The 72,089-nt window shown below is 36.1% G+C and overlaps 1 protein-coding gene across 1 annotated transcript; it reads left to right on the forward strand.

Moving 5' to 3' along the window:
• The first annotated feature begins 10,470 nt into the window (after positions 1-10,470).
• ALX1 (ALX homeobox 1) lies at positions 10,471-32,982 on the forward strand. Its single transcript, XM_036252837.1, has 4 exons — positions 10,471-10,850; positions 13,704-14,011; positions 16,937-17,065; positions 32,356-32,982. The coding sequence occupies exons 1-4, from the start codon at positions 10,625-10,627 to the stop codon at positions 32,674-32,676; spliced, it is 984 nt and encodes a 327-aa protein (XP_036108730.1). The 5' UTR covers positions 10,471-10,624; the 3' UTR covers positions 32,677-32,982.
• Positions 32,983-72,089: the final 39,107 nt, after the last annotated feature.

Below are 72,089 nucleotides of genomic sequence, written 5' to 3' on the forward strand. Positions count from 1 at the left end.
GTTTCCTTCCCGGGTCAAGGCCTATATGGGAGGTAACCAATCGATGTTTCTCTCTCACATTGATGTTCCTCTCTCTCTCTGTTCCCCTCCCCCCCTTGTCTTGCTCTAAAATCAACAACAGCCCAGCTGCTGTGGCTCAGTGGATTGAGTGTTGTCCCTTGGACTGAGAGGTCCTGGTTAGGGTCCTGGTCAGGGCACTTGCCCGGGTTGCAGGCTCGATCCCCAGTAGGGGACGTGTAGGAGGCAGCAGATAGATGTATCTCTCACATCAATGTTTCTATTTCTCTCACCCTTCCTCTCTAAAAAATCAATAAAAATATTTTTTTTAAATTAAAAATTTTAAAATCAACAACAATAATAATTTAAAAAACGTATCAAGTGAGGATTTTTTAAAAAAATTATTGGGGTTGATACCAAATGGCTTAATAACAGTGGTTTGGGGCAAGCACACTTACCTTAAACTAGTACATACACCTCAGGACATAGAATCCTCACAGAGATTTGTTCCCCATATGTGATCCTTTCTCCTCTCTTAAATAATCATAATTATATATTTCCTTAAATAGTTGCTTTTACATTTTTATTAATTTTTTATTGAGAGAGGAAGGGAGAAAGAGAGAGAGAAACACCAATGAGAGAGAGAAACATCAATTGACTGACTGCCTCTGCACACTCTCTACAGGAGATTGAACTTGAAACCCAGGCATGTGCCCTGACTGGGAGTCAGAACTGGAAACTTTTCCATGCACCTGTAGACACCCAACCCACTGAGCCACACTAACCAAGGCTGAATTTTCTATTTTTAAAGGCAATTGTCTTTTCACAACACCATTAGTTTATTTTTACTATGTCCATAATCTTTATTTAATTCTTTCTCATTCTAAGTTTTAAAAATCATAATAACAGTAAGCAAATAATATGAGTAGGCACTGCTCCTGAATGCTTTAGATACATGAACTCTCTTTGTGTTTGCTCCCACCCTTAGACATAGGCACTATTCAGAGCCCCATTTTACAGAAGATGATGCTAAATCATAGAATGGTCACGTCCCTTTCTCAGCACCATACAGCCAGCAGATGGGAGAGCTGGACTCAAACCCTGTGATGCTGAATCTAATCTGTACTTTACTACACTTTTGATGTTGTAGATGAAACAGATGTGCACACATATACATATTCATAAAAGTTGTGTGTAACCAGTTAGCCAAACTTGCCATTCCTAGGTAATCAAAAGGATCATCTAGATAACAAAAAAAAAGGGGCAGGTCAGAATGATGCTATGATTATTTGACAGAAAACACTTGCTAAGTTTAATTTCAGGTATCATTAGTAAGGAAAATATGATAAAATGTTATTTCTTTCTACTTAGATAAAATTGATTTTAATTTGGAAATGAATAGTACAGTAGTTTTTGTGTGTTAAAAAAACTTCAGGGGTGTAATGCTGTTGTAAGCATTAAGGGCATTATCTGCAAGCTTTGATTTGGAAGAGATTTGCACAGCACATTTACCTCTGTAACATCTCTTGTCTGGAACCATGCAGCTTGAGAATCAGCCCACTTTAGTCATAGAGAATTTTATTGTTAGAAAAGCTTGCTTTTTACATTAAAAACAAAACAAGACTGTATTCTACCTCAAGATAATCCACCACTAGGGCTAACCTGAATGAGTTTAATCATTCTTTTTCATGTCTTCACTTAGCTAAAAATCACTAATTCTTTTAACCATTTTTTTTTGCATGACATGACTTCCAAATCCTCTTTGACTCACCCACTGCACACTAGAAAAGCTCAAAGGTGTTCATTTCTCTCTGTGAAAGTTTCCAGAGCACTTCTCAGATCCCTTGATATCTGCTATATTACAGTGTTTAGTGAGGATCTGATCTTTCTTGATGTGTGATTGCTTCACTTTTGTTAATGTAATATAATTTTGTTTTAGCTGCTTTAGCAACTAAGTTATGTTGTAGACTCAAAATATCCTCAGATCTTTAATGTATGAGCCCCTATAAGCTTTGTTTTCCCTCTCCTATACTTATTTTTTTTTTAACCTTAATTTGTGACTTCATGTTTGTCTCCATTGGTTTAATCCCATCATTCTACCTTCTCCAAAAATATTTGTCTCTCAATTTTTTCTTCTATTTTAAGCTTTATCTAGCTCTCCTAAGAGTACGTACATACTTTGTAAAACTTTTGTAAGTACCGTATCATATTTGAGTATTATAGAATTAAGGTCCGCTTTTAATGGATAATACTTGAAGGACATTTTAAAACAATAATTTACACAGTGTTCACCTCTAGAACTAAAAAATTTGTTTGGAATCCCTTATGCTCTATACAGTTTGCCTCAATACAGTCTGTTTTCAATGCACTGCTTACAATGAGAATAATCTAGCAAGAGCTGTTGAGGTCTTAATAGGAAACTGTATTGGTTTTAGGTTATTTACATTGATGTGTTAACAGCAAGACGTGGGATTAGGACCCCAGCCTCCCAAGTCACAAAAATCTTTCAAAAATTGTTAGGGTTAATATTCAGCAGCCCAACTGCTGTGATCCAGCTGTTCGAGATACCCAAAGAAGCTTATGTAGCTCAAATGAGACATTGCCCATAGATCTATTTTATTTCATAAAAAATGAAAATGACATTAATGTTCTTTTCTTTGTTCATTTTGCCAAGGTTTATATTTTTAAACTCAAAGACAGTATTCCAAGTTGCATTAACATTAGAAAGAATGCAAGATTAAAAGTCATTCTTACTCAAAAGAGAATAATCAGTTACTTAGATTTTGCTTAACTCAATTTAATTATTGAACAAGTCTTTTCGTAGTAAAAGAATGACTACAAACCCCACTCCCCCAACACATGTAAATCAAATAATATGAAATAAATAATTTCATTAACATTAATCAGAAATAAACTTTATTGGAAATATTTGGATTTCCTATAAGTAACTGCATTAAAGAGATTTCCCCCCAAAACAAGTTCCTTTTAAAATGAAAGATCCCTTAAGAACTGAGTTTATTATAATTTTTGATATGTATAGGTGATTGAAACCTCACAAAGAATCTAATATAAATGAAATATTTAAAGCCAATTATTCTTTTATTTTGGTAACTTGAAAAAATACACCCTGAAGTAGTTCATAAGATAGCAATAAATACTTTAATTGCTTATTATACTTAAACTTAATAAATTGTGCGTTCGTGAGGTTTCGTGATCTCAGCAAACTATGCAGGTAGAAAAAATGTTTAATTGTTCTGACTTGATAACAAAGGTCCGTTTGGGGCTCCTGTTGGGAGCTGAAAATGACGTAATCCGCTGAGGTCCCTTGGATTCCTGGGTCTTCAAGGCGGCGGGCGCCACCCTGCTAGAGGTAGTGCGTGTCCGCTTTGTTTAACAAAAGAGACATAAAAAAATGCGGTAAAGGTTAAGACGTTTTCACTGGAGATCAAGACTGGACCGCTGACTGCCATGTAACACATCAGCTCGGAAACTCTTGCAGTCAGGCTGAAACGTGGCTTTTCCCAGAGGAGAGAGGGGCTCTTTCGCTCAGGAAAACAGGTCGAAGAGTGAGGTGTGCTCTGTTTACACACACACACACACACACACACACACACACACACACACGCTACTGTCTGAGTCACAGCTCTTCTGCTTTGTCCCCCAAATCTACAGCAATTTGTGATATGGGTTCATTCTGATTGCCGATTTATAAAACAAAAGGGTCACTGTCCTTACCAGGGGACGGTTGGACGATCTATTTGCCAATATCAATATTTGGGTGGAAAGCTTAAAATATGTGGCTTTCCCAAGCGTTGGACTTTAAAGGCGTGAAAGCACTACTGATGAAATATTAGCAGCAAATGGGTGAACCACGAACTTCTTTCTGTAGTTGTCCAGGGTCTCTTAGTTTACAGGAGAAGCGAAGCTTCGTTCTCTCTGCTCGGAATAAAGCCTACCCCACATATGCGCCCCGAACCACAGCGTTGTCCCAGGTCGTAGGTGACTTGGCCTCTGCCTCGAGGTCAAATCTAGCGGCATTTAGAGACTCAGCCCTCACGTCAGAGGCCCGCCAGGGCGATTCCCCGTGGCTCCCCGGGGAGGGTGGTCCTTCACCGAGGTGCGCACCAGCTGGCTGCCCGCTGGTGCCAGCGGCTCTGCGACTCGCCTCCCTCCCGAAGTTTGCTCTGCTCACAGCCTTTGCACAGTTCCCGACACAGAGCTCCAGCGAGAGGCCGAGCTGCAGCCCCCTTTGTGCGAGGGCACAAGCTCTGGGGTTCGGGTCCGCGTGGCTGGGGCGCCGCTCACAACGCAGGGACCTGCCTGCATCCCAAGGAGGGGCGTCCCAGGAGCTCGGCCTGCCTCCGGCGAGCCACAGAGCGCGTTTTGGTCCGCAACCCTACTTAAGACACTTTGCAAGTGAAAACGCACTTATCAAAATTCACATCAGGAATCCATAATGCCGGGGGCAGGCAGGACAGGTTGGAAGGGTGCAGTGAGTGAACAATCTTTACCTTTCTCTAGAGTCATTTAATAGTTTTTGTGTCAAGGATCTGGCGCTCCCTCCCCTCTCCCCGCCCCCGCCCCGATAATCCTGGAAGTAATAAACGTGTTTGTGTTTTTCTTCTTTCTGTTGAATTCATAAAACACCACCGCAGAGGTTAAACTAGACTGCGGAAGTTTTTCAGCTACTTAAATGAGGTGCGTTCTAAGCGCTCCGACACCAGCGTCCAAACCCTGTCCTCTCTTTCATCGGTAATGATGTCCGTGCGCGAGGGTGGGGCACCGCTGTTGGGGGTCAACCCAGAGGAGAACCCGATTCTCTCTCTGGACCCGCCTTGATTCTGTCCATTGGCCATACCTCTCGGTCGGGTTTGCTTAATGACCATGGACGTTACACTTACATTGTATAATTCCAGTCCAGAGGAGAAACATACATTGTTATTTTGCCTCGATGTATATTGAAATCCTCTTTAAGGAAAGGTAAAAAAAAAAAACAACAATGTGTCTGTACAATGTTTTGAAAATAAGCTGTCTTTACGACAGCTAGTAAATCAGCAGGAAAATATATCTAAAATATATTAGAATTCTAACCAATTTATATCTCAAATAAATAGTGGCAGAGGTGTAATAAGTAAAAGATTAATTATTTTCTGACAAAATCTGGGTTTTTTAATTTAATTCAGGTTAGCTTAATTATGTATATTTTAAAGTGATATGTCATAGAAGGCATCTAACTTGAACGGTCTTTTATTTTATAATAGAACTTTCTGGAGGAATGATGACAGCCATAGCAAGAAATAAAAGGTGATTATATGACCACGATTGAATTATGATATTTAATATTTGTAGTAAAATGCACTTCTATAGTAAATAGCTTCTATAGTAGATGTAAACAGTGATGTTACAAAGTCAAAATATTTGCATGTGGGGAAAATAATCCTGTTAGATTTTTACATTTCAATCGAATCCTTTAGGTAGTCAAATCTATTTCTCTCTCTAAGAAAAGGGCAACTATGTGAAAAACTATTACTGAAACAAGTTGAAATTCTAAAACAAGCATAGCTTTTGAAAAATTCTGTGAGTTTTTAAAATGCCAAAATACCTAATCTTATTGAAATCACAGCTCATTTGAATCCATTATATTTGAGAGCTTTGTGACAGTACACTTGAAAAACTGACAGAATTGATTCAGATTCAGGTCATGGTTTTTTGAACTAAAATTCAGAAGTTTCAAAAATGTGACAAAGTTTTATATTAGTCCGTGGGTGTGTCTTTGAGAGTAGACGATGTTGGGCTGGGACATATGTTTTAAAGAAAACCTTAAGTATTTCTCTGTGTGTGCATCTATCTTTATCTTGATGAAAGCCTCTTGAGCTGCTTCCATGCAGATATGCTTCTGTATCTGTTCTGTCTGTAGAACTGTGAGAAGGCTGAAGATGAAGCCGGGAAAGAAAACAGCAGCGGAGCACACACAAACATGAGGCCACCTGGCTTCTTGCCAACATACATGACATTCAATTATTTTAGTGCTTTTTCATGAGAGTTTCCCTCCACCCAGCTTCCCTTCCCTTCTCCAGACCCTTGCTTTTCTACATTTGGCATAGTTCATCTGATTCAGCACGCATTTTTACTAGCGTCACTAATATGCATCAAACTCACCCGCAAAAGAAAGTGCCAAGATTAAAATTCTTGCAATCCTATTTTAGCATTCCCACTTTCGCTATACAAGTGTGACGTTTCTTTCAATAAACTGAGAAAGGAACTAGAGTGCTCCACCCATTGCCTCAACTGCTGCTTTGATGTATGTACTCCAAATATTTTTCATTTCCAAAAATATATTCCCATGGGGGCGGGGGCATTAAAAGCAGCTTTTAAACCTTGAGAATTTTTGTTTCAAAATATAAATAAGTTAAGCTGACAGACGGACCATCTCTTATCTGAACCTGATTCATCTGAATTTACCTGTGTGTGTGTGTGTGTGTGTGTGTGTGTGTGTGTAGTCAAATAGTCATTTCAGAGGACTTTTCAAGTAGTTTAATTTATTCAATTACTTTAATTCTAGACTCTAAATAGAACAAAATAAAGATAACTTTATTAAAATACCCCAAATCTCTATGTCTGGGAGTTGGCACACAATAGCAACAACCACCGCCACAAGCTGTTTGTGGGAATGTTAGATGTAACTTCAAATCAGAGTCACTTCACAAAATAGCCTTTCCGCTGTGTTAGCATCTGATGGTGCCAGAGGAATGAAGAGAAAACAATGGTTCAAAGAGGCCGAGACTTGAACCTGCAATAGGTCTTGTAAACCCTCATTTTTTGTTTCCTGGACTCTGCACATTACTACACTGCGCTTCATTCCCATCAAGGAGATTCGAAGAAGCATCACTGACTACACAGAGATCTGAAGGGCTGGAATCCTAAAACATCCAATATTTTGTTAGGCTTTAGAAGAAACTGAAAGCTCTCCAACTCGGTCTCTCTCCTACTCCCACTCTCACCTATCACCTCCTACAAGTGTTGCCCCTCCTAGAGCAAAGGAGAAAAGGAAGCGCAAGCAGCTGTATTCCTAGTGGATTTCTTGATTGACATGAAAGATGGGGAGCAGAATCCTGGGATTAGAACCCAGGTTCTCCTATGGAAAGAGATGAGCTATTAATACTCTTAGAGGTGAAATCCAAAGCTGGAGCAAGGAAGGGAGTGGCAGCCTGAGGACGATAGGCTAAGCCTTCTAAGATAAAATCCCAATTAGAACCTCACTTAATAAACCAGGTCTTACTTGCCAACTGATGGCTCCTCAGAATACTGGCCTCTGGGGCCCTGGCCAAGGGGGACTGTTTGGAATTGGGGAGGGTTGAGATAAGGAATGAGGATTAGGAGCAGGTTTTAAAAGCCTGCAGAGGAGGAAATAGCCATGCAGGTCTGGATGGAGTAGCTGAAAGTATTTATCAAAGTGCTATAGTCATTTTCCAAGAAGGTTATTCTCAAAGCATCAGATAGAATAAACTCAGGTATGTCTCAGGGAAGGTGAGACAGGCTCCCATCTAATCTCTGCTATCTTGTTGTGACCTCTAGAAATAATTTAATTATTATTGTTTTAATTGGCATTATTTTAAATTTATTATTAATGCTCCATTGGCTAGAGCTGTGTCATTCCCATAAACTCCATCTCAACCTCTCAAAATTCATTTAATGACGCTCTTGGCAACCGGAGACCCAGCTTCTTGCCAAAAACTGCAGATTAAGCATTCCTTATGGGAGTTTGCCATTAGCTGTTCCTTCTGTAATAGGCACATGTGGTTACATGTCCCAAAACACACAGGATTTCATGTAATAGATTTGCATTTCCAGGAGTTTCCAGGGATACTAAGTGAGGTTGGTGACACCTTGCACCCATCCTTCCAACCACCACCATCAAAAATGGGTCTTAGGTAAGGAATGGAAAGGACTTACTAGGAAGCTGTCTTCCTTGGCTTCCCTGTAGTTTCTTCTAGGAGAGGGACCATTGTTGGTATACAAGTACTCTAGAGCTTGCATCATATGTCTTTCATTTAAAAGACACTGGATGTTTTTCAGGGCTCTTAAGACGCATATTTATAAACAAGCTGACAGAGCTCTACGACATAACTAAGTTTATAGCTAGGAGTTGTTTGTGTATGTCCTCAAGTCTGCAAGGCATTCTTGCTGCTGTGATTTTTTAGAAAGAAAAAAAAAATCTACTAAAAGGCCATTTCTTTTATCCTCTTCGTGTTTATTAGAGAAAGTCCGACTTTCCGAATATCTGAAGGTAAGGTACTAGAGAGGGATTCAGCATGAAAAAGTATCAGCCCACACAGGAGTGAGTGGATAACTCTACACGCAACTTTCCAGCAGAGGCGGCCAAAGAACCCGCTAGAAAGTGCCCAGGAAAAGCGTGGCTGCTGCTCCTCAAGCAAGCTCGGGTACCCAAGTCTTTACTGAGGTTTTTTTGGGGTGCCCCAGCCAAGGATGCCAGCCTTGGATTTCCAGAGGCTTGCAATCTGGCTTACTCCCGGATCGCAGTCCCGGAAAGCTTTTCTTTGACCGCGCCCCCTTGGGATTTAACAATTCCCTATAGGTGCCGGTTGCAGGGCTCGGGAGACCGTCATAATAATACAGCAAAAGATACATAATTACAGGAATAGGTTCGACTCTCCAGAACCTGACTGCGCGCCCAAGGCCCCTCTGTGCGCAGCGCCACGTGAACTGAGTTTGTGCCCCTGCTCGGGAGAAGCAACTCGGGAGGGAGAGGCGAGGCTGCTGCTTCGGGCCGCGGGCTCGAGTCCCATCAGACCCGACCTGGGTGCTTCCGCCCGCCTGGCTTCTGGGGTAGTGCCGAATACCAGCCTGAGTTGCGCAGCGCTCCATGGTTGTTTCTACCTGGCTGCGGCCTGTCCTGACCTCGAAAAGGGCCTGCCACTGAGTCTTGGGTCAGCCAAGATCCCGAAGAGGCTGGACATTTCCGAACGCATCCGGATGTCCAGGTGCCTGCCAGTGTTGGGTTTAGCCACGCCACTCCCAAAGTCGGGGCTGGGCTGCCCAACATACCCAAGGCCGGGGTATGGTTGCTAGGCTGGCCTGGGGAAACGCGACGGGCGCTGCGGGGCCTGTGAGAGAAACCCAGGATCAGAGGCTTCCCTTGGAAGGCGCAAGCCTTAGTCTCCAACCTGTGGGAGTTTTTTTCGCCAAATCTGCCAGTTTTAGAGACCTGTTGCAAATGGCTACCTTTGCGTGCCCAAGGCCCTGAATGCATTTCCCACAGACGCCGCTGGCTCCTCGGAAACTTGAGTCAGTTCCAAAGCCACATGGGGTCTTTCAACCCCGCAGTGCTACCCTGTCCTCAGAGAGCGGCCAGCTCCTGGCCAACCTCACCATCCCCTCGGGCGGGAATGGAGGCCAAGCCCTACCCGCGCCCAGGACACCACCTCGGTCCGGCGCTCAGCTCCTCGCGCGCCCCTCGCTCCCTGCACGCGCTTTTCAAAGTAACTCCACCGCGTTTCTTTAAAAGCAGAAATAATAGTGCTTAAAAATCAAAGCTGAAGGCCGTCCTCTTTCACAAACCCCTTTGTGTAACGAGACCCACTCTGGCCTCTACTAAGGACCTTTTGAAGGCACTTTTCCTATGGAGTTTTTAAAAATAATCTGGATCTAATGATAAAACCGTAGACCAAGGGGAGGTCTAGGGAGGAATGTGGAGAAATAGGGTGGCATTGGTATAACGGTTTCTGTGCCTCTGGCCGGGTTTCCATCTCCCACCCAACGCCACCAAGTCCAGACGCCGCTGCATTCCAGCAGGAAAGGAAGGGCCATGGGCTCGGTAAGCGCCGAGAGCGTCGGGTCACCGAGCTCCTCCGGGTTGGAAGCAGAAGCGGCCCCTTAACCACCGCCGCCCCAGTTAATAACTGCCAATGTATCTGGCTTCTCCGGATTCGGATTAATGTGGATCTTCCACATAAACGATTTACGGATGAAATAAAAACCCTGTAGAGCAATACTTCCTTTCAAGTTCTTAAAACGCCTCTAAATCTTTCTGGTAGTAAGTGGCCGGCGTGGGGGCGGGGTAGGGACGGGGGCGGGCGGACTCGCCAGGAGGGCGCAGAGAGCGGGGAGTGGAGGGTTAACTGCTTTGCGATCTCACCAAGCTCTTCCGAAATGCCAGTCCACTGTCGCTGCGACAATGTTTCTGGGTGTCGGGGCCTCGCTCTCCTGGCATATCTCTGCTATGGAGCTGTCTGTCTAACCTAGGCCTGGACGCGCCCTGCCCGGGGAAGTGGGGGAACGTGGGGGTGGGGAGAGGTGGGGGAAGGTGGGGATTGCTGGGGGCGGAGGGGGACCCGGGGTGGAGTTAGTCGCCTGCCTATTTTCATATTCATTAGAACTGGGAGGTTGCCCGAGGAGCCCAGCTGAGTTTCAAGATATAAAAGCAACTTCGGGTGCCCCCTTTCCAGCCGGGACGTATTAAAGGTCTGGGAGCGGGGCAGCTCCCGGCGCCGCAGCGCTCGCTTCCCCTTCCCTCCTCTCGGCCCTCCCTCCTCCCGCCCACCCTTTCCCTCCCCCAGCGCTCTCCAGCCTCCGCGCCCTGGGAGCTCCGAAGACAGCTACCAGGATTATGGAGTTTCTGAGCGAGAAGTTTGCCCTCAAGAGCCCGCCGAGTAAAAACAGTGACTTTTACATGGGCGCGGGAGGCGCGTTGGAGCATGTTATGGAGACGCTGGACAATGAGTCCTTTTACAGCAAAGCATCGGCGGGCAAATGCGTGCAGGCCTTCGGGCCCCTACCGCGCGCCGAGCATCACGTGCGCCTGGAGAGGACCTCGCCCTGTCAGGACAGCAGCGGTGAGTCGGCAGCCCCAGCCCGAGGGCCGCTAGCCAGTCTGCAAATCTGAAGTTCGGAGACCCTTCGGGACAGGCAGGCAGTGAGGAAGGAAGGAAGAACAGCGGGAGCGAGGAGCGGGAGGGCGAGGAAGGAGAGAAGCAGTGCCGGTTTTAGGAAGCGGTGTTTGTCTACCGGCGACTTTGGAGGGCAAAGGGAGCACTGGGCACCAGGTTGCCTCCGCGCGGTTCCCCTTTGGCTGTACAGTCTTGTTCCCTAAGGGTCCCAGGTTCCCTCCATCCAGGTTTCAGGCGTAAACTGATAGGGCGGTAAATAAAGCGTAATTGAGTCAAGACAGCGCGCTTCCTCTGCTAGCCCGCCGCGCCGCCCCGGCAGCAGGAGCTGAAATCCATCACAGCTCGTTAGAGGATGTCACTGTCGTCACGAATAAGAAAACTCTGAACTCCTTTACATGCAAAACCTTTTTTTATTTTCCAAGATGTAACGATATCTCTGTGTGTGTGTGTGTGTGTGTGTGTGTGTGTGTGTGTGTGAAGTTGGAAAGTTGCACGATTCGCTTGTGTGAATTTATGATTTCGGTTTCTTTGGGTTTTCAATACAACACAAATTTTGAACACCGGTCACTTTAAATAGCTTCGGGCAAAGAATCCCCAATGTAATCACTCACTCCGGAATTCTGCGTTGTCTAGTTTTCGGACTCCACATTAAAAGTCACCTCAGAAGCTTTTGGAATGCTTCTGGGTGAAATCTTCAACTTTGGATGACCAAGTATCTCAAAGTCAAAATGTTATCAAAACAAACTATCTTTTCTATCTTGTAACCCAATACAAACCTATTTTTTTCAGATCGCGACAGCTCAAGCAAGTTTACAATTCCAAGAGGACTTTTCCTTATCATTGTATATATTCCACAGTTAAGCTGTAAGGAGCGGGTTGCTTTAAAATAACAAACGAATTAAGTGTGAAATATTTACAACAAGCCTCCTGCCCCCTGTTTTAATGGAGGTTGGAAATCTGGCAAGGCACTGGCTTATAGTAGCTCATTTTCTAAATACTTTGTATAGTATACATATTTTGTTTATTTTATTAAACGTTGCAAGTTACTTTTGACTTGCAATGTTAAACCAAAAAATAATAATGATAAAGGCGAAAATGATAGAGAAAATAATTTAAATCGTTTCAGTCATTTACTTAGAAAGACACAATCAGTTTTTATTTTAAATACACTAAATGTTTGCCTTTTTGGATGTATTTTCAGACTGCAAGATCTTTGGATTTTTGTAATTCTTAGATGCATACTTAAAGTTATTTGAGTGAACAGGATTTTTTTTTTCTTTCTTTTTTTCAGTGATTCTGTAATGCCCTGTGTTGACTGCTGGATAGAACTCAATAATAATATTTTAAATTGTCGGAAATACAAAATAAGAAGAGAAATAGGTGGCTTTTGACACTTCATTAGCTTTTAAATGAACATCATACTACTAGGACTAATTTTAATATGAAAGAAGTAAGATGTACAAAGGCAGCAGTCTGCTAAATTTTGGAAAGTTCCTGTCTTTCTCCTGAGATGGCCCTTAGTTTCAAGACTGCCTCCCCTCCCCCTTTCCCTAATAACCGCAGTTCCCCATTTAACTCTGCCCACGGAGACAAAACCGTATTGTTAGTCAGTCATGGATCTTCTTTATGGGTAGTTTTATATCGCATCTTCTTTTGCACAAAAGTTGTTCAGCATTTCAGTTATATAGATATTAAAGTTCAAGATATTGGTATAATGACTAAAGCAGTTGTAAAAATACCTTATGAGAGCATTTAAATACAGACAAAAGCAAAAAAAAGTATGACAGCTCATTGGAAATTATTATTCTGGCTGGGTTTACTTTGTTTTCCAAAGTGCCTCCCATTTTATTATATGCATTAATTGAATTTGTGTGTGTGAGTGTGTATGTGTGTGGCACCATATGATACATTTTTGTTTTATATCGTACCCCAACCATGCAATCAAATCTGGAGGAAACCACTGAAATTAAAGCATCCCTAAACAGAATGCCAGATGATATTCTTTGTAATCTTTTAATAGGTGTTTTAATTTCTGTGCTTTACTAAAAGGAAAAATAAAGCTTTCTGTCTTAAAACATATTTCACAAGTTAAGAATAAAAATGACATTTAGAAAGAACTGCAAGTGAGTTTGTAAGCTGCAGAAGTCTACTTAAGTCTTCTTTTCTGTAAGAAACACTTTCAGAAACTAATATAAAAAGTCATATTTTAAATACAGATCACTTTTTGAAAAAAATATTTGAAATGTAGACATGCATATACAGTTGAAATATTCAAAATATAGTAGAAACAATATCATATCAGAAATCTATAGCTTTTGTATGGAGGGGAAAGATAACTTTTGGAAAGAGTTTGGATTTTGGTTTACAGATGCTATTTACAATTGAAATACCTTTCTTGGGCCATGTAAGTAGTTAATTTTGTCTGCTGTGAATAAATATATAACTTACATTAAATTTGGTTCAGTTTTCAAAAAATATGCTTATTTAAGTTTCTTAAATCTAGAGCATCTTTTAATTTGACTACTTTAATTTAATTATAAATTATGTCTACAAACATTGCATTAGCCCTATAGAACTGTGAGTTTTGGCAAATTATATGAGTTTCATGTACACATTTTTAAATGGTTTTAAACCTGCCCAAAGTGGATTAATAATTGTACATAATGTGATGATTGAATTAATACTGGCACAATAAATCATTAGCAGACCGCTTTCCTGATGCTCTAAATTACTTCAGCTTAATTCCTTCACTGAAATGCTTCATGATGCTGAGATCTGTTGTTTTCCCCCTGGTTACAGTGAACTATACAGGGATCACTAAGGTAGAAGGACAGCCACTTCACACCGAACTAAATAGAGCTATGGACAACTGTAACAGTCTCCGGATGTCTCCCGTGAAAGGGATGCCAGAGAAGGGAGAACTGGATGAACTTGGGGATAAATGTGACAGCAATGTATCCAGCAGTAAGAAGCGAAGACACCGAACCACCTTCACCAGCTTGCAGCTGGAGGAGCTGGAGAAGGTCTTTCAGAAAACTCATTACCCAGATGTATACGTCAGAGAACAGCTAGCTCTGAGGACAGAGCTCACTGAGGCCAGGGTCCAGGTAGGAGCCATATGAAGGCCTTGGGTGGTTGGGGGTGGGGTTGAGAGGATAGTGTTAGAATAATTCAGTAGTTGAATTTTGCCACAAAGGAACTATCTGAAGATGTAGAACAATGTAGTGCATGCATGTAGGTCTTTTTACTTGCAAAGAATTTAATAACTCACATAAAACAAAGAATGCTTGAGTTACTATATAGACTTAAACCCATCAATTATTTTAAAAGAACAGAATAGCTTAACATATCTCTGATTTTAAAAATTAATTTTAAAGGGCAAAAAAAACAGAATCAAAGTTATTAATTTAATAATGCATATATTTTACTTTGTTTTACTATTTTATCAGCTATTGAGGTTTTTTGTTTTTTAAGTTATATACCAGGTATTGATAAGTTTATGTATAGTGGCCTGTAAATCTATAATTTTATTTAAGTTAATGTAATAGTAAAAGAAAGAAAAAAAAGAAATACTTTTACAAACTCCCATTGTTAAGTATACCAAATCTGTTTTTACTATACATAATTAAAGAAGGATTATATAACTCATTTACAGTTTCTAACCTTAGTTGTTTCCAGTGATGTTCTTCCATTTTAATAATTTAATATAACTTACAAAGTTTTTGCAGAGGCAATAGGAATAATGATTATACATTTTAAAATATATATTCAATTATATTTATAAGTTGCATTCAAATGATCAAATTGGATGATTTAATATACTAAATTTTTAATCATTTGAACAGGAAAATTTATGCCAGGCAAATATTTACCCCTTAGGCATATTTTAATTTTATTAGAGTTGATATTCTTACACTACATTTTATTAGCTTCCAAATAACAGTAATTCGGAAGAACGACCTTTTACTTTGGCATGTTTTTATTAAATAGGAACTATTGAATTTTGAAGTTCCCATAAACTACTAGAATAGAGAAATGAATGAAAGAGTGAAACATGTTGCTCCTAGTGGAGTAACAGTATTTCTTCTGAAGATTAAGCCATCGTCAGGCCTTTACATCATTAAACACAACATCTGGTGGTTCAGGAATAACAAGCAGCAGGTTTTTTTCTTTAGTTGTGGAGGCAAAGGGTTACTTCATCTTAGTTCAGGAAGTAAATATATAGAAGGTTGATGCTAACGAAAAATTTTAGAATTGTCAAGTGTTAACACTGGCCCCGCATGTGTTCTTTTTTGTCTTGTGTTCATGTATTTAAATCACTTATACTTGTAAGCATAGAAAAATATGTTTGCCTACAGAGTGATCAGCTGTGCACAATGCGTGTTTTCCCCTTAACATTTCATCAAGTCACGATTAATTTTTGTCTAAGAACATGCACAGAGAGCCAACCTGAACCTAATTTACTCAGGTTGTTTTTTTTTCTGCTTTTCACATCAGAGTGGTAATTGGCATCCATTTTAAGGAGATTGTCAAGGTCTTTTTCTTAGTGGAAAAAAAAAAACCTTACTACTAAATTTCCTTACTATGCTCTTGGTGCCCATCTGTGGAGACAGCAAAGACTTATGTTTTGTTTGGTGTGATTGTTTATGTTGTCTTGAGCCTGGGCATAATGGATAATACACATTTGTGAGCAGTTCTAAGAAACCATACTGAACAGGTAGCTTTCTTTGCCTTGTTTTAATTGCTGAAAACTCTTCGAAGTGGCATCTTAAATTTGAAATGTATGCTTACATATCAAATGGACTATTCATACATTTCTGTAAGTATGATTATAATTGAATTTTAAAAAGTAAAAATTTTGAGTAATTTTAATAAAAGGCTTTTTAAAATTTGCATTTTTATATTTGACTTCCAGCTTCTTTCCTTTTATATTGTGAACATAGTTCTGTAAAGACTAAAGAGCTTCCTGGAAACTGCTTATAAAGATATCAATTTATACATATTGAAGACCATTTTCTGTATCTCCCTTTAATACATGAAAATATTAAAATGAAAATTCTGGAGAGCTTTAAGTATGAATTAGTGAATATTTAACTCTCTTTGGAAGACGGTTGTTGTGATAAATAGTATTACTATGTAATTAGACAAATTAGAATGAGAGCGTAGTGACCTGTAGAAGCCCCACTAACTCACAGGCTTCCTTCACACTTGGTTATATCTGCTCTATTTCTTTTATTATTTATATTACCTGTAAATATTTTAAATTGGAGAAATTATTTTGATGATTGCTGAGCATTTTCTATAAGGGAAGATAAATGTTATAAATAGTATAATTTATGTAATAAACACATTTGTGTATTTTAAAACCATAATTGAACTTCAGATCGTTCCATTTTACCTTCTGTTTTTATCATGCTCAGTATTATATGTAATCTTAATATTTTCTATTCTAAATAATTATGATATTTCTGCTGATGCAATATGTTTTTACCTGTAGTTTTTATGTTTAAACTTTTTTGAGAGTATCTAAGTATGGCTACAACCCAGAAAAATCTTCACTTTGTGAAATGCTTTAAAGATAATTGTTTTGACAGACTCAGATATTCATTTGGTTATAAATTGGCTGGGTTAATAGTATGTGCATAACCCCAAATTAAAAAGTCATGAATATCTTTCAGACTTGCAGCATTTTCTGAGAGGAGGATTGTGTATGATAATTTGGAGATATACGGAGTCTTCAAGATCATATAATCTAATTCCTTTTTATTTTCCATAAATGAACAAACAGAGACTCAGACATACTAAATAAATGTTTTGAAAGTTTCTTGTCTCTTTATATTAATTTATACTGCCTCATGGACATACTACTTATATCAAGGTAAAATAGAAAGTGAAATATGTGGATTTTTTTTCTGATAAAGAAACTTATTTTCTTAGTATTTTTATTGACCCGATTTACCTTTCTTATTTTAACATCACATTTGTGTTATCAATTATTCTTTAGCTAAAATTCTACTTCTTTAAAAAAATAGGTTTGGTTTCAAAATCGAAGGGCCAAGTGGAGGAAAAGAGAACGTTATGGCCAAATACAACAAGCTAAAAGCCATTTTGCTGCCACCTATGATATATCAGTTCTGCCAAGGACTGACAGCTATCCTCAGGTATGGTGAACTTCATGGAATGCTGATCAAGAAAAATAGACGTGGTGTGTATATTCTTAAAAGGGCTGGTATATAGGCTTTACTATAGCTAATGTAAAAGTTAGGAATAAGAATTTTAAACTCCAGAGGCCCTTTTTCATGTTTGTTCAATTTTTATTTTACTGAAATATTTATGTTGTTACTACTTTTTTCCAGAACCATTCATTTAGAAATATTTCAGGGTCTCTTCCTTGTTATACACTGCAACACATGAAGTAGCATCATTCAACAGTATATATCTGTTAATTATTCTACATTTTACTTATTCAGAAATACTTCCCTTGTTAAATTTTAAAAATATATTAAATATTGTTTGGCATGCTATCTCTGTGGTTAATGTTTTATGAAGTAACCATACATAACCTGGTGTCAATGTAGTATATGAAACCATTACTCCACTTAAAACTAATCTCTTTCCTATGTTGTCTTTCCAGCTTTGAAGTTGCTCATTCTTTGAAGGAAACATTTAGCCCTTTGTTTCTTAAATGTATAGAGAATTAGTACTGGATGTAATTTAACATTTTTTTATCATGTTAAAAAACACTTCCTGTAGGGAACAGACTGACAAACCTCAGAGAGAAAGGGGATAAGGGGGGATGGGGAGAGATAAACCAAAGAATTTATATGCATATATGCATAACAAATAGACACAGACAATAATTTGGGGAAAGCAGGAGGGTGGTGGGAGTGGGGAGGAGGGATTCAATGTGAGGGGAAGGGGGGACATCTGTAATATTTTCAACAATAAAAATTTAAAAAGTAAGACAGGGAAGAAAAAACACTTCCCTTTATAATGCAAACTCTTGTTTTAAAGACTAGAAATTATTTTTCTTCTAATTTTTTTCTTTCAATTTAGAATTTTTTCTTTTACATGCTTTGTAATGCATGCAAATAAAAATATTTTTGTCTTTCTAAATGAGTATTACTTTTTCCTAATACTGAATTATTCTGAACTGTATTTGGTACATGATTAGGGACACATGTTATAAGGAATAAGCCATCTGTTATTTAATTCCTTTTGTTTAATGACATGCATTGTGAGAGACCACTTTGATAACAAATACGTACCATATATGTTAGTGGAGTACCTTGAGACTTCAGCAAAAAAATCATCACAGCCCCAAACTAAGGTATTCATTTTCTCCAACTATAAATTCATACTCTGTTAGTGTGAAATCAGTCCTCTGTTTTTGTACTGTCCTTATGTTCTGATGCCTTTTTTGACCCTTCAAATCCTATCTTGAGATCTTCACTCCTCCAGATAAATTTACCAAGTGTATTCATGTAATATTATATGTGAACAAGAGCTTTAGAGATCACTTTATTCTACTTCATTTTAGAAGTTAGGAAACCAGACCCAGGAGAGTGCAGGAATGGGTCTGTGACCGCACAAGTGGACAGGGCAGTCTGTAAAAGGAGCCTGGGTCAGCCTTGCACTGCATTTTGCTAGAACAACCTCAGGGGTACCTTTTGAATAAATGCCACATCTGCCATAAGAATAATTTTTGTTTCTCTTGTTTTTATTTATTTATTTATAAATTCTCTTACTTATTTTTTAAATATGTTTTTAGTGATTGTTTAGAGAGAGACAAGGGAGAGACAGAAACATCATTGTGAGAAAATCGATTGGCTGCCTCTTGCACACCCCCTACTGGGGATCTAGCTCACAACCATGGGCATGTGCTCTGCCTGGGAATCGAACTGGGACCTCTCAGTCCGTGGGAGGATGCTCAATCCACTGAGCCATCGTAAAGTAGTTCCCTGATTTTCTTTCTCCTGTTTAAATGCATGTATGCACTCCTGGTTACTTATCATCACAGAGCTAATGACATTTTATGCACCAAATATTTGTGAGTGTCCTAGCTGAGTTCTAAACAGAGTGCTAGGAGGCTGTTTCTCCTCTAGGCTATAAGCAACACGAGCACAGGCACTGCAATGCTTTCCTGGTTGTTAACACGATTATAGCCCTTACTATCTCAGCACTGTTCTAAGCAGGTTGTATATATTAACTCGTTTAATCCTCACAGAGACCTTATGCGGTACCTGTTATTAATTATCCCCAAGTTTCATATGAGGAAACTGAGGCACAGAGAGATGAGGTATTTACTCACTTTCACTGGTGGTGAAGCCTGGATTTGACCAGAGGCATTCTATATATAGACTGTCTTGCCAAATATGTTTAAATGAATGAATGATTAAAACATTAATACCAAAGAAGCACATGACTTAAGTTGCATTATTTGATTCTGCACTTTAGTTCAGGGGAGTAGAAAATGTACTCACAACCAGTAAAATAAAAATAAAAAATGATGGACATAACATATACTTGATATAATTTTGAACCAGTTGACTACGATGGCTTTAGAAATATGAAGTCACATATTATGCACTCTTTTCAAATGGACTTGAAACAGTCTGATATGTTTATCCCACAACACTTGACTGTATCTTTTTGGCACCTTATTATTTCAATCTTCATTCCTTTTTTTGTAAACCCCAATTCTGCTATTTTTTTTTTTTTTTACTTTGTTCTTTACTGTTGGTTGCATTATCTCTAAATCCCTTTTCTTCTTCAGTGTAACGTAAAGCATTAATAATAGTGCCTGGCACCAATTAAACTCTTTATAATGGCTTACTATAACTTAATATACTCTAACTAGTTGCTCATTTTCCTAGGATTATCTTGCCATTATGTTATCGTGCTGCATAGCTTTAGATATTACTGATTGGCTGAATGAGGCGACCCAGCAGCGCCAGCTGGAAAGAGAATGGTACACATTACATATTTGACAGTCTTTTCACTCTAGCAAAAGACTAACTGAAAATTTCCCCTCACAAATCGTGGGGATTTCGCACTAATTCTCCCCGAGGCTTCTCTGTAATTTGTGTACATTTGGTTATACCACCTCATAATTTAAGTATGGACGCACGGAGATGATATGTTGAAGTTATTTTGACAGTGTGATTTGTCAACAATAACAAAAATCAATACTTTAACATCCATAGTTCTTTTGTACCCCGGTAAGCCATGTAATGTTTGATTGCCAGACATTCTGAAATGAGCTGTCTTCCACTCCCCAGTGGAGGTATTGGAGAAAGCCAGGGGGGAGGAATTTTGTTTTAACTTAAAAATATGTGGTTTACTTTTTTAGTTTGTTTGAAAATATAATTATGACAGTATCATGTCTCCAAGCTTCAGCCTAAAGGGAACTTTTTATTTTTGTCATGTGGCTTAAAAATAGAAATGTATAATGGGAAAAATAGAAACCAAAATAGAATCCAACAGCTCAGTGCAACGAAACTTTGAATATGGTTACTGTTACTAATTATAGAAAAAAAGTTATTAATTACAAAAACAGTTGGAAACTAGAAAATGTTTGAGGCAGGACAGAAAAAAGTAATTAATAATTTGGCAGGGAAGTACACACAGAGATACATGAAAAACAGAGATTGTTCAGAAAATGATCCTCTCAAACCTGCTCAGTGTGAATGATAATCATACTTGGCATAAAAGTATCAACATATAACATATATATGATTACTTATGAATAATAATTAATATTTTCTAAAATGTTCTAAATATTTGTTTTTACTGGTCTTCATTGCACTACAGTAACAACAGTCATAACAGTAAAAATAATAACTACCAGTTGAGGGCTTATTTTAAGTCAGACTTTCTTCTTATAACCATTAACTCATCGAATTTGAGCCCAGCATTTCTGAGTTCAAGAGTCCTGGGTACTTTATGTAACATTATCTCCATAACACTGAGCAATGAAATAGTTCATTTTTAACCCTAAAACATTGAATTACTTTGGGAAGCAAAAACCCTTCTATTTCTAAATGTATAAAATAATGATATAAAACGTTTAAAAATGTAAACACTTTTAGGCTGTTTTTATATATTATTTTTCTTTAGCTCATTCATATTTGATAGCAAATAAGTAATAAGAAAGTGAGTGGTGTGATCTCACTAAGAAAATACTTTAATATCGTACTGAAAAATAATTTATTTTTTTTAAAAACACATTAGCTCACAATATCAGTTGCCATTCAACAACACCATGATTTAGGTAAATTAAACTACCTGATGTTCTCTAATGCATGACATTTTTTTAAAAAGTCTCTTTGCTTGTACTAAATCTGTTTCCTCTATCTTAATTTAACTTCCCCTCACCTAACGTCCTTTTCCTTCACGAAGCTTCTTCTCAAACCTCCTTCTATCATCACATCACTTTCTTCAGACTTGTGATGGTCTGGATACAATGTCTGCCACCCAGTTTACTGTATAAAGTATTTTAAAAGATGACTCAAGTCTTACCCTGATATCACCACAGTATTAAGCAAATTAATTATACAGGAGTGGACGAAAGTAGGTTTACAGTTGTAATACAGATAATACAATAATTGATAAATAATAATACAAGAATAAACACTTTTCCGTACTCACAACTGTAAATCTATATTTGCCCATTCCTATATATACACTGAGTAGATGTGGAAAAACGTACTGATTCACTCAGTATTTATTCAGGAGTACATTATAAACCTAAAAGTAATAAATTTTCAATAAAACAGTTGATTTCTGAATTCTATTAACCAGCTCTGTGGTTTAAAGCAATAAGTTTTTCCTTTTGGATCCTCCATTTCCTCCTCTGCTAAAAGGAGTGGACTAGAAAGATTTTGCAGAATTTTTCAGTTCAATTATTTTTTTCTTCCAAAGGAAAAACAATGTTTCCAATAAATATAGTAGATGTGGTACAGTTTTATGGGGGTTACACAAATGATCCAGACAAAATCTCCTGCTTTGTGGACAGATTAAGAACTAGGTGATGTAACAAAATAAACTGATGAACAAAATAGAAACAGAGGCATGGCTACGTGGAAAAGACGGACGGCTGTCAAGGGGGTGGGGGACTGGATGAAAGAAGAGGAAGAGATTAGCCAAAGAAAATATATATTCGTAACCCATAGAAACAGACAACAGTGTGGTGATGGCCAGAGGGAAGGGGTGAGGGCTGGGTGGAGGTGGGCAGAGGGGGAGAAAATGGGGAAATCTGTAATAGTATCAACAATAAAAATAAAGTAACCCCCCCAAAAGAAACTAGTCGATATTTCTACCAAATTCTGCAAACACTTCTTGATGCAAGTTAGACCCAGCAAACCAAAAAAAAAAAAAAAAATTTGTCCTTGAGTTGAAAAAGCAAGAAAGCATCTATCAATAGTAGATTTTAATTTGTAACTTATGAAAACCAAAACATTTTTTAAATAATTATTTTGGTGAATAAAATATTTTGTTAAGGTATAAAAATTTCTGGAAGAGTATAACTAGCCTTTATTCTTACAAGGAACCCTAATTTCATGCCCTTCGATTTGCTTTGGATTACATTAACTTGATCTTTTACTAGTTGGGTAACTGTTGGTAAGAATCTTTCTTGATCTTTTACTAGCTGGGTAACTGTTGATAAGAATCTTTACTTCCTTAATCTTCAGATTCTTTCTTTGAAAAATGGAGGTATTGTTGGTGCTCAAGTTGGCCATGGAGGTGGTGTAGATGATGGTGAGCACCATCATCATAAAGCTTTTTCTTTTCCTGAGAGGATGAAGTTGATTTCTCACCAGCCTGCTGAGTTAAATCCTGAGGCTAGAGGAGGGTTAGGAGTTAATGTATGCCTGTGGTCCTCACAGTCAGGGAGTAGTGGGTACAAATCCTGCCTATGCCACTTAATAGGCTTTAGACCTTTCCCCAAATAATGAACTTCTAGGAATGTTTCTCCTCATTCATAAAATGGGGATACAATTTATATAATGTTTGTGAGGATTAAACGCAATAATGCATGCAAATTACTTAGGACATTGCCTAGTACATAATGAGTGCTCAATGAATAGTAATTATGCCATAATAGCCATTAGTCATTATTACTTTTTTTCTACAACAGGGTGGTAACTAAATGGTTTGAATGTTCTCTTATGTTGTAGCATTTAACCTCCTTCAGTCTGTGAGTAAATGCAGTGTTTAGGGATCTAGGGAAAGACCAAATTCAGTTAAATATGTTTTCTTCTTTAAATTAAGATAGCTAAGTATAGTAACTTTAGGAAAGTTTGAGTATATTCTATAGCCACCAAAATTATTTTCTCATGGAAAAAAAGTATTTTCATCAAAAATTTCAAAAAAGGGGTTGAAGTTTTTTCCACTAAAATTTTTCATAAGGTCTTACTTAGTACATCGTGAAAATCATAACAAAATCTATATTTACCAAATTTCAAATAGACCTGCACAATATCTTGCTCTCTGTAGTTTAATTGATGACCATACATACATATGTGTGTATATATACATACACACATATGTTTATATATGTACAGAAATATATATGTATATGTGTGTGTGTGTGTGTGTGTGTGTGTGTGTGTGTGTATAAATAGAGAGTTTGAACATACCAAGAGTTGGATTAAAATTTTAGGCAATTTGTAATCATTGTGGTAATTAAAGCACACATTAAGGTTAGATAACATTTCTAGTTTAACAGATTCAAATTCAAATGTCGTAAATTGTCCCATTTAAAAAAGGAAATAATAAAGCAATATAATAGCAATTGTGAAGATATTGTTCATCCTACCATCTTCTATCACCAGTTTCTGTACAAATCTTACAAATTTACATGTACTTAAGCTAAATAAGGAATAAGGAACTTGTTTCCTTGAACAACTGTGGTGTAGCAATGTGGCATCTGGAGAGGTTTTCACCTTTGGAGAAAGTCTCACAATATCATCACTGTTATTTCTATAGTTCCCAAATATTTAAAGTAAACAAATAACCCAAAATCTTAGATGTTAGCAATATAGCTATACTTAATGTATGGTATAATGATATTCTCATATATATGAAACTACTAATAAGATGGTTATGCAGTTATACAGTGAAATCCCCCTGAAGATGAATAAAAGGACAAAAATGTTTGCCTCATTGGGTCCACAAGTCATATTGATATTGTACAATTTCTTACCAGTTGAAAGTACAAATATTTAAAATCATACAAGGAATATGATATCATAGTTCATTATTACTCAAATAAATATGGGTTTTATAATCAATAAAGTTGTGGATTTAATTAAGTGTCTAAAATATATACAAATTTTATAGAAATATGTATAAATAATATTTCATATATATGTGTATTTATGAAATGTAGATTATATGTGTCATGAGGCAGATTATCGTCAATAGCAATTAGCTGAAGGTACAGCTATATACAAATGGTAAATAATTCTTATTTTGTTGAAAATACACACACTTTAAGGAAATAAAGAATGTCCTCCAAAAGAAGTAAAATGCATTCATGTTTTAGATTTTGAAACGAAGCTAATTTTTGAAAAAAAAAAAAAAGTAATATTCAAATTTACTGTGATTCAGTGACTTTACACAGTAATTATAGCTAATTTTTTTTATTTGCTTTTAGCAAGTGGCCACTGTTAAAGCATTGAATTTAACTGAATTGGTCACAAGTATTTTATATATATATATATATATATATATATATATATATATATATTTAAATTTTTTCAATTACAGTTTATACTCAATATTATTTTGTATTAGTTTCAGGTGTACAGCATTTTATATTTTAAGAGAAAAGAGTAAATCAAAATTGAGTAGATTACCAAAATAAATAATAAGGAAAAATGTAAAGATAAATTATTGAAGAGTGCCAATGTTTCTTATACATATGAAAACTACCTTGCAGGAGAATAGAGAAGACCCAGGGGAAATTAAGCCATCGAAGCCTGGGAGTCTATGAGAACAGACCTGTGGGTTAAAACTTGCAGTTCACACTATTATTGTTAGTGAATAACAATAAGGTTAGTGAACCTTATGAAAAACTTTAATCCAGAATTTTATCTTTGCCATATTTATTAAGCCTCATGTTTCTATGGATTTTCTTTTTTATTCTAAATCATAGAGCATTAATATAGAAAAAAAAATCTTGCACAAACTCACACTATTTAAAAATCACAAAAATAAAATTCCATATTTGTAGTTAACACAAATACAAAATGACTATACTTTCTAACTTTATTTGGAATTTTAAGAATAAATTCAAAGTTCATACTTGACACCAAATGGGCATTTCTAAGATTAAATATATTCTGTGCAAATAAAAGTATTTGCATATATAATTTCTATTTCCTTAATTCACAAGGAAACTATTTTATATTTTAATCTCTGTTTCTTATTATTGTGAACTTAGTTTTAATAGGGGAATTGTATCATTAAAAATGAATCAAGCACAAATAAAACAGCAATAGCTATCATGTGTGTGTTTAAAGATAGGAAAAAATGTGAAAAATAATTGGAAAATACTTTATACAATAATTTTTTCTGGATATTAATAAATAAAATAGCAAATGCTAAGTGCTATGAGTTTATACCCTCTTTAAATTAGTTAATCTGAAATGTTTCATTTTAAGGAATATGGGATATGATTTCCTATAGTTTTTTTTTTTTTTTAATGACAGTTACTATAAAATTTGCGAACACGTGAAGGAAAGAAAAGCACTAAAGGAAAAGAAAAAATATCCTTAATGTATCTTATATCTTTGACTTGGTATTTCTTATATTACATGACTAATACAAAATTTAAACACATTTATATGATGTCATTCTTAAAGTTGCCAGACATTAACATTTCTTATGAAACTTAGTACCTTTATTTTTGCACTAAGAAGATACATGTTTTCATTTTTCTGTAAAGAAATTTTCTTCTCAGATTAGTGTTCTCATATAACTGTTACATATAACAGTGATTTTTAAAATGGAAAATACATTCTTATTCCAAATCTCTATACATATTTCTAAGATGGAATTTTATTTTAAAATCAAAATAGTAGTCAATATTTAATATGTGATCCTTTTCTGATGAATTGATTTCTAAGCACTTCAGCTTAATAATACTGTATGTTGTAAAGATACTTTTGGAAATGTAAATGATTTCAAAAAATTTTATATATTAACTTTTCTTTGGTCAAATGACACCTAATAAGTAGACACTAATGAAAATATACCCTGATTTCTATCTCAGGTAGCACTTAAACATGATCGATTGATCTTTTTACTGTGAACTAGTCTAGTTGGGACTTTTTTCCAGATGGACAAAGCCTTAGTGTATGTTATTCACTGGTATCAAACTCCTTATTTAGAAAAACACTTAATTCTTTCTCCCTGCTAGCAACCTACTGATGTAGTTACCAGAAAAGTTAATGGGACCTTAAAGTTAGTCAAGAGCTAAAAATATCTTCAAGTTACTTAGCATATGATTCTGATTAATATTTTACCACCTTACATTTTAAAGGAAAGGATAGGCTAGTAAAGAATGCAATGGTCTCTTAAAAAAATTGAACTGTTTTTGTAAAAAGATATGTTTACATTTTTTAAAGAGACCATATAAAAAACCTGGTAAATTATATAGTGATAATGTGGTAATAAATTTATATAGTATTTAAGAATATGCATAGTAATAAATAGATGTAAACATTCTGTTAAAGATGAAAAGCCAAAATCAAGTTTTGGATTTTAATGCAAATAAGTTATAATATCATCATAAACACCTCTTTGTGAATCCCTCATTTCTGTCTTTTTAAGTCAACCTTTAAAGGGAAGTATGTGGTCATGTGGCGTGAGGGTAGTGTGTGTGTAGTAGCATGATGTGTGTATGTGGTGTGTGTGATTATGTGTGTATATATGGATATTGGTGGCAGGTAGGAGTAGTCTACCTATAGAGAGGAGTAGGGTTAAACAAAATTATTTTAGTAGATAAATATTATTTGGTTGGTTTTAGAGATGGTTTAAAATTAAGGACTGGTTGCTTCCCATTTATTTTTATGTTTATAAGTACCACTATTAACATTTACTGGATTAAATTCCATAGGCTAGTGTCTTCTATATAGTACTAACATTAGTATATAGAATATGTAATGCTGTCATGAAACTATTTGATGTTTTTTACACATCATCCTACTTTAAAACTAAGGCGAAGACTAGCAAACTATGGTTTTTTTTAAAGGTTTTCAAAAAATATGAAAATTACTCCAATAAAATTAGCAAACATATTCTAAATATATGCCATGTTTAACATACTAAATTTTTCTTTGTAGTTTTGGCTATACAAAGAATATATCTATATCAAGTTTCTCAGTGAAGGTAATTTCCATGTCATGATTTACCATATTATTTCAATCTATAACAAATATATATCCACAGTGAAGAACTCATTGTGTTTTATATATATTTATATATATATTTATATATATAATCTCATGCATATATATAAATCCTCTTCTTCTTGCCTGTAGCTTTTAGTTTCTTAGAATAAAAATGAATGTTAAATAAATTTGATTTCAATTTGGAAAGAATCAGACAAAAAATAACTTTCCTCCAAAATTCAAAGTCATGGAATAATTAAGTGTTAGCTTTTTATTTGATTAGGAAAACATTAAGGGGCAAATAAATGTTCAAAGTGGAGTGTAGAAGTCAGCAGAACTTCCATTCATGCTAATGGGAGGCAGTTGGCTAAGTTCCCTGGACAGTGCTTTGAACATACCCCTAGAACTTTTAAAAACGTTGCAAAGCACATTAAAACATGGAATGTTTTAAGATACTTCACTCCTTTTAAACACAAAGAAGAAAAAGTGTGAAGGCAGGCAGTCTTTTCTTTCTTTTTTCTTTTTTCAGTACACATGAAAGAAGGGTATTTAATAACATTGTTCCTGGTTGTAAAGCGCTTGACTATTATACAGTCAGAGGCCAACAGAAACACCCCCACATTTATTTGGTGCTGGGCACTGCCATTGTAGGTGTCTGTGAAATAGTCCAAAATAGTAGCAATTCCATTGAAAAAAAATAGGCATTCTTTTATTCCAAAATATGAGTTAGAGTGAGATTTTTATATTGCTTCTGTGTTGACAAACATATATACACAATTTTAGACAATATGACTGTAGACCTGGCACGTAGTTTTAGAAGGATCACTCATAGAAGGATACAATTGGTGGAGACATGGAGGAACCCTAGAATGGGCCCACCCTGACAATGGATTTAGTAAACCACAAGATCAAACAACTTGTTAAATTATATATTACCTTAAATGTTACCACAAGTAGAGGATCTGGACCAACGATGATACCTGCCTGGTTTCCCTGCCTGGTATTCAGATGAGATCTAGAATATAATATTCTGTTGTCAGTGCTGGATGTTGGTAAGGGTGAAGGGTGTTGACAACCTCCAGCACTTCTGGGAATTGTGACTGGAATGAGCAGTCTGGAAACTGTGCATGCGAGGAATGCGCAAAGAAGAGAGACTTGCAATTGTGTAATAAGTTTCTATAATCAAGATTTTCACATGTGAGAAAGATGCTAATTATTCTGTATCATTTTAAGGAACAGAAATGGAAAGGATACATAGAGGCAGATAACAGCTCCTTTTTTTTTTTTTTTTTTTTTTTACATAGCTCTCCAAAAGGGAATAAAATATTTTTTTAAACTGGTGAGCTTCTTGTCAGTGGAAGTGAACATATTTGCAAGTGTAGGAGGGGGTGTTTGCATGTGGAAAGAAGCTGGTCTAGAACAGTATTTTGCAATCCTTGGTGATTTTCAGAATTGCATGTCTATATTGTTATTATGGCCATTATTTTAATATAGACCCTCTGAGCCACACTCTGTGCTTAATGAACCAAAACCTCAAAGAAGGTGCATCTATGATGGCGAATAATTATTTAAGAGAGGAAAAAAAACTACCCAGAGAAAATGTAGTCAGCAAGTTCTATGTATGTAATTTTCACCGACTTCAGTTAGGGTAATAATTATTGTATGATTATTCTGGAGTTCAAATTATGAAACAAAATTTAGATACGTTAGTATACGTTGTCCATGCAATTTTGATGGCATCTGTAAGATGGATAGGTCCCAGTTCCATGTTTTTAGAGATTTTTCAATAATTTAAATTTGTATTAAGGGCTTATTGTGTGTTGCATTCGGCCTGAGGATAAAGAAACAGTTTGAGCAATCGTTGGGGATTTTGCTTTCAGAGAGTGGAGCCTAAGAACCCTCACAAAGTTAGGATTATGAATATGTAAACAAGCAAGTTTAAGTCCTAAGAGCAATTTTTACATCACTGTAATGTTTATTAACATTTCCTCGGTGCACATGTGATCTGCACCATTGGAGTGATGCAATCTTGGGTGATATTCTTGAATTCTCTGTTCTATAGTTTTACCTTCTACAGAATGGGAATAGTAAAAGCTCACACCTTTTAGTGTATTATAATGACTAGTAGTCTTTACAGATCATTTAATATAAGGCTTGACACATGGTAATTAATCAGTAAGCATAAGCTATCATGAACCTTATCTTGACTGTCATCTGAATGTTTAAACATCCAGAAGAGCCCAGCCAGTGTGACTCATGCTCCAAGAGGTCACTGGTTCAATTCCCGGTCAGGGCACATGCCCAGGTTGTGGGCCTGATCCCCAGTGGGGGGCATCAAGAGTTGGCCAATCTATGTTCTCTCTCATCGATGTTTCTCTCTCTTCCTCTCTCTCTAAAAATCAATAAAGAAAAAAAAATCCAGAAGAAACGAAGCTTTAAAGGAAGTCAAACTTCAATTCACTGGGGATATTAATTTTGTAGTTTATATATAACTTTCCATATAAAAAACAACGAGATCCCTAAAGTAAATGAAGACATATCAGAAATTTTAAAATGAGGGTGACAGAAGGGAGATATGAAGGGAGATAGAGATCATGGAAACAGACATCAGTAAACATGTGTGACAATATTGCTACCCATGCGAATGTATCTTCCCAAGTCTAACTAAAGTATTGTAGTAACTTGCTTTACCCATCTGTTCTGTTCAGAAAACAATTATATATGTTAGAAATTCTTTCACCAAAAGTAACACATTAAATTTGTCTAATCATGTCCAGATAAGAAGTTTTGATCAAAATAAAAACATTTACTCCCATCTCTTGGAAACTGGAGAATTTCGTTTCAACTTATAAGTAGGTTAATGTTAATTCTTTTAGGGAGTTTCTTAATTTATATTCATAGATTACTTTCCTTGCCTTTACCTCTCTTAATTCCCCCCCCCCCTGTTTTTTACCTAGTCGGTAAATATATTCCTATGCATTTAGAATATGAGTAGATTATTTTAAAAATAAATTCTAAACACTATGTGTAAATTGGAGTATCCTTTAACAAACATAAAACGTAAATAATTTTTCCCTACCACTAGTTTGCCTTTCATTTATTTTTTCAAAAATAAGCAAGCAAGTTCACTTTCATTTCCTGAAAGCCCTTTTGTCAGACATGTGACTGTGGTTTTTTTCAATGTAGCTCAGTGTTTGATTGAATGTCAGAGGAAAATCACCCAAATCAAGTTAGAAGAACTAGTTTGACAGAGTAATGACATCAACAGCCTCTGCTGTTGATTTGAGATCCATAATTCAGCAATCACTGGCTCCAGTCATTACATATTTTGGCTAACGTGGGATACATATAGTAGAATGAGCCAAAATCAAAACAACATAGACCATGATGATTTAAGGATTAATCAAATATGCATATTATTATATCTATTTATAGCTATAACTCACGGATTTAAAATATTTAAAGCTGCTTACAAAACTATTCATACAAAGAACTGTTATTAAAATAATACTAAAATGAGCATCTTGCCAATCGAAGCCCCACCTAAGAGATGAAATTAGATATTCAGATTTTCTCTTATGTTCTGAAACTGCTTAAGTGTTTTTTTCTTGCGTGACAGAATAACTTCTCTACCCGTGTGATCTAGAAGAGCCACTAACATATTTTCTACTTTTAATTGGAAATAAGTTGTTTTAAAAAGTATAATTTCAGCTTGGGTATTGTAAGGCACCTCAAAGGCCATCTGTAGTAGACTGGAATCTTTGTGTTAAAATAAATATAAGAAAACACTATTTGGGTAGGTGTTGAAATAATTGATAATTCTATTCTAATGATCATCATCATAAAAAAGAAAGTCAGATGCGGTAAATATGTATATTGGTGCTGGGTCCTACTACAAAGCTGTTGTGATAATGTCGCACAAGGCATGCGGTTTTTAAATTTCGTCTTCTAAGGCTGCGTGTTTCTGCCATTCTGGACCAGGCACATTTATTTCTTTTTCCTCAGCTCCTGCCATTTGTCATGATTCTCAGTAACACATGTAATCATCACGTTTTTATCCGTGTTTACAGATCTGGACTAAGACGCTTTCTATTTAAAATTCATATCATTCAAATTCTACTTAAGGTCTCATATCCAATAACTTTAGAAAAATTTGTGTGTGTTGGTAATATTGCACTAAGTGCTTTGAGTAGAGATTTAATGACATGAAATCTGAATTTCTTGCACACAAATGATAACCCAGTTTTCAATCCTCTATAAATGTATCTAGCATGTTTGTTATGCTGTACTTACATTACACTCATCTATTCTTGATAATACTTGAATACTTGTCTCAGTTGCTTCCATTATTTAGTAATGGTCATGTTTTAGAATTCTAAATTTGTTTTACATGTCGTATGTCTGTTGTAACCTCATTGTATCATATATAAGTCATGGAATAAATGTTTTAAATATGCACATATTTCTCATATTCACAGAGCTATGTGTTCAAGACGATAGGAAATAAAAAGCAATGAAAGAGTAAACATTTTCCAAAATGAGTTTGATCAAAAATATCTGCAGAGCAAACAGCCTAATTCAGCAATGGTTTCCAACAAAAACTGCTACACTGAGTCCAACTACAGAACTTGAAAAAAATGAAATTGTGTCATTTGTTTAGAAATATGAAAACTATATTTAAACTTAAAACCATCTTTTAAACCACTTTTCTAAGCACATGAATTGGTCATGAATCATGACTAAATCTTTCAGATTTCATTTTAAAAATTATGACTATAAAAAGAATACTCAAGAGATTGACATGTTTTGAGAGTATTTTATGTGGTTAAGTGTGTGGGTTTCGGTGATCTATTACAGTAAAACAAACTGGAAGAATCTCTCAAATAATTATTTTTCAACCATCGCTTTACGTACTCAGAATGTAATGACAGACCACCCAACGGGAGCAAACAATGACTAGTTAACAACGTTTAGTCAATACGGTGTAATAAAAGCAAGGGAACAAAAGTGAGAACGCGTAAATGTAATATTTGTTGTTTTATATATTCCAGATTCAGAACAATTTGTGGGCAGGAAATGCGAGCGGTGGTTCTGTGGTCACGTCATGCATGGTACCACGTGACACCTCCTCCTGTATGACCCCTTATTCTCACTCTCCTCGGACAGATTCCAGTTACACGGGGTTTTCAAACCACCAGAACCAGTTCAGCCACGTGCCCCTCAACAATTTTTTCACTGACTCTCTTCTTACGGGGGCTACCAATGGACATGCATTTGAAACAAAGCCAGAGTTTGAAAGGAGGTCTTCCAGTATCGCAGTCCTTCGAATGAAAGCCAAGGAGCACACTGCCAATATTTCATGGGCCATGTAACATACAGTACTCTTATTTTTCTTTAAATGGAAAAGTAAAACATTCTTATTTCTCATATTTAAAGGATACCACAATAAGCTGCTGTGTGTGGAATTGCTAACGGTCAAGATATACGGTGAGACCAGCTTACATGAATAGTTGTTATTATTTAACATTAAAATCTAAGAATGAACCTCTGAAGACTAAATAGGTTTACCATGCACCAGTCTCCACAAACTCTGTTTTAGTAGTAATTTTTTTTCTATTGTACAAATCAATGAAATATGATCATGCAACCTTCTTAAAAGAATAAATGTATTAAACAAATTCCTCTGTTATAGATTGATTTATGTTACTTCTGTATAACAAGAAATCCCTTGTAAAATAATACCTGATAAAGAAAGAAATTCACTGGGGAAACTGTCAGGATACCGAAGCTGTCAGGTAAATATTGAAGCAGGGTGTTTTGGGGAGATAAATCCCATTTCTCCCTCTCTGGCTCCCAGACACAATGGGCATATCCCCTGTTGCTGAGCATTATCTTCAGGTCTCAAAGATTTTTTTACCCCTAGAGGTTTTAGTGAATTTCCATTCCTTGTAAAAAGAACTCTTCTGAAATGACCAGCATTTGCATGAAATATTTGGGCATAGCTTCCTGAAACCATGTGGCCAAAGGTGATAACTGAAATATTCTTGTGTGATTTAAAATATAGTCAAGAGAACAGTTCTTCTAAATGCCATCTTTTTGGTGAAAGAGCAGGAATAGACTCAGTGACTTCACTATCACACACAGAAAAAAAAAAGAGTTACAAAACCTGCTGTTGCTTTTAAATTAAAATCGTCAATTAAATTGTACACACAAACATCTAATAAATGCACTAAAAGAAATGTATTCTGTTAAAGGAGCAGGGAATTGGAGTGTATCTTTACTTCATGCTCAAGTACACGTGTGTGTGTGTGTGTGTGTGTGTGTGTGTGTGTTGTGACATATAATCTGTAAGCATTTTTTGCTACTGTGGTTTTGCATAGGGAATTAAAATGTCAGAAGGCTCTCTAAAATTTCTGGTGGAAAAGAAGAGAAGAAAAATACATTGCATCTGGAAAATTGCTAACCCCGTTGATTTACTTCTCCTCCCTTTCCCCTGTCACATTCCAAGCTTCTCCAGAGTGAAATGTCAACCTCCTTGAAAGACTCTTAAGTTCATAAAGGCAAAGTAAATTAATTGAAATGAAGATGCCTTTCATGGCTTGGATCAGAGCAAGACCTGCTCTATGTACTCTCTTAGAATCTTCCTTGTGGTTCCTACAGCCTTTAGGGATATGCTTGGAAGTTCTAAAGGCTAAAGGACAAGAGTACATGAATGTAAAAATTAAATTTAAGAAAAAGTACTTAAACCCAGTAAGTATCTCTTCTTAGTGGGAAAATATTTACAGCAGTTAGACATCTTTTGTAATAAAATTTTAAATCAAGCAGATGATGGAGATGAGTGATGTCCTAAACAAACATTCCTTGACTTCATAATAACTCTGTTCTTTATTACTTTTGTGTTCTTTCTTTTTCATTTTGTTCCCAAGACAAACTAGTTCAACTTTGGCCTTGAGAATTATGCTTACATGTAGGAGATTTTCTTAAAAGATTGTTTAGGCAGCTGTAAAATATCCTTCATGTTTTAGAAGAGAATGACTTCTTTTAATATAGTCATATATGTGGTTAATAGGAATTTGTGAACTAAAATATAAGATTAAATTTTTCCCCAAATTAATAGCATTAATATTCAATCTTTTGCTTTCTTAATTGAAATTTTAGTGTCCTTTGGCTAATACTTTAGATTTTTAATTTGAGACTCATTTTTTTAAATGAGAGACAAAATTCGTAGAGTCCAGTTTAAATTTCAATTCATGTCTTAGTTTTCCTATATTGTATTTCCTCTCATTATATTCTAATAATTAGCCAAAGCTTCTGTAATTCAATTTTTTTTTTTCAATTTATATTACATCCTTTAAGTGAGGTTCCACACCCACAATGTTCTGCATAAATTTAATCCAATTAGCACATTTTAAAAAAACACCTATAGTATTCAAAGTACTATTTGGGATACTTAAATAAACAGTGGAACCATGATTCTTGTCCTTAATGAACTCACAATCTTCCTGGACAGACACATGAATAAAGCATCCTTAACCATGCCTCACATTTAATAATGACAGTAAGAACTGGAAGAAAATTGTTGAGTTAACATTCCCATCTTTATTACTGGCTGAAAATTTTACTGCATAATCAAGTTGATAAAATATAATAAAATGAACTTTGATGTAATAGGATAAGAAAAGTCTTTAAAATGTGCATAAAATGCACTTTCTGTATTTTCTCTTATTCTTTATGAACTTAGGTTAAACAAAATTTCATATACTAGAATTAATATTGTTCACAATCATGTTGAACTCAGATACTTAAGTGAGGAAAAACTAAGAGTGTTTCATTGACTTTTATTTGGGATCGTCCTTGACAGTATTGATAATTGAGAGTTTTGCTCTGGTGCAGGTGGTTTAAGAGATGATTCTTCTACTTTTTTTTCCTGAGCAATTTGGTTAGTTTGGACCTCATGATAAGAGATACATTAAATGGAGAATTAGATAAGGTTGGAAGTTTCTTCCATAAACATAATATAGAATTTCAGAAAATGGTTTGTGGATTCTGAAGTTATATCATTTATTTCTTATGAATATTAAAAGTGATTGTTTTCTTCTTATGTAATTACATATGGAAGAAAAGAAAGAAAGAAAGCTACTGTAATCTTTGCCCTCAGTCCTGACAACATATCTCAAAAGAATAACAGAGTTACTTAACCTGCATAACCTTGAGGAAACTCATGAAATTGTGTGTATAAATTATGGAAGTGTATTAGTTTCATCATTTCAGTTGGCTGTTGACTTCTTTTATTGCAATTGACTGCAAAGTAGGGGGAAGGGCTAGACTAATGCACTTAATACAAGTTCTTACAAGATGATATGTTCTTGCTTCCTTGTAGTATCCTTACCTTCTCTTCTCAAACACTTGAATTTCATAGAACAATTCATACATCACTTCCTTTTGTTTTCTATAGTGCTGTTTTATATATAATGCTGATTTTAGTTTATAAGCTACTAAACAATGCCTTGGCTAAAGAAATGAAAAGATGACCTATAGTGTTTGCATAAGCTGTTTGAAAAATTTTAAATAATTTTCTAAACTTATCAGTGATCCTGACTTTTGTCTTTCAACATTTAATTCAAATAATATAGTAAAAGATGAGTGATTATGTTAGATATAATTTTAATTTAAAAATTACCACTTCTCTTGCCAAGTATTTTAGAAGAAATATTAAAATGATCTTATTTTTAAAATCTTAGTTGGGCTGACTTTTTTTTTTCTCTGATTAGAATATAAAGGTGTATGTTTATTATTTAAAATATAATTGTTAACTTTAAGCCACCTTTAAGAAGTTAGGCATCCAAAATCCCAGTAGACATTATTTCCTAATAGCTACTCATACTTTTGGATTGAATATGAATATAACTTTTTTGTAAGGAATCCATTTAATAAAATGATATATTAAATAGTGCTTTTGTTCTTAGATTCTAAGTCTCATCATGCATATTTCATACAAACCAGGAAGAAAGGTCACTGATGATCCAAATGAAAAATTCAGACGTGAAGTGTTTAGCAATAGATTTAGCATTTATGGCACAAAATCCAGAAAACAGATTAAATACAATATTGGTCTTACAGGGTATAGTTAATGCTAAAACAGGATATTTTGTTTGTTTTAAATAACTCTTCTTTTTAAATTGCCATAATTTATCCTGGAAATATATTGCAAAATTGGCAAGCAGGGCTTTACGACAGAGTCTAGCTAATTCTTCAGTGTGCTAAATAAATAGTAGGAAAGTGAAAGAAGCTTTTTCTTTTCTTCTTAGCATTGGGATTATATACTGCCATGCATTTTTTTTTAAGTCCACGGGACAAAAAATTATTTCTCTTGAGTATTTCATCATGACACTATTTTATAGCATGTCTGACTTTAGAATACAAGACATAACCTACTGAACTTTTTCATGCATTTTCACATAATGTATACATGTAATATTTCCTCTTATCTAGTTACCTTAACATACATGTTCAAGAGTTAAGAGAATAGAGTAGTCACCCTTACCCATGGTTTCTGAAGTTTTAGATACCCACAAGTCAACCTTGGTCAGAAAATATTAAATGGAAAATTCAAAAAATAAACAATTAATTTAAATATGATTCTGAGTTTTAAATACTATTGGGAATAGTGTGACAAAATCTCATGCCATCCTACTCTGTCCTGCCTGGGATGTGAATCATCAGTTTGTCCAGTGTATCAACACTGGGTACACTACTGACCCTTAATCATTTAGTAGCCATCTTGGTTAGCAGATCAGTAATCAGAGAGAGAGAGAGAGAGATCACATTCACTTAACTTTTTTTAATTAAAAATTTTTTTTTGGTTAATCCTCACCCAAGCATATTTTTTCCTTTGATTTTATTTATTTATTTTTTTAAGAGTGGGAGGGTGGGGTGGAGGGGAAAGAGAGAGAGAGAACACATCGGGACCAGGAGTGAACCTGCAACCCAGGCACATGCCCTTGACTGAAATCGAACCGCCACCCTTCAGTGCATGGCCCGACGCTCCAACCACTGGGAACACCAGCCAGGGACGCATTCACTTAACTTTTATTGTAGTACATCATTATCATTTTTCCATTTTATTATTAGTTATTGTGAATCTCTTAGTGTGCTTCATTTATAAATTAAACTCCATCCTAGGTATAAAAAAAACATAGTATACATTGGGTTTGGTACTAACTGCAGTTTTATGCATCCCCTGGGCATCTTGAAATGTATCCTCATGGATAAAGGGGGACTACTGTAATCCAGAACTATTGCCAGCACTGTCGAAACATGACAGCTTTTCAGTAGAAGGCAAAGGAGCCCCCTACAGGTTACTTACACAGTCCAATTGCTAGACATGAAAAGATTCAAATGCTCAAAATTTCCACGTATCACTAGGGTAGGGTTCACGAATTAGTGAGCAGTGGGTAGGGGAGGAGTATCTCTGGATAGAGTTCAGGAAATTCCTAAACCAAGATGGAAAAGTAATTAGATATTTATTTTCACTCACCCCGAGAATGAAATATAACATTTTTAAAAAATTCATGAATATGAACCACAAATCTCAATAGTATTAGCAGTACCTGACTTTTGTCACCAATAGAAAGAACATATAGTTTTCATATTATATTTGTTAGTTATTATTGATATATTAAAATAATTATAATTTTAATTTATCATTTGATTAAGATAGTTTTCAAACATTAACAGTTTTCAAACTACTTCAAAATTAGGGTCGTTTTTAGCTGTTGCTGTATCTTGTTATTTAATCTATCAAAAAAGATGCACATATGTTAATACATTTTAAAATTAGTTTGGTAAATATTTGGACAATATAATTGTTTTCCCTCTTAAGCTTATATGTTTTGTTTATTTAAAAACATTATCTAAGAAGGGGTTTAAAAGATCAGAGTCCATAGTACAAAAGTGATGAAGAAACCCTTTTTAGCCAGGCTGGTGTGGTTCAATGGACTGAGCGTCCTCCCATGGACTAATAGGTTGCAGGCTCCATTCCCAGTCAGGGCACACGCCTGGGGTTGAGGGGTTGCGGGCTCAGTCCTCAGTAGGGGGTGTGCAGGAGGCAGCCAATCGATGTATCTCTCTCACATTGATGTTTCTATCTCTCTCTCTCTCTCTCTCTTCCTTTCTCTCTAAAACAAAAATCAGTGAAAAAATATTAAAACAACAACAAAACAAAACAAAACCCTTTTTATGCACCAGGGGCATTTCTCCAGATTTAATAATCTTTCGTCCTTGAAGATAGTCATATGTTATGGAAGTAGTAACATAAGGTGCATAATAATTTATGAGATTATCTCTCACTGACAGAATGTAGGGTTGAAAGAGAATGGGACTTTTTAAAGCAGGCAGCCCCAGAATGTAGAATGAATGAATGAGGCATTATGGTGAGGATCACCAGGGAACCAGGATTAAGTAGATGGGGACTAGGCATCTAGGAAGGGGCAAATGGTTTGGGCAGCATCAGGGAAGAAGTCGGGCTTTAGAAATCCTAGTTCTACCACTTTTTAGCTTTAAAACTTTAGGTAGGCCATTCAGTTCTGCGTAGTCTAAGTTTTCTCATCTATCATTGAAAAAGTTGTGTAAAGCTTTAAATTAACAAGGCACTTTAACATGTAGTTTCTCCTTTGATTTTCAGTTTTGTAACAATGGATATTGTTACCATCTCCATTTCACAAATGAGGAAATTTATGGTCAGAGAATACATGGAACTTCTAATTTAAAGACTCCTTTTCTGTTTGTCTTGTTTCACTTAGGATGATACTTTCCAGATCCCTCCATGTAGTCTCAAAGGATAAGAGGTCTTTATTTCCTACAGCTGCGTAGTATTCCATTGTGTATATGTACCACTGCTTTTTTATCCATTCATCTACTGATGGACACTTAAGCTGTTTCCAGATCTTAGCTATTGTAAATAGTGCTGCTACGTATCATATGATCTCACTTATCTATGGAATATAATGAACATAACAGTTTGAGGAATGGGGTAGTCCCAGAGACGTGGATGTGGGGTACAGACTGACAATCCCCAGAAGAGGGGATGGTGGGGGAGAGATAAACCACAGAACTTATATGCATGTGTTCATGAACAGTGGACATGGACAACAAACTGGGGATAGGGCAGGGAGGGAGGGGGAGAGGGGAATCAGTGGGGGGAAAAGGAGAAACATCTGTAACAAAAATTAATTAATAAACTCACACTTCTGATAAAAAAAAAAAAAGACTCCTTCTGCCTTCCTTATCCTACAGGTTTTCCTTAAAGCTAGGAAGAAAAATAATTGAAATATGCATTTAAAAATCTTTTATTTTTGTCTGTGAAGTACTTAAATGAAATGCTTTTTTTTTACAGATTCTAATTTTTTCTTCTATTTAGTCAATGTCAGATTTTTTCTTTTTCTTTATTTTTTTAACCTTTAAATTTAGTTTTAATCAAATATTTATTGAAAACTCTCTCTGTACCAAAACCTAAGAGAAAATAACATGCTAGTTGGGTAAATGAAAGAGTACAATTAATGATTAAAATTTTACATAGAAGTTGCTCAAGCAAAATACTATTGGAAAACAGGTAAGACAGCATCACTTTCTAAGCCATGGAAAACTGCAGATAAGAGGTGACATTGAAAGATGAACAGAAACTTATAAAACAATAGCATCTTATCTCTTTTTATCTGAAAAAGAACCCAAACAAGATTTGATTGACTTTGGGTGGGGAGCACATAGTGCAGATGATGTATCATAGACGTGTACACTTGAAACCAAAAAATCTTATTAACCAATGTCACCCCAATAAATTTAATTTAAAAAGAAAAGCTATATTTTTACTAGTTGAAATATTAGCAATTCTTTTTTATATTATACCACATCTTTTCTCCATTTCTAAATATTTATTTTTTGTTTTTATTAACTGGACCAAAGTTCTGAAGTCTAGCAAAGAAATAATTTGTTTTATTCAATAATGTTTTTCAAGTTTTCTACTCTCAAATAATTCAATGAATATGTGCTGAGTTCATAATATCACAATGTGCTATGCTAGCCATGTAGTTATGAATAAATGCAAGCCTTGGCCTTTGTCTTCAAAGAATATTAAGTTTATTTGGATAGATGACATTTTCTGATACTTGCCTTATAAGAAAAGATAGTGTACATATTTTAATATAAACTCTATATTAATGTATAACTAAAAAATGGAAAAATTGTAAGTACAGCTTCAAATACACATCTGCAGAACGTTGATAGAAAAGTTCAATAAGAAGGTTTCACCCTGGTATACCCCTTGATCTCTGACCAAGAAAAAGACAGAAGATTCTGAGGTCATTACAGGAAAAATACTCCCTACTCCATGAAAGGGAAAAGAAAAAGCAACAGCAGCTGAGTATGGCTTTTGTGTCTTTAATTTAACTCTTTGTCTGCCTCAGTGTGGCCAAAGTTTGTCTCATTTTATACAAAAATTATTTCTTAAATATTATAAACAGAGGTTCTATGGAGGAATTGCTTTTTCTTATCTGGATCCCTCTGTTCCCAGCTGTGAAATTGATTGATGTTTTTAAAGTCCCAAGAAACCTCCCCTTGTAGATATGTTCTCTGGTTCAAAGAAAAACAAAAAAGGCAGGAACATTTTTTTAGGAAAATAACTTAGAAAAAAAATGTTCAAAGATCTGTATAGCTAGATGTTATGAAGAGTGAAAACCCTGAAATCTGTCAAATGTATTAAGAGTGAAAATAAATGGTGAGAGAACTTGCTAGCTCATGTAGTTATATGTCCCTGATGAACATTTGTAGCTGTGTGAAATTTCCTTACATTTAAACGTCTACATGTAACGTTTCCATTGGCTTTGGCTGAGATCACTAACTGTTTGGCAGAACAGAATCGAGATTCTGGTCCCAGATGTGTCACTGAGGATCAGGGCCACCTCACCTCTCGTTCTCAGAGTTCAATTTAATTCAGCAAATATTTATTGAGTGCTTATGGCTGCTGACTTTCCTAAGTCGGAGAAAAATAATGAGATGTTAGCAAAATGTGACACGTCTTGGGTAAGACAGTGCCACTTATGGAAAATCATGATCATCATTGGCATTTTAAACCAGAAGTTGAATTTAATTGTACTAATAACACCAGTAGTGTACACTGCTTTGAGGTACAGTGATTTCCACACTGGATTCTGACTTTTTTTTTAAATCTCCAGGAATCACTGAATACAAACCACAGTCCCCAAGGCTTGACTTATAAGTAAAATAACACCATCCCCTGTCTAGCATCAGTTATGCACATCCCTAATAGCTAAGCCGAGGGACAGCATTAGCCATTATATAAACTAATTGGGTTAATTCTGCTCTGGAATTTAGGCAAATAATGTAACTGAGATAAACAGAGGGTCACTTATGCGTCTACTTGTACACATTTATCTACACTTCTTATTTATACTACTAAATGCTTAAAACAACACTAGGCTATAAATTTGCCTTTTCTTTCTGATTCTCTTGGCAGGGTTTCTTACATGCTTAACTTTTAAAGAGTGGAGTTCGGTCTCCTCTCAAATAAATAAGAGAGCAGTGGAAGGAAAAAACTGCAGCTACAAAGTAGTTCTAACCCATTAAACACAGATGGCTCACAGGGGGTTTAATCATCAGGAGCGAACACACATCATGCTGAAATATAGAGCTGTTTTCTATCACTTGTTACCATTTGAATGTCTGTCCCAGGAAAGTGAATTCCATATATCTTCCTGGCCATCAGTTGCCCTTTGAATACTCCTCTCTCTGATGTAGCTAGATTTCTCTTCAGAACTTACTGAGATGAATGAGCTCTTGCCACACGTAGAAGTGAAAGAAAACATTTCTTTCTCTGCCAGAACAGATGAGATTCGTCATTAGGAGAATGGATTTGACCTTGTAAAGTGGACCAAAGCAATTAACAAACAAACCCCTTTAGAGGCAGATTGCCTTTATCCTAGTCCTGCAACAGAAGCTTTTCTTTCCCTTTTTTTTTTTTTGGTGTGTGTGTGTGTGTGTGTGTGTGTGTGTGTTCACAGCTGTGTTGCCACTGATCACCTGACAAGAATTCCAAATGGGACATAAGAAATCATCTCTAAACCTTTCAATGCAAAGAGAATTTTATGGTCACTTAAAAAGTCATATGGCTCTATCCTCAGCTGTCATTAGTCAATTATCAAATATCAATAAATCAAATGGATCAGAAATTATTAAAGAGACCCATAAAACCAGTCTGAGGGCCGCATATAAAACAAAACCCGAGATCAGCCTTAGAGCCTATTGTAAAGTGATGAAAAACTCAATTTGAGGACAATTATGACACCCGAGAAAAAGATTGATTGCATTTTGCATCTCTCCCCTCAACTCACGGTATGAGTTTCTTTAATCTGTTTATCTCCTACTTCATGATCTCTCCTCAGTAGTTTCTTCCCCCCAACTCCTTATCTATCCCTTATTCTCTTTTTATCTACTCTCCCCTTTCCCAGAGCCCATTTCTAGCTAAAACCCATTTTTCAAGACTAAAGTCTTAGGTGACATTTAGGGGAAGAGCAGCTACCAATCCCTGGGATAACAGCAAAAGAAAGCAGCTTCCTTGCTTTCCTCCTAGAGTACATGTTCAGCCAACGCTATTAAATCGAATGACATAGTCTTGAGTAAACCCAGCTGATAAACCATGCGGAGGCTGCTCATCTGCCATGGACTGGCAACACTTCTGTCTTACTACTTCATTTGTCTTTCTGGCCGAGTTTGTAAATCACTCAGTAATTTGGACACTTAGATACAGATGAAAAGTTGTTTTACCCTGGAAATAATTTAGTCAATTCAAGCCATTTGTAGAAAGGTATTCCTTCTTCTAAAATGTTTGTGCATATATTTTATTGATTTTATTTTTTATTTGACAGATCTACCTTTTGAAAAACAACAGATAGGTAAAGGGAAGGATATAAGACTAGCAAGATCTCAGATCTCACTGCATTTTTCTAAAATTCAGAACTTAAAAAATTTTATTACTGAGGGAAATATTAAATCCACTTACTATTATTTATTTTTTTTACCAGTAGGTGGCACTGCACAGGTATAAGAGATGTCTACACCAATGTGATTTGGGGGGAGAGAGGATAATCAACTATACTGATGGGTGTGATATACCCTGCATTAGAGTTCTCTCCTATCAAGTATTGTATCCAACAGTTCCAACAGTCTTGTATCCAGGAGTTCCAACAGTCATATGGGAGAGAAAAACATAAATTTACTATTTGTAAATTTATTGATTTTATTTATGAAATAGTCCTTACTATGTAACAGGTAAGTAGATTCTCTTTTTTTTTTCATGAATGTATTTTTTAAAATATGTTTTTATTGATTATTTTAGAGGGAGAGAGAGGGACAGAAAGATCAATGTGAGACAGAAACATCAATTGGTTACTTCCTACACCCAGATCCACTGTGGAGTGAACCACAATTTGGGTATGTGCTCTGACTGGGCAAACTGGTGACTTTTTGGTGATGATTAACCAACTGGGCCACACTGTCCAGGGCAGTGGATCCTCTGATTTCCCTTTTCAGATAAGAAAACTGAAGCACAGAGAGGTTAAGATTCCCTATTGTCACAGAGCTAGGAAGTGTTAGGACCAGGATTTGGGCTACATATTTGATCCAGGCTGTGCTCTTTCTGCTTTGCTCCCTCTCAATTTGCTAACATGAATCACCCAGTCAGCTGCTAAACAAACTTTAAGGAGCTGACTTGAAAAACTAAGGTATTAAAATGGATATATTCCAATCAGAAAACCAAAAACATTTTAAGAGCATGGGACTCATGTTGAAAAAAGCAAAGGGGTACTCAGGGGCAGGGGAGGTGTTGGTCTGTTATGGGGGAAGATAATAAGAAGGCCCTGGCTGGATAGCTCAGTTGGTGAGAGCACTGTCTCGATATGCCAAGGTTGTGGGTTCAATTCCCAGTCAGGGCACATACAAGAATCAACCAATGAATGCATAAATAAGTGGAACAACAAATCAGTGTTTCTCTCTTCCTTCCTCTCTCTCTCTCTAAAATCAAGTAATACATTTAAAAAAAATAAGAGTAATAAGAAATAAAGAATAACGAGTAATAAAAAAATAAGAGTAATAAGTAAGAGGGGAGGATGCCATACATAAAAGTCACCAGTTCACAAATTTTCGTAGGGTCATGATGCTGCATGTTTTTAAAACAAATATATCTGCAACACTGTTCAATTATATTTTACATTCTGGTTGATGTAGCAAATACTTTTAAAACTTTAATGAGCAGATTGTAACCAGTTCATGCCTTGCAGCATCAATTCCAGTAATGCTTGCCTCTCCCACACTGCAGGCATCTATATTCCTGGTGATACCCAGAGCTTTCGATTACTTGGAATTGTGCCCTCTTGGAAATCTGAAATAACAACTTCCTGACATGATCCTACACCACGGAAACATTTTAACTTAGCTTCTTCAACCTGCCTACTATCTGACCCCCTCAAATCACCAGTCCCTCTTCCTCAGCACATTTTCTCCTGACACTGTCTTCCATACCTACTTCCTTTACTATTCAGCTTAAACATCACAGCCCATTTTTTAAACTACTCTTTGGCCAATACCTTCAAAAGCCTGCTGTTTTCCTTTTATCACACCTGCCTCCACCTGGGCTAATCAACATCGCTTACAACACATCAGGAGTGTGTACAGATTAGCTCCACTAAGTGAATGCCTATTAACTCCACAAAAATGTGGATCTTTGTTACCAACGGGATCCTCCACATGCCTGAACACAGTCATCCCTACCTTGCTGCTTTTCACCATACACATTCTGTAGCTGTCCACTCTTCAAATCTTTAACCTTAATGCTCCCTTACTTCATTGTACCTTTTTCACAAGGAAGAAAAAGGAAAAGCCATTCTAAGAGACCGGTGTCAGTCTCCTGCCACTACATCTACTGATGTATTTCCATAATTGTTTTTCTTCTTCCAGTTTATTTTAGGGGAAGAGAGATTCTGTTTTTAATTCTAATCATTAAAATTGCATCCCTTCCCATCTTGTTAGAGTTTTATGGCATCTCCTGTATGTTTAATCTTCTCTTTTCTGCCTTTTACCTAATCTCATCTATTTAAAATAATAATAAAACAGTGGAAAAAAATAGTCATGCCCCTTCGCTTCTCTCAGACCTGCCCTGAAACTTCCTATGAAGATACAAATACACTCAATAGCTCCACATTTTACTTGCCACTCACTATTCACACCTCTACAATTTGATTTTGAGTGCTACCAATCCATAGAAATAATTTTTTTCTAGATCACCAGCCTCAATCCAATGGTCACTTTTCAATTATTTTGATCAATTCTGTGTGGGTTGAATTGTGTCTCCTAAAAGTCCTAACCCTCAGCATTGTGAATATGACCTTATTTGGAAATAGGGTCTTTATAGATGTAATCAAGTTGAGATACGTTTATACTGGGTTAGGATGGATCATAATCCAGTGACTGCTATCCTTATAAGAGGAGAGAGATTTGGACATAGACAGACAGACAGACAGAAAACATCGTGTGATGATAGACGTAGAGATAGGAGTGGTGTGACTACAAGCCAAGGACTGCCAACAATCATCAAAATCTGAGAGAGCCCTGGCTGATATGGCTCATTTGGTTGAAGCCTCGTTCTGTGCACAGTAAGTTTGCCAGTTTGATTCCCAATCAGGGCCTATACTTAAGTGGCAAGTTCCATCCCCAGTGGGTGCACATACGGGAGGCAACTGATCAATGCTTTTCTCAAATATCAATGTTTCTCTCTTTTTCTCTCTCTCTTTCTCCCTTCTCCTCTCTAAAATTAGTAAAACACATCCTCAGGTGCGGATAAAAAAAAAAATCTAGGAGAGAGGACAGATTCTCCCATGAGCCTTCAGAACTGCATGCCTATCAATACCTTGATTTTACACTTAATAGATTCCAGCTGTTTTAAGCCCCCCAGTTTGTAGTACTTTGTCATAATAGCTCGAGGAAACTAATACACACTCCCAGAATCGTTTGGCACTGCTGGTTCTCACGACTCCTTCCTGTTCTAGGAGCCGGCCATGGTGGCTTCTGTGGCCCCACACTCATCTAGTCTGCTTCCCTCTCCCTTTCTCCCGTCTACTCGTTCTCTGCGCCTGAGTGTTCTACTCTGTTCTCTTCTTGTCTCTCTGTCAGCATTTCTGGAAGATGTTTGTATTGCAATTACTGTACCCTTGACCACACCCAGATCTTCCTTCTTAGGAGCAGAGCTATGTATCTGATCATTTACTGGTGTGCTCTAGGCACAACAGACAGAAGAAGCTCAAACTAAACATAAAATGTATATATATATATTATATATGTTATATAATATATATAAATATATATATTAGATATCATATATTATATATATAACTTAATTTTTAGAGCAGTTTAGCAGTGTTAGGCTGTAAAGCCCCTCCTATTAGTAATATCTTATGTTAGTATGGTATATATGTTACAACTGATTAGCCAATTTAAATACATTATTATTGCCCTGGACAGTGTGCTCAGTGGTCAGCGCGTCAGCCCACACACTGAAAGGTCATGAGTTCAATTCCCAGTCAAGGGCATGTACGTGGGTTGCAGGTTTGATCCCTGGCCCTGGTCGGGCTCATGTGGAAAGCAATCAACTGATGTGTCTCTCATACATCGATGTTTCTCTCTCTCTTCCCCCCTCCCTCCCTCCCTCCCACTCTCTCTAAAAGTGAATTGGGCGGGGGGGGTGGGGGCGGGATAGCCTCAGGTGAGGATTAGGCCCATATTTTTGTTAACTAATATTCAAAGTTTATATTAGGGTTTACTCTTTGTGTTGTAGTATATAGAATAGTTTTGTTGCTCTAAAAGTTCTCTGTGCTCTGCCTATTCATCTCTCCCTCTACCTGAACCCCTCACAATCACTGATTTACTGTCTTCTTAGTTTAGACTTTTCTAGAGTGTCATATAAGGAATTATACATTATGTAGCCTTTTCAGATAGGCTCTTTACCTTAGCAACGTACATCTGAGTTTCCTCTATATCTTTTTGTGGTTTGATGGTTCATTTGAATAATATTTCAGTGTATAGATGGATGTATCATAATTTGTCTGCTCACTTACCTATTAAAGGACATCTCAATTGTTTCTAAGTTTTAGCAATTATGAATAAAGCTGATATAGGCATTCATGTGGAGACTTTTGTATGAACATAAGTATTTAACTCATTTGGGTGAATACCAAGGAGCATAATTGCTGAATTGTACATTGAGAGTATATTTAGTTTTGTAAGAAATTGTCAAACTGTTTTCCAAAATGACTGTACTACTTTGCACTCCCACCAGCAATGAATGAGACTTACTGTTCTTTCACATTGTCACAGAATTGGGTATTGTCACCATTCTGGATTTTGACTATTCTAATAAGTATATAGTGGTATATTATTGTTGTTTCAATTTGCAATTTACTAATGACATATGATCTTGATCATCTTTTCATATACTTATTTGCCATCTGTATATCTTCTTTAGTGAGGTATTTGTCAATTTTTAAAATTGAGTTTGTTTTCATATTGTTGAGTTTTAAGAATTATTTCTGTATTTCAGATACAAGTCCTCTATCAGATATGTGTTTTGTGAAGAATTTTCCCCCCATTTCATGGCTTGTCTTCTCATTCTCTTTCACAGAGCAAGAATTTTTCATTTTAATGTTTCCTAATTTATCGATGTTTTCTTTCATGAATCATGCTTTTGGCATTATATCTAAAACGTCATTGTCAAACCCAAAGTTAACTAGATTTTTCCTAAGAGTTTTACAGTTTTGTCTTTCACTTTTAGGTCTTTGGTCCAAATTGAATTAATGTCTACAAAAAATGTAAGATCTGTGTCTAGATGCATTCTTTTGTATGTTGATGTCTACTTGTTCTAGCACCATTTGTTGAAAAGACTATTTTTTCCTCCCTTGAATCATCTTTGCTCCTTTGACAAAGATCAGTTGACTATATTTGTGTGAGTCTATTTCTGGGCTATATCTGATTTTCATGCTCCCTTATTTTAACTTCCCCAATAGAAACCCGGGTGTCATTTTTACTCCTCTCTCTTTTCTCTCATAGCGAATCAGCCACCGAGTCCTGTGCTAAGCACTTTACATGTAATAATACAATAATCCTATGCTATTATTAGGTCCATATTAATAGTGAAACCTAAGCTCAGAGAGGACTCTACTTACATAAATAGACTAAAACATCTTTATTTTTAATCCTTATGGTGTATTACCACACACAGTTCATAAGTGACAGAGAAATTAGACTTCAAGAAATGAAGCTTCAAACATTACACTATTTTCTAAATATATTTTTGAAGTCATTAATATCTCTTTATCCTCATTGCCACCATATTAATTCAAGGACCATAATATTTTAGTAAGTTTATTAACAGCACTTTCTTAATGGGTTTCTTACATTTAGTCTGGCCCTAATCCAGGTTGCTATTTCTAAAGCACAAATCTAATACCACTGAACCATCTCATGGCTCCCCATCACCTCTAAAGAAGTGACACTCCAAAATATGTTTACAACTTCCCCCTTCATTCAAATTTCTAAGTCTGCCACAATGACCTGCTTATACTTCTCCACAGGCACTGGGCCCAGGGTTAAATCTGCACCTTTGTAGATACGGGTCCATTTGCCTCTGTTGGTCTTTTCTGTTTCTCCATCTGATTCTTTCCTTCTGATTGCAACTTAAGCACCATGTCCTAGTAGAGTCACCAGATTTAGCACATAAAAATACGGACTGCAGGTATAATACTTATACTTAGTTATAGATATTGCATGAGACATGCTTATATTGAAGAATTATTCATTGTTTATCAGAATTCAAGTGTAAGTGGGCATCCTCTATTTTATTTCACAAACCTATATTCCAAGGAAAACTTCTCTGGAACCCAATCCCTTAGATTGGGCTAAGTGCCCCTCTGATCTGCTCCTATAGTGTCCTGCGTTCACCCCATCACAGTATTTACTTCTTATCAGTTGTTCATGCAAGACATCCATCTCTGCCACTGTCCTTAAGGACAGAGATGAATCTTTGCCAGCAACATGTTTCCAGCATCTAGACATCCAATGCTTGGTGCTCAACAAATGTTTATTAAATGTTTTTAAATGAATGGACTTGACGTCTTTAAGTCTAACACTTTGCCATTGTAGGTTGCTATTGGCTCTACTATTAAGATATATTTTACGCCTAACTTTAATGTACTTAGTAGGAATTTATTTTTAAAATGTATTTATCTTTATTGTTGAGAGTGTTACAGATGTCCCCCATTGTCCCCCCAATTCTCTCCCCTGCACCCAGTTCCCACCCCTCTCCAGGCCTTCACCACAATATTGTCATTTTGTATGTAGGTTTGAAGTTCTTGGTGTAGAATTCTGTGAAACCATATAAATTATCTTCAGTTGATTCCTGACCGGCTTCAGCTCCTCTAACCACAAAGACAAAGGTATGCAGGATTCAGTGGTAGGCTGCTAAGAATGTAACTTGTCCAGGTTGCAGCAAGAGTTTGGACTTCCTCTCTTCCAGGCTGTCAGTGACTGCTGAGGTGCCAAATACTGCTCATTTGTCCAATCTAGAAGGGAAACAATTATTATTTTTTTCAAAATTAGTCCTCTAAATTAATATTTTTCTCCCCAATATGTGTCAAGAAACACTAATTTCTCAGGTTGATAATAGGTGTTCTTCATATTTATTTATTTATTGGGTGACATTGATTAATAAAATTATATAGATTTCAAGGGTATATTTTTATAATACATCATCTGTATATTGTATTGTGTGGTCACCACCCAAAGTCACATCTCCTTTCATCGCCATTTATCCTCAATAGTAGGGATTCTTTAAATGAACAATATTTTAAGTTATTTATCAGCTAGGAAAAACAATTTTGAATTGATTTTTGTTCTATATGAATTTTCAGAACTTTTAACTTGTTAATGTACATATTGAATCTCTAGGAAGTGATATATAACGTAGTCTAATTAATTCCAGAATATTTGTTAGTTAAACACCTAATTTGGGAAATACTAATGTAAATGTTGATGCTTTCCTTAGGGTAAGTGAGTATATCAACCATATTTTTATTGTTAAATACAGGTTCTTTGGAATGCCTGACTCAGAGATGTGATTACATAATTTATACAATAGACCTCAGTTTATTGGGTCATGTTCATCTGTTTTGAACTAAAGTGCCAAAAAGTTTCCAAAATAAATGTCTTTAGGATTTAGTGTATATAAAATAAAGTTTGTATTTGACACAGAAATTGGTAAGCCCATAAGGAGAAAGATCTATGTAAAATCCTAGACCACTTATATATAATTTGTGGATTGCTGAATATTTAGTATTATTGGATTTTAAAACAAGAACTTCAAAGGTAAAATACAATTCTCACTAATAAAAAGCACATGTGATATAGCTGAAGTCCCCATAGGCTATAGTCAAGGCAGGCCTGGTGTGTGATCCAAGTACACGGCCAGCCACCTGTGAGCTGCAGAGTGTGGGCCCCGAATTGAGGATCTGCCTTCCAATTCATGCTTATTTCCATCATTTGAAAAAGGTCGATTGTCACCAGAGAGTTAATATATGTTATGTTGCATCTGAAAGCTGTCACATTGCCTATTCACCTAGAAGTGAGTATGACTTTATTCCTATTTTTGTTAAATATCATAGCTCTAATATTTATAAATAATAATTTCTATTTACTCAACCATATGTACCAACTCCAGTGCCAGTTACTCTATATGACAGTGACAATGGCTAATATTTTTGAGCCTTTAGTGTGCTACACACAATGCTGTTTTCTACTTTGCAGTATGTCATTTAATTCTTTCAACAACGTGAAGTCAAGCTCGCTACTGATATCCATGTCACAGATGATGAAAACTCAAGTGACTTGTTCAAGAAGTTTATAGGATGTAGCCAAGATGGACTGTGACATGATCTCCATGTGCGCTGAAAGCTACGTTCTTAAGCACTGCGCCATCACAGTGCCTTAGGTAGTGCAGGTCCCAGAATGCTGATGTAGGTATTCTTAGCTCCTTCTACCATAGAAGAAACTGAGGCTGAGAAAATATATCTACTTTGCCCAGGGTGTTGAAGGAATAGGTACATAGGTTTCACCATGGGGAAATAAGGGTGTAAATTACGTAAAACTACCAAAGTAAGCAGAAGCATCAAAGTTGAGGTCCAGGACAGTGAGAACATACAGCTCTTGGTTTTGTGGAGAGAAGATGAGGCGAAAGGGAGCCAAAAGTTGAGTAGGACAACTACCAAAGAGCAAATTGGTCTAACAATTCTGTTTCAGATTTGAAGGGAAAACTCTAGCTATTTAAACCTGATGGTGTTTTCCATCTAATTTAAACACTATATAAATTAAATGGAATAAAGAGGTTTGGATGCAATGTACTTTTTTTTTTTTGCTGCTAAAAGCATTAGGAAATAGACCACTTGAGGTCAGGGTAACACCAAGAAGAATTTCCCAGCACTAAAACGAACCACATTGCAAACTCTTTCTAAGTGCTTAGCAACGACCTGAAACGACTCCATTTATGTGAGGCTTGAGAAGCGAAAGGGGCCTCTTGTGAACTTTTCAACCACAGAGAGGAGTGGGGAGTGTGCTTTAAGAAAATATATTCAGAGTGATAGAACAGGTTCTAAATGTAAACCGGTGAGTCTCCTTCCTTAAGAGTGAGTGTCAATAAAAGATATTCTCCCTGTTAAAAATCAAAATAGTTCAAGCTTCAGAAATTAAGTTTCTGAAAGCCATACTAATTAAATGTTATGTTTAAAGTTCTTAATCTTCTATAATCAGTTTTTAAATTATTCTACCATTTTTCCTATGTGTACTATCTTATTAGAGATGTCAAGATTCCTTATGCAACCTCTTAGTGAATGATTGGGCAATATAGATTTATATTGATCAAAATGGGCATTTAGTAATATCAGACACTCTACCAAGAGGCTTTGGAATATAGAAACTAAGAATTTATCATGGTTGTTATTTGGTTTCAAACTATCTTTCCTTTCAAGCAAATATCCCCTGAAGAAAATGTTGGTTCCAGCTCTCACAACCTTGATGGAGGTGAGATTATGACTAACAACTGATATATTATAAAGGTTAACATAGCAAATTATGCCCTAGCTGATTTTGCTCAGTGGTTAGAGCATCAGCCCATGGACCAAAGAGTCATGGATTTGATTACAGTCAAGGGCACGTACCTCGGTTGTGGTTCTTACCTAGCCCTCGTTGGGGTCATGCAGGAGGCGACCAGTCGAAGTGACTCTCTCACATTGATGTTTCTCTCTCCCTCCCTCTCTCCCTCCCTCGCACTCTATCTTAAGATAAATAGAAAAAATATCCTCAGGTGAGGATTAAAAAAAATATAGCAAATTATTTTTCTGCTAAGTACTTTATTAACAACTTTCAAAACCACTCTCTGAGACAGCTGCTATTATTCTCCCTAGTTCATAGATGAGGAAACTGAGGTTTAGAGATTAAGTAATTTATCCAAAGTAACACAGCTAGTCTGTGGTAGAGCCAGGATTCAAACTCTGACAACCTGACTACACAACCAATACTTATAACCATTATGGTATATGTGGTCTCCCATGGAAAAAGCATCATTGGGAAACCAGTTCTGACAGCTCTGACCTTAATTTTTGTGTCTTGGATTCACCATCTGTAAAATGAGGGGCCAATTGAGCTAAACTTTAGATACATTGAAGGTCTCATGTTCTATGATTCTCTCTAATTGTTCTAGCAAAACTTCAGAGAAATGACTACTTGTGCAATGTCCAAAATGGATATTACAAATGGAAAAACTAGAGAGAATGAATGGTGATTTATGAAAGGGGAAGTTAAAATCATACATATTAATAACTTATGAAGTACAGTGAACTCATTTAGTGTTCCCTGCACAGAGGAAAAAATTGCTTTTACAGATGCTTTTGGCAATTGTATACCTAGACTGTAGAAATTAAACCTGGAAAACATTCTTCTTCTTTTTTTTTTTTTTTTGGTTTTGGTTTATGTATTTGAATTCAGACAGCTCATATGGAGTGCCCTTTTCCAGAGTTATATTTGTAATTAATGGTAAATTAGAAAAATCATTCCAGGCAGCATTTAACCCTTTATATCTAAAATATGCTTGTCTGACTTTCTTGGGTGTAACCAAAGGACTGTAGTCTTTGTTTTGATTTTCAAGTGAACTTTTCCTCTTTGTAACTCCATCTTCCATTTTTATTAACCAGTCAAGCATGTTTTGCTTTATACTGTGATAAGGGGATCAGAAACAGCTTCCCCACATCTAAGGCGATCTTAATCAATTGCAAGGAATACATGAGCAGCATAGTGGGGACGCTTCCTGCCTGAGGAGGAAGAGATCTCTGAATTGTTACTTTTGATTCCATTGATAGAGGGAGAAGAAAATTAGGTAACCTTGAAAACAAGATACTTTTAACTATGAAGTATTTTGAGAGGACATAAGGTAAATTATCACCCTCCCCCCTTGACCTTCAACTAACCTTTCACTTTTAACATATGTTTTGAAGTGCCAGCCATGTTGATTTCCATGGTTGTTTGGGTACAAGTTTCACAGAAACCTACTGCCTCCCAGTCTTTAATCACTTTTTGAACTTCAATATAAGCATTCAAGATCTTATAGGGATCACAGAAGATCAGTTGACTGGTATTGACTACAAAAACTTCCCCCAAGTGTGTTAAGTAGCCCCTCATTCAGCAGCCTAACTGTGAGATGAGGTCTTATTAGCCAGGATGCAAAGTGAGAAGTGTAAGCTCATTGTGCACGCAGTAAAGGAGTGGTGATTGAATCACAGTGTTCTCAATATTCTGAATTCTCCGTGGCACAGCCACGGGAAGGCCCACTTGTTCGGGGGCATTTTCCAGGTTATATCCATGTGAATCAAGCTATTGTGTGTTGATATTTTTGTCTTTCAATGCCACGAGGTTTCGAGAGATGAAAGAATAAATGTATAATTCATGTGATAGGAGACTGACCTAACAAAAATAAAAGCAAACTATCAAGGGTTTGTTTTAGGCAAAGGCTCTTTCCTATGAAGTAATCTACAAGTGTCAATATGCAATTCATCTCACACACACACATAATATGGCTCCCAAAGAAGAGAACAATTGTTAAACACACTGAGTCCTCTTACTTTCTCTTTTAGTTTCTGTTAAATAACTTCAACTCTTTTTTCTATTGTTTCTGCTACCAATGACCCCCTCCCCATCTCTAAAAAAAAACACAAAAACCTATCACGTTTTTCTTCTTTAGAAGAAGTAAGGTCACACGAATGGAATGAAAATCAAGTCTCACTAATGTCCAGGGCAGAGCTGGCAGCCTTCCAGAAATGCTTTTCCAAAATGCTGGTCTCAAGTGTTCATTGTCGAGGGGGGAGGGAGAGAGGGGTTTCAGAGCACAGAGAACCGTTGGGGATTATCGCTGGCTCAGACACCTCATTACAGAGCTTTAGAGGGAGGGTGACAGGACAGCCCTGGAGGCCGGGGAGATCATGGAGAACCTCATGAAAGTGGGAGTGTAGAAAGAAAATAAAATGAAATGAAGTAAAAGAACGTCTTTTATTTGTGATATTCATGGTGTTAGCTTCCAATCTATATGCCACTCATGATCGCCTCCTGTGCCTTGACATCCAGATACTAATTTGTAATGAAATAATCAGTGTGATCATATTAATTAAGGTGATAAGACTTACACACTCAATGTTATAAAAAAATGTGTATTCCTTTTCTCTTTTGTGAGTTTCTACTGGATAGCAAAATATTACACACAGTAAGTGCCCGATAAAATTTTGTTAAATTAATTTAGATTAAATGTCATATATGGATAATATAGTTATTGATCAAATCTGAACATATACTTTATGTGAAGCAGTGTGTTATGTATCATGAATGATACAGGAATACATTCTTAGATATAGATCCTGCCCTCAACATGTTTATAGTTTAACTATGATTGTTATATAAATGTAAAATGTTAAAGTCAAAATCTTGTAGCATGGTTGACAAAAGCTTCCATGAGCAGGCATCTGCTAAAATCTCTAGCCTTTTTCATATGATGCTCCAGGTCAAGGCCAATTGTTGTTCAATCCTGGATGCAGTCAGTCTATGCTCTTTTTTATCTTTAAGTTTCCTATGTATCACCTTTGCTTAGGGAAAAAAAGTGTTTTCTTTCTCTTCTCTTTGTCTAACTATTCTACCCCTCCCCTTTTTATGCCCTCACCCAAGGACATGCTTGGGGAGAGAGAGAGAGAGAGAGATGTGAGAGAGAAACATCAATCACTTGCCTTTCGTACATGCTCCAACCAGGGATCAAACTCAAAACTCAGGTATGTGCCCTGACCTGAATCTAACCATCAACCTTTTGGTGCACAGGACAATGCTCAATCAACTGAGTCACTCTAACCAGGCTCCTCCCACATTTTGAGTTCTAATTTCAAAATCATCTGTATCAGGAGGTCATTGCTGACACTTTGCTAACAATTGACTTAGTCAATGTCTCTCTACACTTCTATTTCTCTGGTCATAGCAATTATCATACTTTATTATAGCTATTCTTACATCTATCTCCTTGAACATAGGGATAATGTCCTCTTAATTTCTTGGTATCTGAAACATAGTAGAAATGTGATATTTATAGAACGAATAAATTCATTCAACAAATATTTATTCTTTGATTCTAGGCACTGTTCTAGATGCTTGGCATATAGCAATAAACACAATAGACAGGATGGGTTTTGGGGGGAATTCTCAAGGAGGTGAAACACCATTCTCTTTATGTCATACCCAGGTACACAATGTCAACATGGCTTGCCACAGGTGATGTTAGCCTTGGCTACCTGATTTTATCCACTGTAAAATTATTATTTTCTTCCATTTCACATTATATTTGGGAAAGAAATTAAGTTTCACCTTTTTGAGAACAATTTGTGCACATGTATTAAAACTGTCAAGACATTAATTAACATTTAGGAAGATACTATGAAGCTATGCAAATATCCTGTTTTCTCTTAAAGTTTCACCTGCTAATTATAGTATTCATTAGTGGATCTTACCTGCAGGAATTATTACTGCAGTGTTCTAATGGTGGTTTTCTATTTTCCTAATTTCCTCTGTATTTACTACTTGAAATCCTATTAAGAGGTTTAAGTATATACATATAAACTATGTATGTATGTATATACCTATAAACTATATATATACATATATATAGTTTAACTATAATTATCTTTTCATAGTAATTCCATGTTTACTTCTTAATGAAATGAATTTTTCACATTTTAAAGAGAATAAAATGAAAGAAACAGTATTTCACATCAAAACTGCTCAGTGGGGAGTTCTGTGGGCTGACATGAACCCTAACAGGTCTGAAGCAAGAATAGAACTGTGCTACTTAATAAATTAGTGTGTATCTATTGAAGCCACCAAAGTGACATAAATACTGTCCTTCGAAGAAAGCTTCAAGAGTTGTAAAACTTGGTATTTCACCTGATTATGTAGTAAATTAACTCATAAAGTTGAAAATTGTTCTTGAAAATAATGACATGTATTAATTTAATACACTAACAAATGTATTTGTATATCAAAATAATAAGGACAGCCAGGCTGGTGTGGCTTAGTTGATTGAGCATCATCCCATGTACCCAGAGGTCACCAGTTTGATTCCTGGTCAGGGCACATGCCTGAGTGTGGCTCAATCCCCAGTGTGGGTGTGCAGAAGGCAGCTGATTGATGTTTCTCTCTCATCAATCTTTCTGTCTCTTTCTCCCTCACACTTTCTTTCTCTCTCTAAAATCAATAAAAACATATTAAAAATACTAAAACATTGTTTTAAAATAATAATATAACAAGGACAATATGAAAAAGTTTCTGAAACTCTGTTATGGAAAAAAAAGTAGACTGCTCTGGACATTGGGGTGAACAGAAGAAGTAAAATAAAAGCTCAATGGGATTGAAATAGACTTGGCAAATGTTACTCATTACTTTGTTAAAATGACAGGTATTGTTCCCTGTTTGTCATCCTAAGTCAAAAGAAAACAAGCTTAAGATAAAACAGTTTCCTTCAAATTCTTTCAATAGATAACTTCGCCTGATTCATTTTTCTTCCAGATATACATGTGCATTTTCAGTGGATAATTGCAAAAAGAATTTTAAGATGCTGAAAACATAGAACCTGTGTTATTAAAGGCTTACTAGCCAAGCATAAATAAACTGAAAAATTTCCTGGATATACACAATCAAAGAGAGCATTGTAGTGTGTGTCACGTTGACTGTTGGCCTCAGCTTGACTATCCTTTTCCGCTCCACACACACAGGATTTATAGATGTTTCACCTCCGTCTTTCTTTAACAGTTTCTATTTCCCTCAGTTGAATGATGTACATGTTTAATTCCTCCCTCCCTCCCATGCCTTCCTTCTTTCCTTCCTTTCTTCCATTTTTTTCAAATCTTGCTTTTTTAGTCACCTTTTCCCCTCCAGCTCTCTACCACGAACTCCATATAATTCCTCTCTGCATTTCCTTTGCACTTCTATTTCTCCTTTTACCTTTCTCTTCTCTTCAGTCTTACAATAGGGTAAACAGAACAATCTGATCATTAAATACACGAACACAGTCACTTGTATTACCTATGTGTCTTTCTCTAAATGGTCAGTGTATACACATAGGCACACTGGTTCTTTACACACACAAACAAGTGTGATTGTTTTGTCTGTACCGGTCATGTCAATCATGAGTACACCCTTCGTTTTTTCCTCCTGACCTGACTGATTAAGTCCGTCAAAACATCAAACTGGTTTATATGACTAGACAGTATCACTCTGTGTCTTGTTTGTTATGACATGCCATGGTTCCTGACTTATTTTTAAATTTCAAGTTATGACATTTTCTTTGAAATCTGCTGCTACTGTTGCTGAGGAAAGATATCTGTGAAGTCTCCAGCTTTTCCACCTCCCCGTTGGAACGCATCACTCTCTTCCGAACGCTTTCCCGGCACTGGGATCCTATCTCCATGATTTCATGGGGTATAGTTAGCTAAACAAGCAAATGTTTCCTCTGCTAGGATATACATTCTTCAGAAAGTACTTTTTATACCTTTAGTATTTCCCAGAGTTCATTTTATGTAGTAGGTGCCAGGCACACATTCAATAAAATAGGTAAATACTGGCATTCTAATTTTCAAAATTAAAAACTTGAGTTAACACTAACCATGAAAAAAAGAGATTATAAAGAAGTGGCAGCAAGTAATGTGATACCTGCTTTCAAAGGAAAATAGTCCTTATCCTAACCCTCGGTTCTTATGTATCACGCTCAGCAAAAATCCAAAATAGTTTATCTTTGCCTATTTAGATCTATAGGAAAAATATTAATTATAAAAGAATTATTGTGCTTATTTAGGAAAATATTTTTTGTATGTTTTTCATTGAATTATACGTAAGGCAATATACGTTTTTTCCCGAAGCCAAAATGCTTTGAAGCTTTTCACTTAAAGTTTATGTAACTTTTAATTGGTAACATGTGCTCTGTGGATGTCTATGTATATAAAAGTGTACACAGTATACCTACAGATATAGATATAAAGAAATGATACAAATTCTTCTTGTTTATGCTTTTTTCTTTACAGATGCTAAAATTTACTAAATCTAAGTACAATAGTACTTGGACAAATAAAACCATTTAAAACATATTTATTCCTCTGGCTCTCTATATCACATATGCACATTTGCAAGCAGAGGATAGAATAAGAAGAAAGAAGAGGGGAAAAAAAGAAATATGTATATGAGTGAATGTATTTGTGGGATAGCATGTTTCTGTTTCTGTCAGGTGTTCTGTGAACACTGGGCAATATGAATAACTGTATCTGTGTCTATACCTCATGTGCTCTATATTCATATCTGTCTCACTTGGTAATTAAAAATTATTTTTGCTTGTTTATATTTTCTAATTTTAAAAAATTAACATAGTCTATGTTACCAGAGAAAATAGTTATTAAAAACTGGAATGTTAATAATCATGCTACTGATTACATAAATAATGCACAGTTTGAGTTTTAGTATTACAAAAGTGGGTATTTAATTAAAATGAAAAGACAAGGAGCTTTTTCCATTGCTTGCAAATTTTAAAAAGTGCTCTGTTCTTGCTCTCTAAAACATAGAGTAAGATATCAAATTGGGATAAATATTTCATTTGACCAACCCATGTTTGTATTTTTAGAACAGACTGTGCAATATGCCTGTGTAAACTAAAGTAAGTAAATAGCCAACACACTTTAAAATTTTGTTATATAAAACACTCATTTACTCTTATAATAATGTAATTTTTACATTAATTTCAGTAATCTGATATCATATGTGAAAATAACAACCTAGTGTATGATTTGCAAAGCATAAAAACTAAACATTTTCACCCCAAAATATACCTAAAAATTAAAAGCCACATAGATTATTTAGTAAAATAACTTATTCAAAAAGTGGTCCTCATCTTTTCTTTTTATTCTTAATTTTAAATGTCTTTTCTCTTGTCAGTAGTTCCATGTTGTATTTGCTTATATAGAAGCTCATTTAAATCTCCAGTATAATCTGGTTGACTTAAAAAGTTGCGATGTCTAAATATATATAATCAAACAGCAATGTATTTGTTTCCTTGCCTGTGGAAGCATAAATGATTTATTGACGGTATAAATATGGACATTTCAGTTTCAGTAAATTAACTAGTTGTCAGCCTTGAATATAGTATAAGGAAAGCTTTTGTTGAAAAGCACATAGAAGAAAGGATGACTATTTAAACTGGAATATTTAGCCATTAGCCTGAAGGAGAGTCATTGCTATAATTTTTATTCTGATAGCATTTAAAGGATGTGAAATAATAAATGTCACAAAAATAAATAATCACATATTTGTTTTCTGGGATTTTATTTTAAGACCCAAGAAGGAAATTTTAGTTTTAGATTCATACTAATGAATGTATTTCATTTAGCCTTTTTCAAAACAAAGAAACTAATGTGAAAAATGTTTAGGCAAATAAGCAAGCTTTTGATAACAATCAGGTAATAAACAAGGTCACTAACCAGGTTCTTTCTTTCTTTCTTTCTTTCTTTTTTTACTGAATTCAACAATCCCCACAACTTTTTGTGTGTCAGAATAGGGCTGGATTTAATTACAAGGAGAAAAAAAAAACAAAAAAAAAAACTTGACCACAAGTTATGTCCTGTAATATTTATGAATTAACCATATATCAGTTTTTCTGAGTGTAGTTTTTCTGTGTAATTGTTCACTATAGACTCACTATTTCTTCATGATTTATATGCATACACCCACACACTTATTTCATTATAGGAACTAAAGAGGGAAACTCAAATCCTGATTTCAATTAATTAGTATTTCTGGCGAGAAAAGGACACTGAAGAAGAGAATAAAAGTGTACATCTACTAACAATAAGATTTGGGATTTTAAAAATATTACCTTCTTAAAAAATTGACCAGACAACTGTCACCACCATCACCAGTTGAGGCTTAAGACCATAATAAACACACAGAGACGATCAATTTCTGTCTTCATGAATGATACCTGCATGTCATTCTAATCCTTACTCTGAGAACTACCTTCTCTCATCGCCCTGTGGTCTTTATGGAGTTTTTCCATTCACCTCTATCCTCATTCTTCTTCTTTCTGGGAGGAAGATTGGCCAACAGTGATTTAGATAACATGGGTGAGGCACCTGGAATAAAAAGGAAAAGTGAGAAGGAGAGGGCATAATAAGAGAGAGAGAGAGTTGCCTTAGGCTACTGAATGAAAAGGCAGCTGTGCAGGGCTGGATGTACTACACATTTTCCTTTCATTTCCTCTGTCATCTCTTCCTCTCTTTAAGATCACTTTTGCATGTATAGGTATAGAGGCTAGGAAGAAACACAGATGGCTTTAAAGCCCCCATGTAGTTCAGAAATATGTCCACGAGGAGAAAATTCAGCGTTCGGGAGATTCTATTTTAAAAGTCTACACTGAAGAAGAATGAGACACTGCTTTTATATAATCACCGAATCAATCATAATTTTCAGATAATTCATCTATTTCGTTCCTTTTGGATGTCTCAATTGTGAATATTGTGTGGTCTGTTTCCATTGTTGTGGTTGATGAATGGACAGTGTTCAGTTCAAGGCTTTCCACGATATATAAATACACTACATCTTCCAAAGTCAAATTGCTCTAAAAATACCTTCATTATTTGGTGTGTTGGAACTTAATAGACCTTTTTATTTTTCCAGTGGTAAACAATGTTAAACATAGTGGTTAAGATCTCAGGATAATTCACAGAGACCCACGTAGCCTACTTCTGCGACGTGGGTTGCTCCTGGACCCATACATAATAAGAGGGGGAAAAAAATGTGCATAACTTCACAGTCTCACCAGCAGAGGAAGGCGGTTAGATTCTTCTAGCTCCCGTGAGCTACATTCCTTTCCTTTCTCCCTTCTTTTCTCTTCTCATTTCACCCTCATTCCTTCTCCCTCTCCCAAGGTCACCACAGTTGCGGGACACTGAGCAGCACAGGAAGATGGCCTTCGTATCCACACAGAGTGAAGTCAACGTGTATCTGCCCAATGTCGTCGTGTACAGAGTGCCTGTCTAAAGTGACAGGGTGCAAAAGAACCAAGCAATTGCCTTCTTCTACAAAAGACAGATTTCATTTCATGTTGGAGCTTTTGCTCTTTTCCTTGGATTTTTCTCAGGCAGCCAGTTATCACTGTATGTATGTCAAATAAGAAACTAATCTGATTGTATCTGGCTGCACAGACAAGGCCATTTTATTACACATTCATAACCAAGTTCAACATGCAGCTAAACTTCTGAGGCATAGATAGACTGCATCTACTTACAGATTTGCACATTGATGGAGGACTGGATTATAAACAAGCAATTATAATGTGCTTTTTTTTAAAAAAAAGGCAACATTCTAGAACTACAAACATTTTCATCTTTTCCTGATGTATTTTGTAATCTTTGAATGGGAATGATGCTCTGCTTCATGTCTCTAAATTTCACTCGATTGCATCCTCAATTTAAGTTTGGATACAATTTGTGTGCGTTTAACATCACATCTCTTGATCTGGTCAAGGTTTCCCCTCAAACCTAAAGGAAATAGTTGAAAGAAAACACCCAGAATTTAATATCTTAGAAGGACTCAGGCTTGGTCTTGCTATGTTTAGATTTCTTCCAAATTTTGGCTCAGTTTTAAGCTTTATTGGCAGACTCATTCAGAACTGAGGCTTTATCCTCTTTTTTTTTTTTTTTTCATTTGACTAATATGATTTGTTAAAACATTCTCTGTTTATTTCTTCTTGCTTAACATTTTTCCACACGGCAGGCATAATGAATTTTTGTTTATGATGGGCTGTGCTGCCTGAATTATGGTATGGAATCTGGATTTAGTTTTTTTTTTGAAAGGTATTTTATTGCTCTTTTAGAGGATTTATGCTGCTTCTGGTGTTCTCTTAGACATGAGCGTTTCTGAAGTTGGTGGCTTAAGCGAAGTTATTTCTAAGGAAAACTAGGTGGTACCTGGTAATAAATAACCACAAAATTTATTAGAAATAGATTTCTTGGTTATTGGTGTTATCATAATCCTTACCAAACTATCTTGGCATTTGAATTGTGTGATGTACATTTTTCAAAAAAAAGTATGCACTTTTTCAACTAAAGTTCACCAAAGCTCTTTAAAATACCTTAGGCATTGGGGCTGGTTGATGCTGGTCAACTACAGAGAACACTTATTGAAACATATCCCTGCCTCCCACTCCCCGCCCCAGGAACCAAGGAGGTCATATTTCCTTGTACAAGGTATATTGTATGGGATACATTTTGAAATGAAAAGTACCTGGTTTGCAGCTGAAGAAATTATTATATCTCTTTGAGATACCTCACTGTAACATTAAGTTGTATAAAATAAACTTCTAATGAAACCAAATTACAGTTTCCATATTTATGTGTTATCATACCAGATATATTGACCTCACTTGTTCAAGCTTTCCAAGAAAAGAATATCCATTAAAACATTTATTTCTGAAATACATACTAAAATAGAATACATTTTCTTTTTATATCAACTATTATGGTATTTGTGTTGAGATTAAAAAAAAGAAGCAAATGGACCAAATCCTTATGTGCATTATTTTTAGCTTATTTCCAATACCCATCCAAATACTTTGTGTCCATAGAGTACAGAGAACAGACTTTGAGGCTGGGCTAATCTCATTTGGAATTCCATTTCTACCACTGAGTAAATTGCAAACTCTATGCTGAATCTATTTTCTCATCTGTAAAATAAAATTAAGAATGTGAAACTTGAAATCTTGTTGTGTATATTAAGTGATGTAATGAATGCAAAATGCCTTATATAACATATGGCAGATAGTATGTGTTCAATAAATGGAAGCTAGAATTACTTTATTGGTATGCATTCAATGGTAATGAGCATAACTTGAGAGATAGTAAAACAAATTTTAATATGTTTTTATTGATGTTTTCATTTAGAGAGAGTGAAAGGGAGAGATAGAAACATTGATGAGACAGAGAAACATCAATTGGCTGCCTCCTGCATGTCCCCTACTGGGGATCGAGCCCCCAACCCGGGCATGTGCCTTAACTGGGAATATGAACCCGGACCTCTCAGTCCATGGGATGATGCTCAATCCACTAAGCCACACCAGCTGGGCTTGAGAGACATTTTCTAACAAGAAAATGAGCAGCTATGACATAGTTCCTGAAAAAATATATACTTAGTATTTAATGACTGGCAAACAAAATATGAATCAACAACATAGAAATGGTATGTTTAAAGGCAATATTAATGTAATATTGTAACATTTAAGTAATTTACTTCTGATTCTGATCCTTTTATAGAATTTGCAATCAACCAGTCAGGATCAAAGAACTTGAAGAGAAATTTAGTGGGGAACCAAAAAGTGATTAAAGTAGTAAAGAATGAGACCCAGAATAAATGGAATAAAATAAATTTTAGTGGGTATTTCTTATTTCCATAGGTGGAGAGTTGCTGTATAGCTCCCAGAGTACACTTGTTAAGAACACAGGTTCTGAGGCCAGACTGCCTGGGTATGACCAACTTATGTCTTGTGATTTTAGACAAGTAGTTTTTGTCTTTGTCTCCATTTCCTTGCTAAATATTATAAAATTGACCTAATAATAATAATACCCTATAGAGTAATTTTTATACTTCTATATGTAAATACATATAAGGTGTTTAAAATGGTACCTACACAGATATATGTTTTTATTGATGTTTTCGTTTAGAGAGAGTGAAAGGGAGAGATAGAAACATTGATGAGACAGAGAAACATCAATTGGCTGCCTCCTGCACGCCCCCTACTGGGGATCGAGCCCCCAATACAGGCATATGCCTTAACTGGGAATAACTTTATCTAGTAAATTATATTGCGGGGACAAAAATGTCTATTCCTATTTTACATATTTGTATAGAAATCAGAATGATTGTGGGAAGTGTTCCTCATGTTAAGAACATCCTTGCATCAAATATGAATCTAATGATTTTTTTTCTTTACATTACTTTTTAATGATAAGTAGAAAATAAAATTTAAACATTAATATTAGTGTGGCCTGGCCAGTGTGGCTCAGTGGTTGAGCATTGACCCATGCACCAAGAGGTCGTCAGTTCAATTCCCTGTCAGGGAACATGCCCAGGTTGTGGGCCAAATCCCCATTTGGGGGCATGCAGGAGGTGGTCAATCAATGTTCTCTCTCATTGATGTTTCTATCTTTCTTTTTCGTTCCCTTCCTTTTTTAAAAATTAATAAAGAAAAATAAAATTTAAAAATAAATTAATATTAGGGTATCTACACTATTTTATTTTCCTTACCATTTACATAAATAATTTTCATAAAACCAATAAATAAATAAAAAAGTTTATACCCCTGTATTCAAGGAGATTTTCCTTTCCTTTTAATGCCTATTGTTTTCTGCTATAATGCCTATTATAAGTTTGATAGATACTGGCTTACAGTGAGTGCCTTTTTCATAATTACAAAATTATTAAACTCTGAAAATTGAAACTATTTCTGTAAGTTGTTTGGTAGAAAACCCCATTATGACCAAGTACATTATTTGATTAGATTTGATTACAAAACATAATCTGAAATAACATGACATTTGTAGTCTTTTTTTTTTTTTGTCCACTTAGTATGAATGCCTATGTGTATATCAGTCAGGATGTATTAGGTTATGCTGTGTAGTATTACACAACCTATAAATATAGCGGCTTAAAGCAACATGTCCACCATGGTTTGGCATAGTCACTAAAGAACCTGGGCTGGTAGAACATCCACCACCTCAAATACTGCTGCTGGCTGTTATGCCGGAGGGGTGAAGAGCTGTGGAGGGTCTTGCATTAAAAATGAATACTTCGGCCCTGGCTGGTTTGGCTCAGCAGTTAGAGTGTTGGCCCACAGACCAAAGAGTTACAGGTTCAGTTCCAGTCAAGGGCATGTACCTCAGTTGCAGTTCGGTCTGCAACCCTGGTCAAGGTCATGTGGAGGCAACATCAATGTGTCTCTCTCACATCGATGTTTCTCTCTCTCTATCTCTCTCTCCTTCTTATTCTCTCTGAAGATAAATGGAAAAATATCCTTGGGTATTAAAAAAAATTAATACTTCAACTTAGAAATGACAAACATTACGTATACTAAAAACAACAACCAAAACCAGAACTGGCCACTTGGCTTCTCCCAACCACAAGTATAATCCTACTGTGTGACTGGTAGGGAAGAGAACTGGAAATATATTTGGTAAATAACACTAATGATTATCACATTATATTTCCCTGTAGAAATATTATGATGATTACAGGGTACAGTGACCCATACCTGGTGTGGTCTTATAGATGACATCTCATATATACCATAATATTTCTATAAAATCCAAAAGATTTTTGGATTGCATCAAAAAAGTTTCAGATATAGAATTAAGAATTAGTACCTGTTAACTTCTAGAGAGTTAAAGAAGAATAAGCCATGATCCCTATTTTCATAGAGCTCACAGTTCAATGAGGGAGCCAGACATGTACCCACAAACCTTCAATGCAATGCAATGTATTACATTAGCGATGGGATGGCAGTGTCATCACAGCACAGAGGATGGCGTGAGCAAGTCCGCCTAGACCGAATGGAATGGCTTCAAGGAGAAGTTGTATTTAAGCTGGCGTTTGAAGCGTGGTCAGTAGGTAGGTAGGCACTGAAGAGGATGACAAGCATTTCTGGTAGATTTTAATAAAAATGTTTTTGTTGTTGCTAGGCTTTATGTTTTGCTCATACATAGTACGCACATAATTTTATTGTCAATGCCATGGATGGGGCATTGCAAGTAAATATGATAGTGGTTCCACCATGGGGAAAAGATAACAGATGTCTGAAATAAAAATGTTTGCCCCATCAGGAAGGGTTTTGGATGCTATCGTAAAGCAGTTTTAATGTAAATCTGTGTGCAGCAAAGGCAGTGAACCAAGTTTTCTGAAAAGGAGCATGAAATGTTCTGTGTTTTGGAAAGATCTTTTTGACTCAAAGGATGGGATGTAGGAATGTCCAACTTGTTGGAAACAATGATTTGTGAAAAGAGAAGTAAAAACTCTGTTTTTATATTTTAGTTCTTTTAAATAATGTCTTTTCAATATAAGAGCTTATATTTGATATTAAACTGAGCTAGGAACTAAAATCTTAAATATTTTTACACTCATTTGAGCAAAAGGTCACACAAAGGTATTCTTCATAGTTGTATTTCGATTTGGTTGACTTCACCTTTTCCTTATGTGTGTTGCATTTCTGGAGCTCTATCTGGTATCAATGCACTTGCCACTGTTATTCTATATTTTAATTCTTGAAATATGTGAGTAGAATATGATGAAAAAGTCTGTACTAAAAGAAAAAAGTGGTGTAAACACCTCCTTAAAAAACCACAGCTGCACTTGTATTGATTCTTGAAGTGAAATTGCAGGAAAATCTCAGAAAATGAGGAAAACATGAAAAAAAAAAGAAGCAGTTTAAATTTATAGAGGAAACACTTCATTTAGAAAAAGATGGAATATTTGAGAAATATTGAAGTCAGAATTTATTATATTTTGCACATTTTATATAATTATAGCAGTCACAAAAATCTATATTTCAGTGAAATCATGTTACTTACATATGAAGAATATTTCAAAGTATGTACTAGCTTATATATTTTAATGGCATGTAAAGGTTAAAATACTTTTCTATATGTTAAATTGTTAGTAAAGGTTAAAGACATTGAAGTGGTAAAAGTAAAATTATGTTGTATCTTCATTGAGCAGACATCAGTTGGGAAGCATTGCACTTACCCAATTAAAAAAAATTAGCTAGTATTAAAAATGCTATGACATATTTTTTTTTAATTATAGAAACATTTATGAAAAACCTTTCTTTTATTGAAAACATATTTACTTTGGGGAAAACTTAGTGTCTATTAAATATAATTTCCTTTTGACTTGCTTATCCTATAGATCAATATAGAATGAAATAGTAGAATGAATGGAAATTTTCATTGAAAGAGACATGGATTAAAATCTAGTTTTGCTATTTATTAGCTAAGACCTTAAACAACTTGGTTAAGCTCTTAAATCTTTTTTTGCAGATATAAACTAAGGACCTTGACATCTAGCATGAAGAGTTGTTATTAATATTAATAATAGGAAGAGACCAACCATTATAGTCATGGTCATCTGGGCAGCTTCACCAAGAAGCTACAGCTTCACACTTCCCAGGGAACCATGGGTCCATTCCCTGCAGATAACTGGGGGAAGAGATCAAACAAAGGGGGGAATGGACACATGAGCAGTGAAGTTGGGGTGACGTGGGGAATGTGCTTGCCTGTCAGCTTAGCCTGGAAAAAATATCATTGTCTAGGAAGATGGAGTCGCTGCAAGCGCGCAGACTCTTGGAAGGGTAAAAATCCCCATACAAAGAGTCTCTCTCTCTTACTGTTGTTCCCTCACGCTCTGTTATGCTATGACCCACACTTGCCATGAAGTTGCCTGCCATGTGGCCTTAAGCAGCTGCGTGGCCATGTAGACCCTATATGCAATGGACTGCAATTGGGAAAACAAGATAAACTAGCCAGTTGCTGATCTGGAATGAACTTTAATATGAAGCAGAAATTCTGGGAAGTGGCCTTAATTCTAGATCCACTGAAGAAAAGATTGGACTTCTTCCATAGCAAGATAGAGAGATGGGATATTAGAGGGGGACTTTCTTAGTTTTACATCTTCAATAAAGTTTTTCACCAAACCCCATCCTCCCATGGGGGCTGTAGAAAATTATTTTCCCCATGGCACCCCATAAACTCCACTTTCACTGATAACAATTTCACTGTTACTGGCCTGCCAACTCCTCCCACGAAATCCCATCTCAATGTTTGTCATCCTTTCAGTAGAACATAGCCTTGCTTTCCAAGAAATTTAGACTAAAAGTATTCCAAAGTGAGGTATCACATTGCATTATTTTAATAAGAAGAGTCCGTTGATGTATCTATGGAATAAGTTGTATTATAAAGAGAAAGCAAGAATATCCATTGGAACAACAGAATACCATGGGGATGGTGCAGGATGTGTATTGCCTGCCCTTGAGCTGCCTCTAATTCCTGGTGACCCTAGGGATGAGTGATGTCCACAATGTCCTGCTCACCTCTTCTACACACATGCCCACAGCTTCTTTTGTGGAGTCAATACATTTCATATTTAGTCTTCATCTTTTCCTGCTGCCTTCTATTTCTCTCAGCACTACAAAAATGTCAGTCTGAACTTGATATCTGTGATATTTTGATTTATAGTAAGAAATATCTATTTGATCTTCAAACCAGTTCCTGGCACGGAGTTCCTAAAACCCTTCAGATCCTCTGTGATGAAAACAATAAGATGTTTTTGGTTATGTTAATGATGGCTTTTGGAAAGCCCTCAGGTAACCCAAGGATGTGGGCTGATTGCCGGGGAAACCAACGTGGTGATTAGAGGTTTGAAAGTCTCAGTACTTACCCTCCCAACTTCTGGAAAGGAGAGAGAATCTGGAGGTTGAATCATTTACCAATGGTCAATGATTTAATCAATCCTGACTATTGAATGAAGCCTCCATAAATACCCAAATGGACAGGTTCAGAGAGTGACCTTCTGGGTGGTTGAACACTGGAGCTTTGGTGAGAGTGGTGGGCCTAGAGGGCACTGAAGCTGCTCCCTTTCCCCAACCTTGCTCCATGCATCCCTCCCACCTGGCTGCTCCTGAGTTATATCCTTTCATAATAAACCACTAATCTAGGAAGGTAAATGTTTCTCTGAGTTCCATGGGTGTTCTAGCAAATTAGTCGAACCTGAGAAGGGCATCCTGGGAACTTCTGAATTATAGCCAGTTGGTAGAAGTACAGGTCACAAAGTGGACTTGCTTGCCACTGGCATCTGTAGCGGGGTTGGGATGATCTTGTAGGACGGAACCCTTCACCTGCACAATCTGTTGCTATCTCAGGGTAGATCGTGTCAGAACTGAGTTGAATTGTAGAACCGCTGAGCTGGTGTCTGGGGCAGAGCTTGTTTGTTGGAGGTATGAGAACCACCTCCCTCAATGTCCACAGTGGAATTGGGTCCAGAACTCAGCTGAATATCAGAACTTCACAGCAGATTAACCCCATAACATTATTAGTACTTCAAAATCTATACACTGCCTTGTCTCACTTTCTTCCAATTTCTTTTCCAGCTTAACACCTCTTACTTTCCCATTCCAGTAATTTAGGTCCATTAAATGATCATTTGTTCTGCTTTTGAATGCTGATAACTTCTTTCCCTCCTAATTCTGTCATAACCTTGAGTTCTATGATGCCTTAGTTTCCAGGTTCTCCTGCTACTGCCCTGCTCATCTATGCTTGGTCAACCCTCTCAATTATTTTTCTTCTGATTGTTCCTGGGATGCTAACCTCCATATTTCCTCACACTTTCTAGGTGTGTGTCTGGTTTTATGGTTTTAACCATCATTTACCTACATGTTTATTCCTTGACGTTGAGTATCTGTGCGTGTACTGTTTTGCTATTGCTACAATTAGAACCGATAATTTACTAGCTTAAAACAAAACAAAGTTATTCTCTTATTGCACTGCAGATACAAAGGATAAAATTAGTTAAAGTGGGCTAAATCAAGATGTCGGCAGGGCTGGTTCCTGTTGTTGGGTCCTAGGAATCTGTTTCCTTGTCTTTTACCACCTTTACTTTAAAGTCTACATTCCTTGGCTCACAACCCCTCCCTCCACATCCAAGGTCAGCAGCATCGCATTTTCTCTTTTTTCCAATCTCTGCTTTCATTCTCTTATTTTTTCTCTCTCAGTCTGATCCTCCTGGGTCCTCTTATAAGGACCCTTGTCATTACACTGGGCCCACCTGGATAAACCCATCTCAAGATCCTGAACTTAATACCACTTTCCAGCCTACCACAGCACCCTACTAAAGTTCAGATGGGCATCTCCAATCAGATGTTGCATAGACATTTTAAACTCAATTTATCAGATTTGAAATCACTGTATTATCTTACCTCTTAAGCAAAATTCTTGTTTTGTATTTCACATTTTTGTTTTTAGTAAAGCCATTCCCTCATTTATCCAAGTCAGAAACCTAGAATTCATCTATGACTTTTCCTCTATTTTCTTCATATAGTAAAGTGTGACCTCCAACTTTTAATTTTTACTTTCCATCCAACTAAAACTGACCTATTATAAATACAATTTTCTCTTGTTTGCCTTTAGTCTTTCACTTTCAAATGCATCATTCTTACTGTCATCTAAATAATACAATTGGACCAAGCAAATAACATTGTGTCATCCCCTTATTTCAATGCCCCTTCTTCACCGTGTCTCCATCACCTACAATAGAAAAATCAAAGCTTCTCTTATCAATGTATTTTTTTAGTGTATCCTCTAAAATATAATCACTTTGGAGGCAAAGCATGAGGTTTATTCTTTGTCATCTACTGCTTAATGTAGTACCTGGCCATGCTCAATATATGTGTGTTGATTTACTTTTTTTTTTTTATCCTCACCCGAGGACATTTTTCCATTTTTTGCACAGATAGAGTGGGAGGGAGAGACAGGAACAGAGAGAGAGAGAGAAACATCGACCTGAAAGAGGCACATCGAGAGGCTGCCACCCGCACGACCAACCAGGGCCGGGGACAAACTGCAACCGAGGTACATGCCCTTAGTGGGAACCGAACCCGGGTCTCTCCGGACCGCAGGCCAATGCTCTAACCGCTGAGCCAAACCGGCCAGGGCTATGTGTGTTGATTTAAACTGAAGTTCTTTATCATGAAATAAAAGGTTCTCTATGATGAAGCTGTTTTGTTTTTCTCACTGAATCTTATTCCACATCTATACAGAATTTATACACAATGGCAAATGCCACTATGTATTCATGAAGATGAAACCAAGCTGCGGTGTTCGGGTGCCTTGTCTCACAAAATTGAAGAAAGAGTTCACAGACCAAGGGGCAAGTGAAAGGAAAGTTTATTTGAAACATAGACTCCCTAAGCTGGGAGGGGACCCAAGTGGGTTCCCAGTGGGGATCTGCTGTCTAGGGGTAGATATAT

This window comes from Molossus molossus, unplaced genomic scaffold, assembly GCF_014108415.1.
Source record: "Molossus molossus isolate mMolMol1 unplaced genomic scaffold, mMolMol1.p scaffold_m16_p_10, whole genome shotgun sequence".
Classification (NCBI taxonomy): Eukaryota; Metazoa; Chordata; class Mammalia; order Chiroptera; family Molossidae; genus Molossus; species Molossus molossus.

Coding starts and splice junctions, on each gene's coding strand:
- ALX1 (XM_036252837.1), top strand. CDS start 10,625: ATGGAGTTTCTGAGCGAGAAGTTTGCCCTCAAGAGCCCGCCGAGTAAA. Junction 10,851..13,703: donor GCCCTGTCAGGACAGCAGCG/GTGAGTCGGCAG, acceptor CCCTGGTTACAG/TGAACTATACAGGGATCACT. Junction 14,012..16,936: donor TCACTGAGGCCAGGGTCCAG/GTAGGAGCCATA, acceptor TTAAAAAAATAG/GTTTGGTTTCAAAATCGAAG.